Genomic DNA, 70,724 nt, shown 5'->3' with positions numbered 1-70,724 from the left:
GGCACCAAGGGTTTAGGCATGGTTTTGATAGACTAGGCATGGGCACTAAAAGCCTAGGCCTAAGCTCGAGCATCAAGGTTTTGGGCCTGACTTTGATAGACCCGGACCTAGTTGCTAGGAAACTTGCTCCTAAGCATAGAGAATCGAAGTTGGAGTTTTCATGCCCAAACAGTCCAAATTCCAATATTTAGTCATATTTTGAAATCGTTTTTCAATTTTTTCAAAAAGAAAATATTTCCCTAAATTTAATCTTTGTTAGAAAAACCTTATTATTTAACTAGGACAACATTTTCTATTGACAAATTTTCCTAAATCAATATGACCAAAAAAACAAAATTTTCCTAAACAAACCAAATGCCAGAAAATTGAGGAAAATATTTTAGAAAATATTTTTCACCAACCAAACAAACCAGCCTTAAATCAAATTAGAATTTTTAAATGTTTTTGGAAATCTCTAGCGATGAATTTTCATTCTGGAGAGCAGCTCGTGACGAGTTGAGCGACGTCCGATTGTTCCGGCGCGCGAACGCTCCCTAAAACCCTCACAGCCACTCCACCGCCACCTCCACCGCCACCGCCACCGCCGTCGGCTACCGCCTCCGACCACCAAGTACCCCTCCACCAGCGCCACTCCTCCAATCCGCCACCACCAGTCCTCTCTCTCTCTCTCTAAGCCACCATTGCCGGGCTGTCGCACGTCCTGCTCAGCTCGGCCTCTCTACCGGAGCCCCTCTCTCCCCCTCTCTCTCCCTCTCTCTCTCTCGCTCGCTCGCTCGCTCGCAGAGCAAGGTAATGTGTTGTTCTTCTTCATTTTCTTTCAAAATCTTTTGGGTTTCCTGCGTTCTGCAGATCAAGGCCGCCGTCGCCCTGTTCCAGAACACGGTGGCCGTGTTTTGGAGGCGATGATTGTGTATTGTACTCGTGTTTAAGGTCAAACAGCTCGATCTGATCTGGGTTTTTTACCAATTCAGTGCCCTTTTTTCTGCTTTGGCTTGCACTGGTTGGGTGCTGTGGATATGATGGTGGTAGTTTTTTGTCATGTAGAAGTATTCTTGGAGTGTAGAAATGGCTGAACTGTAACACTGTTGGAATTTCTGGAGGGTAGGGAATTTTCCGTGTTTCTTTCCATTTGCTAGTGGTCTGAGTAGGGAAACATAATTGGCTTGTTCAAGAAAGGAATTTGAATGGACAACTCAGGCATCATGAAAACGTGAATTTTAGTGAGCCCTGTCATTTCTTTCGTATTGCTGAATAAAGAGGAGAAAAGGTTTCAAGCTTCAGCTCCTCTGTGGTAATTGAGCTGAGTCGAGCGAGATATAGTATTAATAATCTTTTCGAGTTCAGTTACGGCACAAACGATTGTCCTTGACTGAACTTGAGTCGTGCTCAAGCTCGACATTATAACTGTTTGGCTCAGCTTGGTTATCTCCTAATTACCCACATCAACCTCTCTCTCTCTCTCCCTCTCTCTCTCTCTCTCTCTCTCTCTCTCAAACCCCTGAGAATTTTGCACTCTTTCTGAGCAGCACTTAGGTAAAGAGAGAAGTAAAGATGGCAGTGGACAGAGATCAGATTCAAGAAGAGGCTTCTCTTTCACGTTTGTACAAAATCATTCTTGGTTGGGACTATTTTCAAATCCTTAAAGAAGTCAATGTATCTCTCTCTCTCTCTCTCTCTCTCGTGCTAGTGTTTGATTGTGCAAAAATTGATTTTCTCACTTTGATAGCAACAAGGTAGCAGGAGCAAAGAGCATGATAAAGAAGGAACTGCTCCCAGTGTAAAGCGAGTAAAGTACACATATAAAGATGTCGATGACTACATTTCTACCTTTGAGTCTCTTTTGTTTGAAGAGATTAAGGCTCAGATTGTTCAGAAGAGTGACAGTGATGAAGATGCTGGTTTTTCTTTTTTCTCATTGCCTCCATTCTCTTTCTGGTGATTACTATTTTTCTGAGGAAGGATGTTGATGGTACCGTGATTTTGGACCTTTGCAGTTATCGAGTGGAAACATGGAGTGGTTACCAAGTGCAATGAGTCTGATGGGTTTCACTTGCCAGAGGTCACTTATGGCTCCTCTTATAAAGATTTCTCCATATCTCAGAATGATCTGCTTTTGCTATCTAAAGAAAAGGTTATCAAATCCATTTACTCCTCTTTTGGCTTTTAGCAGTACATTGCTCAATTTCCTCTTCAGTCATTTAGCATTGATTCAAAGTTTCTTTTGACAATGTCTTCAATTATACCTAAATGACTTAATTCTCACAGAATGTTGCTTGATGCAGTTTGAAGAAGGCAAGAAACTCCCAACAATTTTTGCATTTGCTTTGGTGGAGCACCGTCAGATACGTGAGACAGGAGGGTCTGGGCAGAACAGTGACTGTCGCTGTCTAGTTGTACTTAGACTTCGAATGCATTTGACTGGACAACTCATGCCTATTCTGACTGATAAGGTTGAGTCTAGTCCTCGGCTGCTAAATATGCGTTCCCTCATTAGTGAAGGAGGGAAGTCCCTTTATATAATGAAGGTAAGCAGGGAAGAGTTCTCAGTTTCTGTTCCTATGCCGTTGCTAACTATTAGATGACCATCGAGTTATATGAGGAAATTAGTTATCAATTGATAACAGGAGATAAAATTGCTTTTGTCATGTTTTTCTATTAATCGGAAGTTTAGGCCTGAATTTTTGTCTTCTTGTTTGTGTTACATGTAATTTTAATCATCTCTTCTTTTTTTCTTTTTTGACAAGGGCATGTAGTTTTACTCTTCTCAATCCAGTTACAAGGCCTTTGTAGCTTGAGTGTTCGTCGAATATTTAAAGCTAGTAGACAGATGAGAATTGAAGCATTTTTAATATGCTTTCACAGGCAACTACCTTTTTTTTTAATTGTATGGAGTGTTGAACCCTTCAGTCATATATAGTCATATATATGATGATAACACTTTTATTGGACACTAGATATTGAAAGTTATGATCTTGTAAGCTTCTCTTGACCTTTTTCAGGGTAATTTCTGATTGACTTTCATGTAAAGGTTTTAATCTAATGAATAACAGTAATTCCCCTGGACAAGCCCCTTTCCTTGGGGCTAGAATTTTAATCGTTAATATCAGGTTGTAAACAGTGGTTTATTTGATGATAAGCTATTCATCATCATCCATATTTATTTGGAATGAATTTTGTAGTGACATTTAGCATTGCTCAACAGACCTTACTCCTTGGAGAACCAAACATTTACCATCCTATTCTTCTTTATTTGAATATAATCAAAACATTGGCTTTCAGAGTTCCAGATGTTAGTGCCTTTCATATGAAAAGGGCAATGGAGTTAATTATAGTTTAGCAAGAAAAAAAAGCACGGGTAATGCCTAATTTGGATATTGGTCATCTGGAGTAATATGAGCTAGAAGCTTGGACAAATGGTTTTATATATAACAGAGGGGCGATTAATTTGGGTTTTTATTTTCAAATTTCTTATGGTGGTATTTAAATGGCATTGGAGTTGATGTAATATTTACCACTGAGTTAGAAAACACCGAAATTCATCTTCTTCTTTTTTTTATTTGGTTATCTGTAAGATGTCTGTTGTGACTTGTAGGCTTGGATGTGTCTTTTGTTTTGGCACAATAATAGTAGGTTAATTTTCTCTCTTTACCCTATTTTTGCTAGCAAGGAGGGAGGAAATAAAAGAAGTTCTGAAAGAGATGAAATTGCTGAATACTATGTTGTCTTGTGTCTTCCCTTATAAGCTTATATGGCACTAAATTTAGTGATAACAATAGTTTATCATTAAATAGTCAATATGTTTGGCTGAGCACCTCTTGTTGGCTATGCTGTTATGTAATCATCAACTATCGAATTTAGACATTTGCCTTCAAGTGGAATGATCATTGAGCAAGTCCAGCTGAATGTGATTTTTATTGTAAGCTGGAATTAACGGATGGAACACTATGATAAATGGGAAATTCTTCCAATAGATCTTGAAATTAAATTTTGCATCAGCTGGATTTTTTTCAAGTATGCATGTGCTAATCTTTGGCAATCAATTTGATGTCTTCTGCAGCTTTGCAGCTTATCTACTATTTCTCGTGAATATGTAGCTGTACACAATATCAGTTCCCTTCCTTTCAAAGACATAATACTAGCTGCTGGGGAGAAGAATCCCACTCCTTCTGACCAGGCCTGGAAAATTTCCAAACCTCTGGGGGATTATATCAAAAGTAATTTGAATGAATCTCAACAAGAAGCTATAAATGTGAGTATCTCTTTCCTATTGTTTTACCTATCAAAGGATGTTTGGATGGAGCTTTGTCCTTTCCAGTTACATAAGGTGGAAAGGGGATGACAGGCTTACACAGGACAATGCTTAATAAAGTTATTTCTGTTAACTAAGTCACCTTAAAGCTTGCTCAAATGTTTCTTAGTGCTTGTGACGGACTCTTTGTTCATATCCTCCACCCTGGCAGTCTTTTCAAATTCTTTTTGCTTTTCATCTTTAGAGTTTCTCATTCATTATCTATAGTTGCCATTTGCAGGTTGGTTTGTCACGGAAGCCATTTGTGCTTATACAGGTTTTTCTCATTACAAACTACCTTTATATCTCTTTTTCCGATACACATGTCATTTGATATGATCTCATCGAGAAATAGATATTTACATCTTTGGCTTATACGTAGTTTAACCCATAGCTTTACATGCTGCTTCCATACTTGACCTCGACAAGCTCTTCCTATTGCCCTTTGTAAATATACAATATTCAGATGAAGATCTTCTATGTGATAAAGAACTGATCCACTCTGCATCTAAATGTCCCTGAAAATTATTATGTCCAGAGTCCTAATATGACAATCTTTTCCTTGAAGGGATATTTCAAAAACTATGAACTATGGAATCCTAATGATTTTCTCATGGAGAATCTATAAACTGACTGACTCTAGTCTAGCTACCTTGCATTTTTGTTTATTGTTAACTGTCCTTTACTGCTAGTGGGAAAAACAGTGTCTCTATAACACTTCTCATGGGAGGACTTGTACATTTTTCTCTAGGGTCCCCCTGGAACAGGGAAAACTCAGACTATCCTTGGCCTCCTGAGTGCCATTTTGCATGCCATTCCAGCTCGAGTGCACTCAAAGTAAGCATTATTCTTGTATTAATATACATTTTTACTCAAATTTGTGTCACTAACATTGCTATAACTGGTGTTTCTCATATATTGCAGAGGTAGACTCCGAGGAGTAAAGCGTGGACCAGAATTACCCATCAATGAAAAGTATGTATTTGGCAGTTATATAACCTATTTTAGAGGATATATTTTGCAAAAGTAATATATTCTCTGTCATCGTGTTATGCTGGTAACTTTTTTTTTTTTTTTTAAGATGCTTTTCACTTAATTAATGCTCAAATACCTGCAATCGTGTTGATTTTAATTAGCATTTTCTTCTAACTATAGTTTTAAACTTTTCATCTACAGAGATGCTGCAGCTGTTAAATGAAACGTTATGCTGTTTTAATGGCAGGCTAAAACTTTATGCTTGTCGGCACAATGTGTTGAAAATATAATCTGAATGTCTCACGTAATAGCATTATCTAAGGATAGAATCTTCTAGTGTTGGAGAGATGTGTCATTTGAAGGCTCTAGATGTTGGTTGGCAAATTAGTGTATGGGATTGGAATGTAAATGGCAAGAAGAGTGGATAACTAGTCCAAACATTAACTTCATGGTCAGACAGAAAGTGTTTTCTTAAGCATAGTGAGTTGTTTGGGTGTTTGTTTTATTCCACGAGCAGTTCCAGGTCTACCAGAGTGGAACCATGACTGTTAGAAGGGCATCTTCTCTCTTGTCAATGGAAGAAAAAGCTAATGCGATTCCTCCAACTATATTTTAACTTGTCCAAGGAGAGACAAATAGACCTTTTGATGGGAGTATGTAAACTCTTACACCTATAAGAATAAATTATTGTGTTGCCCCTCTTGTTTTAGCTAAACTGCAGTGATATCCCTGGCGTTCCATAAAATGACCGTGACGCTCTTCATATTCTTCAAAAATGATAGTCACATCCGCTTGTTGAAAGATTTTGCACTTCAAAAGGACTAGAACATCTTGAGATTGCCTTAGTGAATCTCTTTTAACCCATTGCGACCTTACTATTTTAGATAGGACAAATTGCAACACTTATATATGTTCTACAATCTCAAATCAGCAGATAATTATCTTCATTTTAATTGTTGGAGTACTTTTGAACCCTTTGCAATATTAAATTCCCCCTTGTATTGCATTGGTAATTTGATATTCTCCCACTAATTCCAGATAGAAAATAGTGATATAGTGGACTAAATGATAGGGAATAGAGTTTTTGCAGAAATGCATCATTTGATGCTCAAAACATGATCAAATTCATATTTCTATAAGCTATCTTCTGTGAAAATATGTCAATATTCCACTTATGCCTACACATGAAGACATGAAAACATATCCATGCATTTGTTCCCGAGGCTAGGGAACAGTGGTGAAGCTAGGTCGTTGTGCCAGTTGGGGGCACCAACGGAAATAATAACATACTCTGTATAGAGAGACTTCATCCAGAATTCTAAGTTTTGATGACTTTGGAACCTATCCTTTGAAAGTTGAGATCTTAGCCCCTAAACTAACACTTGTTTTTGGTCTAATGCCCCTGTTGACTTAAAATATGGATTGTGATTCTTGCTTGTGATCAAGCTGTGTAAGAACATAACTAAGTACCAGACCATTGGTCCAAGGTTAAGCTAAAAACCATTGCGTTCAGGTCATAAGCAACAATTATCATGTCTATATCTAAAAGAGTTTCACAAACTAAAATTGCAGAAAATTTCATTTCACAATTATTGCATTTGCCTAAACTAAGTCCTGAACTAAATTGACGTAGACAATAAAAAAGGTAAAATCAATATCCTTTAGATTTAGTAATTGTGTATGGATCAAGACAAAACTTCTATGTAGATGAGGGTCAGAGACCATAGTATCACAAAACTAAAAGTGCTAATGACATGGATGGTCCCTGAAATTTTTTCTACCTTTAATGTAGTCCTCAAACTTTATTTTTTTCAATTGAATACCTAAACTTTCCAAAATTCACTCAATGTTTTTCTTTTATTAAGTGCGTCAGGTTTATTGGGCCAAACAAATGGCATGGACTGCCACATTGTTTTCCTAATTGAGCAATTTTCTTTCTTTTCTGTTTGGGCCAAAATAACGAGGGGGAGAGTGGAAGCCAAACGTGAGCCATGTGGACACTAGCATGATAAATTTATCATTAAGTTAAGAAAAATTATGGTCAAGTCAGCTATCAGTGTTTAAGTTTTGGGGGGGAAGGAGTCCCCTGAGTGGAGAGTGGATCTTTTGAAGTTCAGGGACTGGGTTGGGGGGGGGGTGAAGTAAAATTTAGGGACCACCCATGCCAGTTTCCTAAACTAAAAGTTTGGGATCTGAAATCTCAATTTTCAGTCATTTTTGTTTTTGGTCAAATATGATTTAGATAATTCAGTGGAGTCAAATACAAAAGATAGTGGGGTCAGATCAATGTGATTAAAAAACTAGAGGTAGTATCAGATTTTTCTACAAATTGAGTGGGGCAATTTGGCACTGCTTCCCTCTCCAACCAGTCGAGTTACTTGCATAACCCACTAAGTATAATGTGGCCCTGCCACTGCTAGGGAAGCTATTGAAAGAATTTTCTTCTGTTGCTATCTTGATCAGTGACACATGTAACCTTTAGGTACATTCACTGGGGACATGCATCTCCATGGTTAAGCAATATCAACCCTAGAGATGAAAATCTGCCGACTGATGGCGATGATGGCTTTTATCCAACCACTGGAAATGAGTTGGTAAGAGAGTTTGCATTGATGTTGTTCCTATTTGACATGTGTGTATAATCTTTTGACATCTGCCTATTGTGCAGAAACCAGAAGTGGTTAACTCCTGTCGTAAATATCGTGTGCGCGTGTTGGTATGTGCCCCGTCGAACTCTGCTCTTGATGAGATTGTGTTGCGTATTTTAAATGCTGGTAAAGAATCTATCTCCGCATAGCTGCTATTATCATATCAGTTTCATGTCTATTTTACCTTTGCCTGACATTAATTAACAAGGAAGTTCTCACACATTTTCTTTGGGACACGTTATTGTGATCCTTGGTTAAGTGTAATGAAGAGAATGATGTAAATAGAGGTCCATGTGAGGGACAGCTGTTACTAATATGGATTTTCATTCCTAGAGGGGAACTAGAATGCCTTCTGATAGATTATCCTTGTTTAACTGCCATATCATTATCTTCTATTTGTTGTTAGATTAGGGCATAAAAAATTTCATTCTTGTGCATCATGAAGTCAAAAAGATGGATAAACATTCTCGAAGGAAAGGGGGTACGATATTGCTATTATCTATTGCTTAATGATGTTAAATTTGAGACCAATGCATGTGGTCAAATTTTCTGTTGGTCATTCCTCTCATCATCAACTATTAGTATGACTTTTTTCCTTGACTTAGAATTATAATTTGCCTTTTCTTATTCTTCTCATCATGTAATTCTCAGGCATCCGAGATGAAGATGATCATGTGTATAATCCTAAAATAGTGCGCATTGGTCTTAAAGCACATCACTCTGTCCAGTCCGTTTCCATGGATCACCTGGTATGTCAGATGTTTAGTCACGTTGTAGTCTCTCATTTAACTTTCTTTCTTTGCTTGACTATTTAATTTGCCTTCTTGATCAAGTTTTATTTTTGCTAATGTGCGTGGGCATAAAAGTCAGTTCACACATGCAATCAACTTCAAGAAAATGCTATATCATAATTCAGTTTCTGTGCTTTGGTGAAGAAGAGATTTAATTTCCCATGTCACTTCAAGGGATTGTTCTTTAGTTGACAATATCTATATTAAGCTGGTGGTTGAAGTTCTCCATATGCAGAATTTTTAAGGAATAAGATCTTCTATGTTGTGGATCATTTAGCTTATGGAATTAAATTATTTGGGTGTATGGTACTCTAAATTTAGCGGAAGCATCACTGAAGTCACCATCGGCACGCCTACTTGCACCTGAAAATTCAATAAGCTGTGAAGATCTCTGCAATTTGTAATAATTCATAAAATTCTTTAACCCTAATCATGAATTATGGGATAAATAGAAAGCAGCCAGCTTAGTGCAAGGAAAATCTGTGGGAACATGATCCTGGACCTCTAGGATATTTTCTTTGGGCTGTCCTTGTACTCAAGTACATTGGGTTTTGTGCCTTGTTATTAACAATAGCACTTGGTATCTTCGCATATCTTGCTGTGTCCAGCAAATCTGAGCCTCAACATATGCGATATTGTAAGCCATGTTGTATGAACCAAACTTATCGTGCATCATTGACAGAGAAATGGGCCTTGTTAGCACTGCACACTTACATGCCAATCTCCATTTCAGCCCCACTCAACCCTTAATTTATTGGACCTCTTGGTTTGTATTGGTAGTCATACTCATAACACACATCAGAATTGCCAGTCATCCCAATAACAAGAGCACCTGACTACGTCTGTTTACTCTCCTTAGTTTAGATACTTATACTAAACTTGAGGTCCACCATTTGAATGGCTAAATTAGTAATAATCTGGGTTGCTAGAGCAACAGCAGCAATTCTCTCAGAAAACAAACTTTAACTCAGCAGATCACCCACCGCAAGGAGTTTGCCTATGGCAGGAGTAGTAGCCACTAAATCATGGATGTCCCATCCTCAAGCTAATAAGGAATCAGACAACGAATCTGTCTTAGCTAAGCCAAAATAATTAATCACACAAGGCTAAGACCATCAGTTGAACTTTTTTCTTCTTAATCTATTAAATTAGATTTGACTGGCGTTGCACCATATGGGTGCTCCTCTATACCAGTCAACTTTTTGTTTTATTGTTCAGCACTTAGCTCAACCAGATGACACAGCCTAGAAGATGGTTGACGTTGGCCTTAATGGGGCTTGGGTATCAACTTTTACTCCTGATGGGACTACTATTTTTTTCTACCTCCTTCCGTTGTAGTAAAATTGGAATAAACTATATCCGTTCCTTTTATTGATAATTTTCTTAGCTAATGAAGGTTTGGTTTCCTGAATTTCCTACTTTGTTAGTTTCAAAGTTGAATATGGTTTCTGCATTAAGCACTGATAGAAGAGTCTATACATATCATCATAAGTCATTACCCCTGAGAAAGAAGTTATTGTATATATTCAGCATGAATTTGGGAAGCCAGCCTAATCCAAAACATAAAAGAGAAATATAAACATCAATGATCAGCCTCGTGCATGGTTGCTTCCATAAAAGTTGGCTTTGACTTCTTCGATCATCAAGGGATCCTAGTATGGTGCTATATGTTAATGCAGTATATGCTGTGGAAAACCTGAAACTCTTTAATCCTTCTCTGGCTTCAATTTAACTGGTTGGGACAAGCTTCTGTTGGGTCAAGCTGCACTATGGCTCATCCAAGTCTCTTCCAGTATTAAAATGGCAGGGAGCTGCAGCCTTTGCATCCTTTCACAAGTTGGCGGTCATTCCACAATTTGTACATGGTAGTGGAGTATCAAGTCTCGTGTTTAAACTTGTAGTCCCCATTAAGCTTTTCATTTATAATCAATGTCCATGTCATAGTCTTAGTCAAATTGTGGCTTACATGCTAGGGAGTGTTAAGAATGTTTTATTATTAAAAACCTTCATTTAATAGCTTATGTTTAGAAAAGTTGGTGGTCCCTCAATATCTACATAGAGGAAATTTACTGAATGCTGCCTACTATGGGATTCTTCTTTCTAACCCTATATTTGTAATTGTGAGCAGTTGTGGTGACTCAGTAAAGCTTTGTTTCTACTGTTGAACTTTTGGATAATATAATCTTTCAGATTGTGAAATTTTTTTGTTATTCTATATTTTCGGGTGACTGTTGACTCTTGGGGAGCATTTGCAGGTCCAACAGAAACATAGTCATGGAGTAGCTGGAACGGATGCAGACAATATAAGGGCTGCACTTTTGGATGAGGCTGCTATTGTATGGATTCTGGGCTTATACCAGGAAGTTAAATTCCATGTCATTTTTCTTCATTTTCTTTTTGTAAATGGCAGGTCTTTTCCACCCTTAGCTTCAGTGGGTCAACCATATTCAGTAAACTGAACCACGGTTTTGATGTTGTAATCATCGATGAGGCTGCCCAAGCTGTAAGTATCTGAGCTGCATGCAGTATGCATTTTGATGTGCTTTCTTCCAAGTTCATAATGCTTCAGGATTATGTTAAATTGTTCTATTGATCTACTAAAAGTATTTTCTGTTGAGCTTTTATTCTTTAATCATGACATTGGAATTGCTTCATCTGTAAATATCATTCAAAAGCTCAGATTACCTTTGATTCAGATTGACAAAATCATATGCTGAGGAAGATGTTCGCATATGAAATGAAAACTTAACAATAGTCTTCATGTCATCAGCTTGGTAATTTAAGAAATTAATGTCAAATTTAAGAAGCTTTATCATGGTATTGCCAAGTCATGTACTTCTTTGGTGGTTTACTGAACTACCCTCCTTCAAAAAAAAAAAGGGTCTAGTCCAATTAAGGGGTTGAATGTACTTTCAACCTCTAAAGACTCATTTATGGTGTATGGCTGAAGAACTTACTTTGGCTTTCCATACTCCTGATTAGGTTGAACCAGCAACTCTTGTTCCACTGGCTAATGGGTGCAAGCAGGTTTTCCTGGTAAATTGCTCATTTCTGATGCTCTGACTCTCAAGAAGAAATTCTTTTGATGTGTCTTTGGTACATTTAGAAATTCTAGACATTTATCGGCCTCCCATGTCTCATTGAATGAGGACACCATCCACATAAAGAAGCATGTGCATTTGTGCAGATTCTAGCGGAGGCATATGCTTTAGTTGATAATATAACATCCTTTGGTTGCTTTTCAGGTTGGTGACCCGGTACAGTTACCAGCCACAGTGATTTCTCCAATAGCCAACAAATTTGGGTAGATTGCCTCATTCTGTGATAACATTATTATGCCTCTTTGCTACATCTTAGAACGGATATTCCTCTGCTTTAAATTTAATTTTCATCATTCGTTCTTTTTTTCTTATTTTTTGTTTCCAATTTTAGGTATGGCATGAGTTTGTTCCAGAGGTTCCAGAAGGCTGGTTATCCTGTTCTTATGCTCAAGGAACAATACCGGATGCATCCTGAGGTTAATTGATAGTGGTTTTTAATTACATGTGAGACTTATTAATGGGTCACAATGCACAATGTTAGTGAGGCGTAGGGATGTTTATGATTCAGACTTGTGAGTGAAACTCTGCATCTTTTCCCTGGCCTCTCATCTCTAAGCTTCTTTAGGTGGCATCATTGCCATCAGCTTCCATTTTCAGAGCCTTTCACCTCCATCCATCTTGTTATCCTCTCTCTCTCTCTCTCTCTCTCTCGCATGCGCACGCGCTCGCACACTCACTCACTTCCTCATTCAAACAACAACCCCCACAAAACAAAAAAGGGAACAAACAAAGACTCTGGTCTGTCTATCTTGCAATGATCTGACGTAACCATTTTCGTTTTTTTTACTGGATTGTATAGTATTCTACCTAAATTGTCTCTTCTTTCTTTGACAGATAAGAAGCTTTCCTTCACGTGAATTCTATAATGAGGAACTGCAGGATGGGCCAGATGTCAAGATTCAGACACAACGGGCTTGGCATGAATTTCGGTGCTTTGGGCCATTTTGCTTTTTTGACATCCATGAGGGGGAAGAGTCCCAGCCATCTGGTAGTGGGTCTCGGGTGAATATTGATGAAGTTGAGTTTATTGTCAGTATGTATCTCAAATTGGTGACTAGATATCCTGAGCTCAAGTCAAGTTCAAGACTTGCAATTATATCCCCTTACAATTATCAAGTCAAGCTTCTGAAAGATCGTTTCAAGCAAATTTTCAAGGAGGAGGCAAAGGAAGTGGTGGATATAATCACTGTTGATGGTTGTCAGGTTTGCATTTCCTAGGAAAATATTATGATTTAGTTGGTGTCTATTCATGATAAATATCTGGGATATATCTATGTTTCATAGAGAATAAAAAAAAAAAAATGCTTTTTGGTTATTGCTTCATGCACAATCTTTCATGCAAGATTAGATAATCTTGTGGATTTTCATCCACCACTTCTCTCTCTAAGATTTTGTTCCTCTTAAAAATGTAAAATTTTGTTAATGCTGGAGCAAGGTCCTTTATCTGAGAATGGAGGCTGTTACACTGACAATTGTGAGCTGGAAGGTTAATTTCAGACAGTTCTTGATTTCTCTTGGTTCTCAATTTGGTGAAAAGAATGTAATGCCAAAGCACTAAAAATACTATCCCTTTCTCTTAGCAGCTTTGATGATTTTGTCCATCTCTTTTGTTCCCTCAGAGGCATGCCTCTTCTTGTGAAATATTCTAAATTAAACCCTTGGCTTTGTTTCTCTCATCACTAAAAGGGTAAATCAAATCTTCTTTCAGGGTAGGGAGAAGGATGTTGTGATCTTTTCTTGTGTTAGGGCAAGTAAAAGTAAGAGTATTGGATTTTTGTCGGATTTTAGACGAATGAATGTTGCAATCACCAGAGCAAGGTCTTCCGTACTGGTAAGGATGTGAATATGGGAATTAGTTTTTTGTGCATCTCAGACATAGATAGATCGATTGTTTGACTTCAGGCGCGAGGAACCTCTTGACTTTGTCTACAGGTGGTGGGTTCTGCATACACATTGAAAAATGATGAACATTGGGGCAACCTAGTAGAAGCTGCTACTGAGAGTGGCGGATTGTTTAAGGTCAGTCTCTCCACCAAACTCTACGAATTCTCATTGTGTACCATTGTACATTTAACTAGCCTGGAAACATGGAGCTCCCTTTGTAGTTCTGCGCATTCCCTGGGGCTCGGTAATCATATTTTCTGTATCGATAACAAATCATCTTATACTCCCCGTGACAACTACTTTTGTAGATGTTTCTTATGTCTTGTTTGCTTAACTTAAACACGATGGAGGCCTTTTGTTTCCTCTGCACTCCTCTTTATCTCGTAAGTCCCAAGTAAAATTTTTTGTTGCAGGTTTCCAAGCCCTACGGCTCATTTCTGTCGGATGAAAATCTGGAAACCATGAGTCTGAAAAAGGATGAACATCAGCCAGACGAAACAATGATGAACGAGGTGGACACCATTCCTTCAGTATATGGCAACAGTGGTGATGCTGAACCTGGCCAAGGAGACGACAATGACTACGGGGATGGCGATGGTGACATGGCTTTTGGCGATGGGGAAGACTAATCTGCTTAATCTTCATGGTTTCGAGATCTTTTTCGATTCATGGTTAAGCGGTCTGATGTGAAGAGATCTTTTTCTGATGTCATCTATGCCTGTTGTTCTGGAAATTGTGACTTTGTATTATTCAATAAAGTTTGATATATATACATCTGATGTGGAAGAGACTAATTTACCCTTCTTACTCCTAACACTCCCCCTCAACCTCAAGCTGGGCTAATAATGCTTAGCCTGTTCTAAACCCAAGGACTTAGTAAAGATGTCGAACTTTTCTACGGCATGGCGGGGTCCTTTTTGACACCGGCGCGGTTAGCGTCAGAATTATACCAGAGTCAAGTTTCTGTTCAATCAATTTCGAATCCACAAATATTTATGAAGGAGAACAATTATATTCTTATAGAGCGGGCAACAACACTTTATTTACTTTTCCATTCCAACTAAGGTACAAACGATCTTCTATCATGATATTGAGATTGATTTTGGTCCTTTCCTCAATATCCGAATAACCGCATCCATTAGTAATGAGCTCTAAGATAATTCAGCTTACCTACCAATCTTCTATACCGGGGATTATTAAGAATTTTTTCTAATTTAACCCCTTTCCGGCTTACCTACCAATCCAGATTATTAAGAATTTCTCCTCCATCAAAGAACTAATTTAACCCCTTGTTCCTCTGCTTTCTTAGTTTAGGCTCTGTACCTTTTTGTTTGGTGATTCCTAAGAGTCTTTAGTTTGAAATTGTGAATGTTTTCGTGATGATAATATCATCAACATATCAAGAATAGTTTTCCTGATTGTTTATAAAAGAAAAATGATCTTATACACATCACTTCCAAAAAATGTTTCAAACCATTAAAGATTTTTTTTTTTTCATCAAAGAAAGTTGCTAATAATGTTGCATCTAACTGAAATTTTATGCAAGATGATCAAAATACGAACAGAAATAAGTTTGGCAACAGGAGAAATGTTTCATTGAGCATATTCAAGTCTTTTTTAAACGAGCAAGATAAATGATATAAGTAATCAAATCTCCAAGTTTGATTAATCAATATTTTGTAAATTATTGTCTTCCAACCAAAATTTTTCATGAAATAAACGAAATAAAATCTAGAATTAGGCTTTGGAATATTTTTCAGTATACCTTTGCGATGAGCAATAGGAAGATCAGATCAGATTCAAGAGGAGTGACATGAGTCGACGTAGTAGTGGGGAGCATTAGTAGCAACACGATGACGTCGCGTATAAACTTGGAGAGGAGGTGGTTTCTTGGTAGATATTGGTGAAACATTGGGAATAGTAGATCGAATGGTGGTCACATACAAGTCTTCATTTAATTCAGACACGTCAATTGAAACATTATGATAATGAGTGGATTCAAAAAATGAAACATCAGCTATTACAAAATATTTTCTCAGTAATGGAGAATAACAACGATATCTCTTTTGAGTGCGGGAATAACCCATAAACATACACTTGAGTGCCTTAGGATCAAGTTTTGATACTCCAGGTCGATGATCACGAACAAAACAGATACAACCAAAGATACGGGGTGGTAAGACAAACAGTGGTTCACTAGGAAGCAAGGTGGAAAAAGGAATACTACCTTGTAGAATAGAAGAAGGCATGCGATTAATGAGATAACATGCAGTTAGAACAGCATCAGACCAAAAGATTTTCAGTACTTTCATCTCAAATAACATGGATCTAGTAACTTCCAATAAATGCATATTCTTCCGTTCAGCAACACCATCCATTCTGTTGAGGAGTGTCAGGACAGGAAGATTCATGCATCATACCATGTTGAGTCATAAAATCAAAAAAAGATGTAGAAAAATACTCCTTAGCATTATCAGAACGCATAACTTTAACATGCATGCCAAATTGAGTATAAATTTCAGATATAAATGCACAAAAAATAGAAAATAATTCTAAACGGTCTTTCATTAAATATAACCAAGTAACTTTGGAATAGTCATCGACAAAAGTAACAAAATATCTGAAACCCGAATTGGAAACCACACGACATGGACCCCAAATATCCGAATGAACTAATAAAAAAGGAGATGCTGATCGTTTAATGACTCGAGGTGTATAACTAACACGATGTAATTTGCCAAGTTGGCATGACTCGCACTCTAGACTCTTCTCTCATCGCCCATTTTCCAAATAAGAATAAGCAAACTTTGACCTTTTTAAATGATTATACCACACATCACTTAAAATGATTAGCAACTTACTTTCACAAGTTTTTCATCAGCAAATTAAATAATAATGTTGATCTAACTATTTTTATGGATGATATAAATATTTTTCATTCATTCATTTTTTTAAAATGATATAAGTAATCAAATCTAGGAAAATATTTTGTAAATTATTCATTTTTCGATGAAATAATTAGGAAATTCGGCCAGTTTTCGTCTTAGTTTACGAATAGGTGAATGTTTTCGAAAATACTTTTCCAAAAATGAATATACACATCACTTAAAATGATTAGTTTTTTTTTTCATCGAAATTTTTTTTTTTTTTGGTCCTTGTATCTTTTTTTAGGTAGAATAAAATTTTATTTTTTGGTCCTTGTACGAAAGGCTTGTTAGAAAGACGAGCAATTCCTTCCTTGTTAGAAAGACATTGATGAAGTTAGGTTAATGTTAAATATTAAATAAGTCATGATTTCATCTAATAATTTAATTTTTTTAAATAATTATCAATAATTAAGTGAAATTTCTCTTCAAGAGAGTTAAGTAATACTTTCAAATGACAATGTAGTGCGGTAACAATCTTTTCGGTTCTTATTTCATTTATTGAAATGTTTATTGAAATTAAAATACTTGTTATGGTCCTTATCCATGCAATAAATTGGTGTTCTAGCTAAACATCCAATTTTTTGGCGTTACCTGTAACCGGGATTGGAGTTCTAAAGCTCAACCCTGTGAGCTTCTTAGATGTTTAGATATATTATGAGAAATAATTTTATTTGTTCGAAAATCTTGTAACAAGGGGATACAAATAAGCGTGAAATTAGATCTTTCAAGTAAAAAACATTTGTCAGTTTGAGCAAATGTTTAAATTTCCGGATAATCGCTCAAAAGTTTCCTGAATTTTGGCACTGTTGTGCAATAACCCCTAATCGTAAAAAGTTACACATTATTTTCTTGAACTTTGATTATTGTAGCAGTTATTAGTTTTTCCGTCTACACGACTTACTCATTTTTCTTGACCCGAATAACATCCATTATGCGGTTGACGAAGTTAAAAAAATAGAAATGATGCATGGTTGAATATTTAGTCCATTTCAGGCGATAATCAACGGCGATGGGCAAATGAAAAATGAGCGATTATGACAAACTCAATATTTTAGAGGGTATTTTTAAATTTTCAAAGTTTGAAGGTGATTGCACAATGGTGCTGAATTTCAGGTGTAATGAACATGTAACTTTTGAAAATTCGGAGGGGTTGGACAGTCGGGGCGCGCGTGACAACATTTCCGTTTCTCTATTTCTCTGTTTTTCTATTCCTAAGAAGAGATTTGAAACAAAAATCTGTTTGATAACATAATTTCATTATTCTATTTCTAGAACAGATTTCTATTCCAGAAATAGATTTGGAGCAGAAATTAGAAGTTAAAATTTTTAGCTTTTCTATTTCTAAAACATAAATAAGAAATCCAAATTTTTCTCATCGTGCACTCTCATTACCGCTCGTCGCCCAATTGCCGCTTGTGGGATGCCAGACACCCGCCACCGGCCCTGGCCACCAACCGCCGATCATCGGCCATTGAACATAAGCCGCCAGACACCGAACTCTGGCCGCCCTTCGCCAACCGTTGGTAGCCGGATGCTGAACGCCCATGAGTCGTTAGCCGCTCGTCACCAATCGTTGGATGCTGGAGGCTTACCACCAACCACTGGATGTCTGTCGCCGACCGTTCGCTGCTCACCACCAACCACCGGATGTCGGCCACCCACCTCCAAACTCCAACCACTAGCCACCTACCGCCGGCCTCCGATCGCCGAACTCCTGATGTCGAACATTGGACGTCAAACTCTAGACGTTGGACACTAGTTGTCGGTTGCCGGACTCCAAACTTCGGCCGCCCGTGCCAATCACCAAACTTCGATGCCGGAAACCGGACGTAGGACTCCAAACTTCGGCCACCCGCTACTGGTCACCGGATGACGAACGCTGGTTGTTGGACATCGGACTCCGGCCGCTAGACGTCGGTCGTTGCCACTCTTAAAAATAGAAATTTTATTATGTTATCAAATGAATTTTTATTTCAGAAATAGAAATTTTGAATCAATATCAAACGCGTTTCTTTACTCAAAAACTCATCCATGAAATAGAATTTGGTCAGAAATTGATTTTTGTTCAGAAATTTTATCATGCACACCCTTAAAAGGTAATACAAGTGTGACAAGATAAATGCTCACCAACTAAGAAATCCATATTAGGTTACATGCCATAACTTACAATTCAATTAATACATAAAAAAAAACATTCATTAATCAAAATGCCCTAATGTCAAGGAAACCTTAGAGGAATTTATAGATTCACCTCGAAACAACCCTTTGAGCTAGGCAAATCCTAGGATAATGCCCTTTTCCTTTGAGAAAATTACCTTAAAAGTCATAAACTTGTTGTAATTATATCAATTAAATCCTATACATTTTACAATTATGCTAATTCAATTCATTCGGTCAATTTTGGCCAGCCGACATTGGCGTGGACACCATTTAGATAACACTAACGTGGCAATTTTTTTAATAAGATTTTATCTTATTTTTGAATTTTATTATTCTTTTCTTTCCTTTTTTTCTCTTCTTCCTCTTTGGTTTCTTTTCCTTGCACCGGCCGCTAGGCGAGGCAAGCCAAAGGAGGAAGAAGAGAAAAAAGAAAACTAAAAAGAAAAAGAAAATACAAATAAATAAATTGAAAAATAAATAAATATATTATTAAAAAATTTCCGTGTTAGTGTCGGCCAACTAAAATTGACCGGGTTGACTGAATTGGCGAAATAGGAAAATGTTAAAATTGAATTGGAAAAAAAAAAAAGTAGAATTGAATTGATACAATTGCAATATATTTAGGATTTTTTTTTTTTTTTGGTTGTAATACTGCCTTTTACTTCTGAAGACAAAATAACAATCCATGGACAAAACATAAATGAAAATCGTATGTACTTATGACTCTAGAAATAAAATACATTGCATATGACTCAACAACCATAGGAAAATCTAAGGTTATATTTGTTTCACGGAAAATATTTTTCTCATTTTTTGGCATTTGGTTTGTTTAGGGAATGAGTCGACTGAAAATGTTTTCTTGGTAATATATATATCTTTAAATTTAGGAAAATGATTTTTGGTCCAATACATGACTAAATATGGGCACTTGGACCATAAACTCTGCATCGGAGCATAGAAACCTGAATGTTAGATCCCAAGTCCTTAGTACTTGGGTCCGACCAAGTCTACAAAGGCCAAGAACAAGTTCCTAGTACCCATGCCTACATTCCTAGCAATCAGGTTGGGGTCCACAAAGGTCATGCTTGAGTCCTCAACACCAAGGCCTAGTTTGATAAAGCTATGCCTGAGTTCCTTGTGCAGGGATTTGGATCCCTAGTGCTTGTGCCCAAATTGTTAATGCTCAAGTCCAGGTCTAATGAGGCCAAGGCCCAATACCTCGGTGCTCATGCTAGGGTCTCTATCGCCTTCACTTGGGTCCATCAAGGTTGAGCACAGGAGCACAATGACTAGGCCTAAGCCCCCATGCCTAGGCCTATGTCCATAGAGGTCAAGCTTGAGTCCATTGAGGCCAATCTCAATGCCTATGCTTAGATCCCCTATGCTCGAGGTGAAAGATCGAAACCCAATGCCCACATCCTCGACACTCAAGCTCGGATACACCCAAATTGGGCCAAAGACCCTAGTTCTCATGCCCAAGATCTCTTGCGCACGAGCTTGGGTCCATCAAGGCTCGAGCCTGAGCACTATGGATCCAAGCACAAGCATTGGGGTCTCAAGCCTCAGCACTAGGGACTTGAGCACAAGCAATGAGGTCTCAGGCTTGGCCTTGATGGACCCTGACCTAGACTCCATGGACTTAGGCCCAAGAGCCGAGGACCCAATCCAGTTGTCAAGGACTCGAGTACAAGTACTAGTGTCTCAAGCCTAGGCTTAATGAATTAGGGATTAGGTATTGGGTACTCGAGCTTGAGCGCCAAGTCTCTAGCTTGTCCTCTATGGACTAGGGCACTAAGGTCTAGCGCTCGGCTTCTGGTGACCATGACCTGGATGCCAAGGGACCTCGAGCTAGGTGTCTGTGCTCTTAGAGCACTTGTCACGGGTCGATCTCTTTGGGTCGATCAAACACCACGCAGCCTTAGGATCGGTGATCCCAAGTCAGCCTTAGACACACGCTCGCTCGAACACAAGAACCAAATGGGCAAAGAGAGTATATTGCTTGTGAATGAACTATTTACAAAGTTGGAGAGGGATCCCTATTTATACAAGAGCGGGTCGCATCTCAGCCGTTGATCGTCCCTCCAATCCAAAGATTCATTTTGAATCCATGTCATCATTACAAGCTATACAACAGGCTACTCGAAGGCTACTCAATGGTCTGCACACAGCAAGCCCTTGGGAAGTCCATGGGTTGCGCGCGTCAGGCCTTGGGCAGACCATGAGCGTGTGTCAGAAGCAAGATTAGGGTTGCAGGTCCGTCTAACATGCGACCAGCCGAACCGTCACGGGCTGCTCGAACATCGTTCATAGGTCGCTCATGGGCTGCGCATGGGCCTTCTGCTCGTTCTACTCATGGGTCATTCGTGGGCTGCTCTCGGGCAACCCCTTGTATGTGACATGGCCTGTCACGGACGATCTTGGATCATGCTTTGTCCGTGGGTCGTGTCATTCTCCCCCACCTAATCAGACGACGCCCTCGTCTCGTCCGTGGCATGGAATGCTTCGATGTGCTTCTTGAATTTCCACAGAGCCTCGGAGGGTTCCCAACTTGCTTCACTGGGAAGGCCTCTCCACGGACGAGGTATTCCTTCCTTGGTGCGCGATATTTCTTCCGCACAATCCGATTAGCCATGATGCACTCAACATCCCGATCATAGGAGGTCTTCACCCCAAGGGGCGCTCGCTGTGATGTGCCCCAATCTGGATCATCCTCGCCCACATGAAACGGTTTTAACATGCTCACGTGGAACACGGGGTGTAGCCTGAACTTGGGCGGTAAGTCCAGCTTGTACGCCACCTTTCCAATCTGCTGTATCACTCAGAAAGGGCCTTCATAGCGACGGATCAACCATTTGTTTACATTCCTATACCGAAGGACAAGGTGTAATTTGGCTAGCACCAAGTCCCCGACCTGAAACTCCACATGCCGTCGCTTTTTGTCAGCCCATTTCTTCGTGCGTTTCACGGCCCTATTCAGACATGCCCGAGCCAAATCCACGTGTTCACCCCCATTCCTTAGCGAGCTTATATGTGGACGGGCTACTTCCTCGATACCCCAAGGCGAGTACGCTCGGCGTGAGCGGCTACTGTCCAGTCACGATCTCGAACGGATTTTGGTTCATGGACTCGTTCCGCTGCAAGTTGTAGAAAAATTGGGCCACGTCAATCAACTGGGCCTAGTTCACTTGCGTGTTGCTCACATAGTGCCGAAGGTAGAGTTCCAGCAATCCATTCACCTGCTCAGTCTGACCGTCGGTCTGTGGATGCATGCTGGTGGAAAGGTTGAGACTCGTCCCTAGCAATTTGAAGAGCTCGGTCCAAAACTGTCCGGTGAACCGAGGGTCGCGATCACTCACAATCGTGCGTGGAACGCCCCAATACTTGACGACGTGCTTGAGGTCCAAGTGCTTGTGCTTAGGTCAAGGTCCACTAAGGTTTCGTTGAGACTAACGGGGCTTGAACCCACATCTTCCGCCTAGGTCTGGTTCTTAGGAGTACATTCCTTTTCTTTTCCAAGTTTCATCCAAATATAACACTCTTTGTAAAACAAACGGAATCTACGAGAATTATTCTTGAACTTCAGTACTTTTGTAATAACTTTCTCTAAAAACCCTTCAAATTGCGTGAAACCTGATTTATTCAAACTGGACACATAGGACCCTTCCAACATATATCACGAGACTTTGATTGGGGAGTGAAATCCTCATCAAATTGCATGAGAAAGCAACCTTCCTGCAACCTCGCATTCAATACTTGATAACTTGTAAACTCTTTAGATGATCCTTTGTCATACAGGCTATTGTACAGCAGTGCTTAAATGCAATCGTCTTTTCATATTCAAAGTTTCCCAATAGTTTTCGACATAGCAGATACCGAGTAGACAATTAAACAAGTTGGACCGTGACGAGAGGCTAAATTTCATCATGTATTATATTTGTGAAACAACTTCTATATTTCTATCTTATTATTAGTGAAGAACAGAAGAGATTGCATTTAAAATTTGCTTTGCTTGGAAAGGAGACAAGCCGTGCTATTAACTTATCACAAATTTAGCTGAAAAATTACAACACTGTATAGCACCATAACCACGAACAGTCCAAAATAAAAGACATGTCCATGTCTTAAGAATATTGCACATCTAAGAGTACAGCACTACAACTGTTGCCACCGCAGAGATTAAATTGCCGGTAGCAAGCTGCAACGTCAGCCGGCCGACCACCGCAGGCACGAGTCTTTGACCGGTTTCCTATCCATCTCATTGATTTACAATTATCACTTTAGGATGAAAAGAAAAGAACTTATTTACAGTGTCTAACAATAAGACCTCGTCTCTCGGGACGAAGAACTCGACGAATCAAAGGACGTGAGTCGACGCCTCTTGCTCGTGATTGTCGTCCTCGGGGAGTACTCGGGCAAGTCGGGACTTTTGTCGCGAAGAGAATTAAGAGCCTGGTGAACGGAGCTCATTAAACTTTGGCGTGCCTCGGAATCGAAATTTTTGCGCTCTTCTGCAGAGCTACTGAAGACAAACGCGTTCTTCACCCGGCCTTCAAGTGTCGAGATCTCGGTCTTCACTATCTTCAGGGGAAGAACCTCGAGAGCTCGCCGCATCTCGGACAGCAGCTCAGGTCGGTATTCGCAACAGATGGATGCCCTGAAGGAAAACTCGTCGTCTCTTGCTCCGTCGCCACACGGTTCGACCGTTATCTCATCAGCATCCATCGGCACAAGGAGGCCTTTACTCGCTTCGATGGCCTTCTTCTTCAGTTCTTTCACTTGGCTCACGACCTCAGCGAGTAGCGTAGCTTTGTCCATCTATTAAGAACAGGATTTAAGTTCGGTGAGCATAGAGAAATTGAGATTGGCAAAGTTCACAGCGATTATCCAGTCAAATCTAGATGTCCCTAGCAGCCTCAGTAATGAAAATTATGACACGAGAATAGTAGGACTAGTTCAAATCCGTTGACTTTCTGCAGTTTCTTTCCCCGAAATAGTTTAGTCAACCACCAAAGCATCTGCATATCTATAGAATACAAATTTCGAGGAGAGCCGACTGCTCTAAATACGCAGAATCTATATATTGCCATGGCAACTCAAAGTCGGGATCCAAAGCAATCATACGATCAAATAAATTATATGTTTCACACAATTGTACATTTTAGTCTTACAAGATCAGAAAGTAATGATGGAAGTATTAAAGAACGGGTTAGATCGAGCCCACAGAAAATATATAGTCGTCGAAGGACATAAAATATAGTTGAAGGCTGGAAGTCTAACAATGAATCTTCCACATAGCCATTGGTATCTTTTATTTAATGACTAAATAAAGGAAGTTTGCTATTCAATGGATGAATTCACGTATACGATTCGCAATAATACTCCAGGAAAGGTAAACTCCATGACGTGATCCATGCCACAGTTGGCCTGGTGCCCCCACTCATTGCCCCCACTAATTATTGATTAATCTACAAATAGAAATGGCCTTCAACCGACATCAGAAGCCGACAGCCAAATATAAAATCAGTTCAAGCTTTGCAAATGTCTTTATAGGGCCACTTCTTAATAAACAAACACATGACTCTCCACTTAAATAGACTTCGAACCTGCCAAGAAGTTAGAGCTTCGATTTCTTAATAAATATTTGACTTGCAACCCACTACAGGAATTAGGCAGAACAGCTTCCGATCCACCTCAGACATTTTGTTCCAGTTCGTCTCTGAATAAGAAAGGTTCATATGCAGACAGACATCGCCAGTCATGCATTTATTTTCTTAAATCTTGTGCTCTGCCTGTTTTTATCAGGAGCAGCCTAATTTTTGTCCTATTCACTCCATGATACAGATGAACCTGATAAGGATTTGAAAACGAGCAAACTAGGCTATGACGTCTACTTCACTCCACCGACGGTTAAACTATCCCGCCAATTGTATAGATGAATTGCGTGAATCATGCACCGTGTCAAGTTCCATTAAATACGTGTAATGGCCAGCTGCAGTTGCAACACAGAGGGCTTAATGATAAAATACCTCCCAGTTGACACCAGCGATAGCCAAGTCAGACCTAACCTAACTCTCCACTGTTGGCAAGTTATGCAGAAAAAAGACGGCGATTTGCATTAAACTAACTACAATACACCAGACAATAAACAAACCTTCATCTAAGCTTTATAAGCAAAGCAAAATTTTCCTCTTGTGCTTTTTGCAGGATCTATGAACAACTGTAGCAAAAAATTAGGTGACCTACAAAATTGAAAACCAAATTTCGGGAAGTTTCAGCTCCTCAAGGCATCTAGGGCATTAGGCAGAATCTAGGGCATTAGGCAGAAGATTTCAGAGTGCTGTGCATTGCTCCTGGACATACTTATTGCAATCTAACCCAGCAGTCAACAATGAGATTCCCTTGTTCTCAAGTTCACCATCATCCTACTGATTAGGTTGAAAATTCCTCTACTCCATGCTGTGTAAAAATAATAGGACCAATCAAATATATTCCCTCTGTCCATTGAGGAAATCTCAAAAGCCCCGCAGACGCTGTGATTACATGAAAACAATCTACTAATTGAATCCAAAGACAGTTAACTATTGAATTATCTTTTTTTAACTGGTGAGTATTATCAGTTGATATCAGTTTCTCACTGCTTGGCATCACCAATTACCAAATGCTTGAGTCGTATAGCACAAATGGCGAAATCAAAAATCAGTGGCTAAATTGCCATGGAAACACCAAATAGTAATCCAATTGACAAACTTATAACATGCAGCACTCAATTGAAACCAATCCACCAGTCTCCACTCTGGCCCTCACAGCAAAATTCATAAACCGAGACGAAGACAAGAAACTAACTTGCTTATCAGTAAATGATAACATCTATGAGTAACTTCTTTCTTTGTTGCGAAAAGGGCAAATCGGGAACGAAGAGTACCTTATCGGTGCAGGGGACGAGTCCACGGAGAGTGTTGAGATGAGAGTTGATCCTCTCTCTCCTCCTCCTCTCAGCCTCGCTATGACTCTTCATGGCCGCCATGAGCTTTTCCTGCGTAACCCCCTTCTTGATCACGCCAACCGGAGCCTTCACGAGCTCACTCTTGTCACTGTCCAACACCAGAGACCCGCCTCGCGGGACCCCATTGATCCCACCAAAATCGCGCTGGAACGTATCGAACATGTTGAAAAAATCGGACCCAATTGGAAAACTCGAGTTGGGAGCGTACAGAGCCATGTAAATCTTCGATCCTTTACTTTTCTTCTTCTTCTTCTTCTTCTTGTCCTCTCTGTTTCACTCTGCTCTGCTAGCCCCGTGCCTTTCAGGAAAGGAATAGAAGGTGACCGGGAGGGCGAGTGGCGGGGGCGAACCAGAAGGAGAGCTTCGTAAGAGCGAAATTCAATTGCTTGCTCGCTTTAAATTCGATCATCCCGCAAGTGGACAACGCCCGCGGTCGCTTGCGAAGAAGCAGGGGAAAGAGCAGGGGAAAGAGCAGAGGAAGGGGGGTCAGTGTCAAAAGACTAAATATTTCTTCCTTCTACTCTTGAACTACAGCATTTCGAGCGTTTCGGGGAAGTGGGCAAAGTTTTTAGGAGGCAAAAACTGAATCTTCTTTTGCTTGGTCCGGGTACCTCGGGATGAATATTCTTGGAAAGGCTTGGACAGAGAAGGTATTCGAAATCAAGAAACGGCAAAGAAGTAGTAACACAGAGAGAGAGAGAGAGAGAGAGAGCTTGAGCTTTTACGTGGGGAAAAAAGCAGTGATCTGAGAGCAATGGGTTCCCATATATATAAACCTCTCGTCAGGCCATCAAATGGTGGGGAGGGGGATTCGACAAAAGTGGGGCTCATGTCAAAAGCGGGACCGTTCAAAAGGCCGCTTCTTAAGGTATCCGGAAGGGCAAGATCCTGCAAAGATCTTACCGCTGACTCGCGATGGGGGATCCGGAAATGGGATCTGGGGGAGATGCTATGCGGGGATCCCATTGACCTTTGGAGCCATCGTTCCGTGCGCGATCCGAGTTCAAAGGCTCGAAAAGGAAAGGCCCAACAACAAGAAGCAAAGAAGGAAAAATTAAAAAAGGAGGAAGAGGAGGAGGCCGACGTGATGGCGGAATCTTTCTTGCATAGGCACTGACGCGGTGAAAACGTCAAGAACGCGAGTTGAACTCACGAGGAAAAAAATACCACGTGTTCCGAACACTGAAAAAATTCGAGTTAGAAAAGTCAAATTGGATTTTTCAAGTTAGGGTGCGGTTTGGCTCGATTTTGGAAAACGACCTTTGGGAGCTCTGATGGTTCTTGGGCATGGGTATGTCAAGGGGCTTGGAGACCTTTTGGAAGAGCTTTTGGGATGCACGATGCATTTTCAAAATCCACCAAAGACCCTTTTCTTTCTCTGTGCAAATTTCAGCGGCTTTAAATTTTGAGGATTTCTTGAGTGCAAATAGTTTCTTTTTCTTTCCGGCGTTGAAGAGCTTCGGGGATACACATCACATTTCCAAAATCCACCATAGACCTTTTTCTCTCTATTCAAGTTTCAGCCGGCCTTAAACTTTAAGAATTTCTTTAGTGTCGATGAATTCTTTTTCCTTCCAACATGGCCCTTTTTAAAAATAACTTTTGGGATACGCATCAAAATTTTCAACATCCACCAAAGACCCTTTTCTCTTGATGCAAGTTTTAGCCGGCTTTAAACTTTGAGGATTTCTTGAATGCTAATGTTTTTTTTTCTTTCCTTTCAACATTGCCCTCTCCCAAAGAGCTTTTGGGATACGCATCGCACTTTTCAAAATCCACCAAAGACTTTTTTTCTCTCTATGCAAGTTTAGCTAGCTTTAAATTTTGAGAATTTCTTGAATGCCTAAGGTCGTGCGATCCGACAAGGGCGGCCTGAGATCACATGACCCCAGCCTACCTTAGCCGAGGTCGTGTGACGGTAGACAAGGTTGCCAGTGCCAAATCTAGCTCACCATTTATTTATTTATTTATTTATTTATTTATTTAAAATATATACATAAAGTCCTTTATACGTCTAATTTTTTTTCACATAACATTTAAATCAAATATGATTCTCAAGGAATCGTTCAATTATAGTTTAGTGAACACTTTACATTTCGAAAAAAATCCATTAACCAAACACAGCCTTAGACAAGTTTCCCTGTCTAAGCACTACATCGAACTGTAAACATGCTTTTTAACATGCTTTCCCAATTGATATTACGAGCCTTGTAACCTCTTCCCGAATTAGTAATAGGATCCCTTAAACAGTGCACAATGTCTGAATGCTCATCAGTTAATTATTGTTTACAAGTTACTAATTTTGGTATTACCTAAAATTCAAATTCTATGACAAGAAAAGATGGGTAGTCGCATGTGCCACGAATCCCAACTTCGAATAGTATATCAAAAAGAAAGGAAAAAGTCTCGCAATATTCGTTGAGTGACCAATTAAAACTCAAATTTCAATAATTTTATTAATATATCACATATTGCTTGTCTATGTGGTTTTATATACATGTGATCTTCCCTATATATCAACTTAGGTTTTCAGTTTGGAAATTTAACATGGCATCAAAATCAAAGTTCTATTTCAACTTACTTTGCGTATCGAACCCACCTCAATTTGTCAAATTTCACGTGCCGCTCTTAATTCAACTTGCACGTAAGAGGGTGTTAAAAGTATCCATATAACTTGTCTACATGATTTACATGTTTTTTCTATACATGTAATTTCTATTAGGAGTGAGCCTAGTTTGAGTTGGGCCAGTCGACCCCTATCCCAAGATTAATCCGCACATTGTTGGTCCTCAATTATTGAAACTGAGGACCGACCTTATTGAAATTGGGACCAAGGATTGAACCGACTCAATAGGTTTGGTCTGACCCCAGGGTCAACCCGAAGCTAATCGATAATTTTTTTGTTTCATTTTTTGTATTCCCTAAAAAAGCAAGCCTATCATTTCAAATTATATATTCATCGACAATGCGGTATTGTGTAACCACACTATAAATAAAAGTACATATTCAACAAATTTAAAATAAGGTAATAATAGAAATTTCACACTTACTAAAAACAAGAAACCATAAAAACAATTAAGATCGCTCATAGAGATATGGGACAAGATGGGGAGTTGAGTGGCGAGCAGAGAAGTTGAGCAGGGCAAGTGGTGAACAGAGAAGTTATTTCTTTCGATTTTGGCAAATTGAAGACTAAGAGGACAAAGAAAACACAAGAGAACGAGTACTAGAAGAGGATGCTGTGAAGAGTCGTTTAGTTTTGTTTATGCCGTTTTGAACGCCGTGAGGAGCCGTTTAATGCTGTTAACGTCGTTTGACTTAAGGTTTTCTCTTTAGAATATATAGAAAATTTATAAATAATATATTAGATATATATAATATATTGGATAAACAATATATATAGTCAAGTTTGATTCAAGTTGAACCGACCCTAAATTTCTAGGATTGAGGATTAACCTGCACAATGTTAGTTCAAAGATTTTTTAAGATCAAAGACCGACCCAGTCCCTTAGGAACTGAACTAGGACCGGTAGGGTTAGGCCGGTCCAGGATCAATCGATTTCTATTCACCTTTTGACTTAAGATTTCAGGTTGAAGTTTCTAACCATTTTTTTAAATGCTTTTGGAGCAAGATGTGTCCCTTGCCTTGCTAATCAAATGGCGACAACTGTTATCGAGACATTCTTTTCTTTCCATAAAATCGAAAGAAATTCATAACACTCAACTTTCCATTATTGGCTGGCTGGACAGTCGCGTGAAACTCCAATGACACCTCCAATCCCTTTTTCATAGGGTCGATGCAATGCCAATCGATGCTTTCTGACTTTTTGCTGTTGCTAATTAGGATGGTTTGAAATTCGATGTTTGTCGTAACGTCAAGGGATGAAATTCTTGCAAAAAATTTCAATATTATATTATACAAAACCACGAAATCATTTCCACCTTGAGTAGAGACTATACAAATCGATATCAAAGTAAATCTTTCTCAACTTAATAACTGATATCGTCTTTCTAAATTAGGGTCAAGGGACAAAATAATTCAAAAGGCAAGAACCTAACCTATCGCTTTAGACAAGCCAAGCGGTTTCTTTTATAGACATCCCATTGACATTAGAGGTGAGTATAGTTCCGGGATAGAACCTAGAACTAGAGAACCGGACCAGTGGTTTCCGATTTTAGATTTCAAAATATGCAAGGTAAGTTTTAGATTCCAAAAGTTAGAAAATCTATTTCAACGGGTAGATTTCAGGTTCTAAGTACGCAGAACCTAAAATCTACTTAGAACCTGGAACTTGGAATCTTGAACAAATTGTTGTGTTTTCACACGATCTTGCAATATTTCATTGTGCTCGATGATGAATATATAATCTCCATTTTATGGTTAAAACTTTTATTTTGTTAATGTTTTACATTCTTTGCATGTCTAAATATAAGTTATAGTTAATAAATTGTAACAGCGAGTAGTGATTATTAAAAGTGATGATTCACTACAATCGTTTAATTAATAATATTAGTGGAATCTAGGTAGATTTTAGAATTGACCTTGAAATATGTGACAAGATAAATTTCAAATTATAATGAATATAAGATAAGTTCCGAGTTTCAAAAATATGTGACATGTTTTAACCGGTAGATTTTAGGTGAAATCTGTACAAAAACTACTATATCGAATTTATAATTGCTCATTCCTAGTTGACATCAAGATTCCAACTCCTCGTAATTAAATTACTATATATAAACGAGGAAAGATCCAATTTTTTTATTTTCGCTTGCACAAATGACCCATTATCTCAATTTGCCACAAAGGCCTTGATCTAAATATGGACTTATATATATATATATATATATATATATATATATATATATATATATATATGTATGTATGTATGTATGTGTGCGTGTGTGTGTGTTTTTATCAATTCTATTTGCTTTTTTAACCCACCTTACACATATATTTTGCTAATAATAAACAGATTAAGGGAAAATGTGTGCGCTTTGATTTAGTTTTAGAAAACTACAATTTACATTGTTGTATGAAGAAAAACATTGCGTTTATGTTAACATTCTATGAGTTGATTATATAATAGTTATGTTGGCAATGTGTATATAGTCGCATATTGATATTATATACATGTACCGACAATTCCATCAACATATGTGTCTATATATATCTACACATATATACATCTATACATACGTACCTATAATCGTTATTCACTTTAAAGTGCTAGGGTTACATCAAATTTTCACATGAAACTTTTGAGATAGAAATATGTTTTACGTGTTTGAGGTGGATTTTATTTTCATTTTTCTCTTGAATTTTCTCGCTCAAATTAACCTTAAAAATCACACCTATCATTCTACAAATCGAACATTTACCTACACTTGTAGATAAGCCCGTTTACTTGTGTGGGACTAACGTAGCCAAAGATTCGGATACCCAGATCGTAAAAAAAAAAGATCTTGAATGCTTATTAATTAAATCGAGTAATTAAAATGCTCCTGATTAATCTCATTTAATCCAAAATTTTCCTACCAATGTGAGTTGATTCGACACGGTTAATCTGCATTTTAATTTGTTGAGATCTTACTATGGAGGTTGAGAGTTTTGATGTGGATCTCTTCAAACAATTTTGTTGCAAAATGTCAACTCGTTTACTTTTTCGACCACAAAAAACAAAAAACTTTGACTTTCAGATTTTATTTTTATTTTTAATTCGGAAGACTTTCAGAGGTGAGCTGATTAGAGTTGATGGAGAATATTGCGGTCGAAGCGGCCGAAGCGGCCGAACCTATAAAGTCACAACGCCCCTTTGAAAAATGGACATGATGCATGGGTGACAACAGCTGCATTATTATAATATAAATGCCGGCGTGGCCTTTGATAAATCCCGAATTGATCTTATGAATATTCGGGTAATAATATTCTCGATTTATATTTTACGAATCGACTCTTCTATAATTATGAATATTCCAATAACTAATGTTGAAAGTAGTTAATTAGGAAAAATTATAAATAAAGATATGAAGTTTTCTCATTTTTTCAAATAAAAATATAAGGGAAAAAACCAAAAAAAATCACAAACTTTGTCCAAAATGACAAATTTGCCCCAAACTTTTTTTTGTGATATTAAAAACTCTAAAGTTTGCCAATCGTGACGCATTTACTCTAAACTTTTTTTCGTGACACAAAAAACCCTCAACTTCTATCCGTGTGACACATTTACCCTAAACTATAGAGTATTTTTGTCTTTTTACTTGCTTTCAATTTGCTCAATTTGGTCCCTGAACTGAACTATTAACAAATGTCCCATCTAGTTCTTCCATTTGTTCAAACCGTTAAGTAATGACGTAGATCATTAATTGATGACGTGGAACTAAGTTGGATTAATAGAATTATTAGTCAATATATATTTTTAAAAAGGAAAACAAATTAGGGGTCAACTGGAGATGAGAGCACTAATCACAAAAGTAGAGAGAAGAAGTGGTTCTATATCTCTCTTTTTTGACAGTGGCCATAATTTGACCTGCTTTAAAGGTAATTTCCATGTGGATATTCCACATGTCCTTTTTTATTTTATATTTAAGAGACTAAAAGCCATGTAAGCCAATTCCGTCAACTTTAACTAACGGAAGGACGAAATTGGTCAATTTTCAAATATTCAAGGACTAGATCGGACATTTATTGATAATTTAGGGACCAAATTAAACAAACTAAAAGTTTAGGGACAATATTGCACATTAAGTGGAAGTTTATGGACTGTTTGTGACATTTTCCCTTTACTTTTCAATATTTTTTTTTCTTTTTTTCTTCTTCTTCTTCTCTCTTCTCTCCACCGACCATGGTGAAGCAAGCGGAGGGAAGCTGGCTACTAGCGAGGGCTACCCTCACTTGGGCTGGCTAGGGCTACCCTTGCCGGCGTTGGGCAAGGGCCTCCCTCGCCAGATCTGGCGAGGGCACCCCTCGCCAGAGTTAGGCGAGGGCACCCCTCGCTAGGCCCTCATCGGCGTCGGGCGGGTGCCCTCGCTAGATCTAGCGAGGGAGGCCCTCGCTCGACCTAGCCAAGGACCGCCCTCGCTCGACATCGGTGAGGGCGACCCTCACCCGACATCGGCTTCCCTCCGCTAGCTTCGCCATGGCCAGCGGAGGGAAGAAAGAAGAAGAAAAAAAACGGAAAAACAAAAAAATAAAATAAGATGAAAATACCATTAATGGGGTAAAAGTGTTACAGTTTGAAAAGTTTGGGATTTTTCATATCACAAAAAAAAAAAGTTTTGGGTAAATTTGCCACTTTATGCAAAATTTAGGATTTTTGGTGGTATTTTCCTAAAATATAAAGCGGATTTTGTTTCAAATAAGAATCTAAAGTGGTTATATCAATATTTGAAAAGACCTAACCTCATTGGCCAAAGGGCATTTTCGTGTTTTATTTTTAATTTTTTTCTTTCTTCCTTTTGCCAGCCATTGCAGAGGTCACTAGACTTAGGCGAAGGCTGCCCTCGCCGACGTCATATAAGGGTTGCCTTTGCCCAATTTAGGAAGGGTTGCCCTCACCCACACGGCGTAGGCAAGGCGACTCTTGCCCAACTTTGGTGATGTTCAAGAGAGGAAAGAGGAAAAAAAAAGAAATGAAAAGAAAAATATTTTAAAAAAATCAAAATATACTTAGAATTTTTTTTCGAAATACCCTTCTTTGATGTCTAGAATAATCGCCGGCCTACCAAAAGTCTTCATTTAAGACAATTTGATCATTTTATATTTACTATTTAAAATATTGTCCACTTCATGTTCTTATTTAAAAAATGTGAGTATTTTAGACTTTTATTGGAAATTTTCTTAGTTAATTATGTATATGTAGATTATATATATATTTATAGGAATAATGCGATAGTTAAATCATGTTAAGAGCGATTTGATGCTTCATGAAGAGACCAGTCTTCTTGATGTGGTGGTCAACACAACAGAAGGCACTTGACGGACACACTTTTTGGCAGGAAGAAAATCAGAAAATGTCGCCGGTCTCCATCAGATGTCGTACGCTCTTACGTAATCTTACGTGTCTCTTGTCATTGGCAATAATTTATTCGTTAATTATTCAGTAACAAATGTGAGGTTCTAGATCGCTGTCGTTAGCAATTTTCTATCAAGATTTTAGTCTATTCATGTCGATGGTGGATCTTTCTAAAATCGCGATACGTTTTCGACGAAACGACGTTGGGGGTCACTCTCGTGTGATGTAGGGATACGAATGACAAGTTCACCGTACGCGTAAAGACCTCGAGCAAGCGGCGGCAATGCGCGCGAGTCATGGTGATGGGGACCGAAGAAGGAGGAGGAGGAGGAGAAGGAAGAAGCAAAGAGAGAATGCCATTCTAGTCGACGTGGAAAAGGAAAATGACATGGTGGTCGTTCAGATAGTGAGTTGTAAGAATACACGTGGATGATGAGTTGGATTTTTAAGATAGACGGTTAATGGGGCCAGATTTGAAATTTAGTGAAAGTTTGTGATTTTTATAAGGAAAAAAATTCGTGCTAGAATTGAGGCCGTACCTAAAATCAATGTTTTTTTAAGTGAATATTATCTTTAAGTAAAACATACCTCAATTTTTTTCTTTGCGTCATGTTTTCCGAAGAGCCTATTATCTTTGATGTTATAGGTAACCTTACTTTAGATCTGAATCAGCAAAAGTGCCACATCCCTACGCGCGTGAAAAGTACGAAATTTATGAAAGGTACGAAAGTTATGGCAGACGAGGAGAAAAAATGATTGGACTTATTTTAGAAAATGTGTTTTAAGTTATTGCAGATTTTTTTTTTTTTAAAGTTACATAAAGTAGAGTTTACATAAGAATGTTTTATGGTTGATAGAATCTTGGGAAGAAATCCCTCAATGAAAACAATGGATAATTCTTTGAATATTCTCTCGCAATCTAATTCTAAATCTAGGAGTTTAAGTATTGCATCTCCGGTTATAATGATGTTCAATAGCTCCACCATTAGATTTGCGTTGGTTTAACATATTTTTCTTAGAAACTTTAGTGTTTCATACTCACTAAAGGGCCTACTTTCATAGGTGTCAGATTCGAATTTGGTCAACTTGTTTTTGTTATCAGAAATACATTGATGGCATTAGAGACGCTTGAACTCAGGCACACAACGCCAAAAGATAAAGTCGTAGTTACATATAGAGATCTTAACATATGCTAATCACTGATAATGATGTGTGATATAGTGATCGGTCATCAATCATTTTGCTTAGATACGGTCACAATTTTTTAAAGGATGAGCATATGCTTATGTCAATTGACTATGCTCTAATGATATACATTGATTTCTTAAATTATGGGCTTGCTTTTTTGTGGTGATTTCATGAGATTTCCCATGGATTATTCCACGTATCATATTGAAGTGAATGGAAACTTTCTTTAACCCAAAAAAGAAGTAATTTTTAATCAAATTGCTCCGATTCAACCGGGGGCCTTGGACTTCCTATAAGTTGAATTCACCTTCAGTGGAAGCCAAGGGGTGCTACTACCTATGAGGGCTATCACGGTAATTCCCTAAAGGAATGCTCAGTATAATTGCCTTCATTATTTTAACGTACCAGTACTCACGTGTCTCACACCCCAAAGTCGACTATAAATATTTTTCTTCCCTACAAGTTAGGGAATACCAATAATTTCACACTAGAGATATGGTGAACTTTGGTAACATCTCACTTTATATTATTCCCACACTAGGTTCACGCTAGAGGGTCATTAAATGTGTGTAAAGTGAGTAATCTCGGGTTATAATGAATAACTACAACCAAAGGGCATAAGAATTAGGGGAGAGCAAAAGGCACTGCTTGGATGGGACCAAATCGGCCCATTCCGAGTGATTCCTTAGGGCAATGGTCCGGTTCTCTATTTCAAATTTTTTAGTCAAAAAGAAATTTCCATTCATTACTAAATTGATACATTAAAGGGAATCTCGAAAGTCATAATAATTAGTATAAACTCATATATCTCCAAAATAAACAAAAAATCAGAAATCAAGGCGTTTCGTCATAGCATGATTGGCAAAGATCATCACAAGCTTGTCCTTCAAAAGAAATTATGTAACTGGATTCAAAAAACATAATTGATGGCCAATTACTGAATCACACAATACCATCAATGATAAGCATATGCCGATATCTCTATTTGTGATTATGGCTTTGCCTTTTAACGATGTGCGCTTAGGTTTGGTGTCCCCAACACCATCACGGACGGAGACAACATAAATATATTGAAAAATCTCAGATCCAACACCTATAGCCAAAGCGAGACCTATAGCCAATGCGAAATGCTAAAACTTTGAGTGAAAAAACATTAAATGAGCATAGATTTGACACCGAAATTACTGTGAACATCATTAAAACTGGAGGTAGAGTACTTATTCGTTAAAACTCCAAAATCTAAAATTAGCATGGAGAGAATAGATCAGGTTTTGGGTTGAAGGAATGAAAGGAGATAAAGAGAAAAGGAGAGAGAGAGAGAGAGAGAGAGAGAACTGTAAGATTCTTTTTATGTTTGAATTGGTGATTTTCATTCTGGTTCTGGATTTCATATTTAGAACCGCTCACCCGAACCGAGCAAACTGTAAGATCTTTTCATGTTTGAATTGGTGATTTTTGATCTGGTTCTCGATTTCATATTTAGAACCGCTCACCTAAACCACTTGTACTAGATTGATTTTATATCATTTAATTTTTAATTTTTAATTTCTTTAAAAACTGTAAAAGCCAAAAAGCCCTAATCCCTCTTTCACAACACAAACCTTGGTCAATTTTTTTTTTTTCTTTTGTTGGTTGAACCGAGCAACTTTAAACAAATTAATTGAGTATTAGTCATTATGTGGGTGAGATGACAGGCCGGAATTTCCAAACAATAAACGCACAACAAGAAATAAGGGGAAAGGCATATCCACGATCAAGTAGCACAAGTACAAAATGACCCATTAATGAAAGGATTCAGCCAGATTTAGGTATTCTTACTGCTAAAGCTAGTGCATCTGCTAGCAAAAGTTTTCCAAGGAAAACCGAGCCGAAGCAATTTTAATCTTTCATCCACCGGCTCCATTGACCCATCCGGGGATGGAACAGTTTCGATTCCCAATTCCGGAAATTGAGAACTTGCTCCTCTGAGCCAGTTCGTGGTTCTTAGATGGGAATCAAACTGTCCGAGAACTGATCACCCCTAATAAGGATGCAATTGAATTGATTATTAATTATAGGACCGAGTAAGTGATTGGGCCTGGGTATTCATCAAAAGAGGAAACACTATTGGGCCCATGATCGCATCTTGAGCAGAGTAAGGCCCAGTCGCCAATCCTTTAGAAAGCCCCCAGTACGGACGCAAGATTGGAGAACTTGGCTACCGTTCTGTAGGCTGCGAGGAACTTGCTCTTGTGAAGGTGTGTGCTCTGCTCTGTTCATTGTTGTTGTTCTTCTTCTTCGGCCTTTCGCAATTGGGTTTGCCGAGATTGCGTTTGACAGTTCTTCTCCTTTCTGGGTTAGTTTCAATCCGTGCTTGGAATAGGTACTTCGATTCATCATGTTGTTAGTTCTCATTCGGGATGTTACTATTTGTCTGACTGGGGTTATGGGCAAGTTTTGGCCGCTTCTTTGATGTCGAATCTGAATTGAGAAACGTACGGTGTTGCAAAAGAAATGGAACTGATGATGACCCATCATCTGCTATGGTTATATCAACCTGGTCCGCCAGGAGGGATGCTTGTGAGATTTGTCTTTTGTTGTGAACCCTCGCTGGTTTGATTGGAAATAAACTGAAGCAGCAGAAGATGGCGTCTTTCTTTGAATGGTTTTAATAGGAAGGCTGTGTAGGAAGTGAGTTTGCATGCCTTAGATGGGAGAACTTCCTAATAGAGCCCATGAACTTGGGTTGTTCTCTGAGATGTACCCCTGTGCAGGGGGATGTTGTGATTTGACTTGTGGTTCAACATGGCTAGCTCGCGATGTTGCTCAGTTGAGTTTATTTTTGAGGTTTGAAGTAATCCTAATTGTAAGGTAGTTGATCAGCTTAATGTTAGTGTAGGAAATATGTGAAGTTAATGTGAATCTCTAGATTGCTTCGGTTTTTTGCACATAAGTTTCACTTGTGGTATGTAATGAGTACTCCCTTCCACGTCTCTGGGCCGACACAGAACTACTTAGTTAGAGTGGTCCACATGTGGAATTGCACCATGAGAGGGTCCATTACGTTTCTTGGTTTGGAGAGGTATGATTACGAATATTTTACTTAGATTTTATCTATTAGTGATGTGATGGGACAGAACTGATAATTATGCGACAGAAGGTAGCCTCAGCACTCAAATTTGTGGCTAAAGCATTGACTTGGCCTAACTCTTTAGAACCTAGCTCGGGTGCTCCATCGCATATAATTGATGGACTTTGGTGACCAAAATATCATAGCTGATCTTTAAATCTTGGTTCTTTATATATTTTCTTTCAGCCTCTTATGGTGGTCCCTTTTCAAAGATTCAGTTCTTCGTCTATGTACTTTAATCATCTAAGACAACTTTTAATTTTTCTCTCTGTATCATTCTCTCCATGGTGAATAATGAGCAGCTATTCTCTTTCAATGTTGTCACTTCCATTAGAAAAGAGGTTTTGCATTGGACTAGAAGGGTCTTACTTGATGAACTTCTTTCTACCTGGATGTGGACGTGTTTTCATTGGACTATAATGATTTTACTTGGAAGAACTTGGTTCTACCTGGATGTGGAAGAAGGGTGGATGAGTACACCTGCCAATCTGACTTGAAGGTTGAAGAATTGGTACTCTCCTTTAATTGTAAAGTTGGATGAAATGTTAGTTCGTCCCTGTATGAGCAGGAGTGATGGACCTTAAGATGATTAAATTTGACATTAGGAATGTAATGAACTCAAAAGTTAATGCAAAGAGCAGTTTTAGGAGTTTCTCATTACTGTACAAGCTTTGGGTTTGCCATAGCGCCTCTTATATATTACATATATTCAATGTAAAACTACGTTATGCATATTATGTTTCTCCTGACTATTATCTTGTCATTTCGCCTTCAGCATCTTTGTTGCTTCAATTACTCTGCAAGATGGTTCTGTTCTGGTACAACTTATGATGAATTCACAGCTTGTTTAAAATCACACTTCTTCAATTTGGAGCTACTTATTTTTTGCCCTGTAAGTCTAACGAATGTGCTAGTTAAGGGTCCTTCCCTGGCTTATCTGCACGCTGATGTTCTGCATTTTCCTTTTCCTGAGATTACTTCTGGCAATACATGCTTGGTTCAATTTAGTTCCTATTTTTAGTGTGATGGTAGATACAGATAATTTTTCTCTTGACACTTTTGCATATTATTATTGTTCTCATAGCTACCGACTTCCGAGCATTAGTGACTTCCTTGATCTTTTCATGAGTTCTGGATTTCTTCTGGAAATGCAGAAGGAAGTCTGGTGATTGCCGAGGCGCCAATGGAAGCAGTCAATTCTGCCAACACTGGCTTTGTCCCAAAACCTCAAGTAATTTACCGCTGTAAAAAATGCCGCAGAATCGTTGCTTCGCAAGAGAACATAGTTTCACACGAGCGCGGGAAGGGAGAAGAGTGCTTCAAGTGGAGGAAGAGAACGGGTGACTTGAAGGACTGGCAAAAGGATCCAGCTGAATGCTCATCCATATTCGTAGAGCCATGAAGTGGATGCAAGCAGGTGAACTTGGCACACTTATGAGCATTGCTAATCCTTCTTTCTTTTCTTTTCGCAAGGCATTTATAAGAAATTTAGGAAATGGAGGTCAACTCGGAATCGTGTGAACTGGGAATGTCCTCGCCATCGGATCAAAAGTACCCTTAATCCAAGGGCGGCACATGCCTGATGCACATGATTACGAGTTCTCATGCTGTACTTGTCTACTTTGCTCAGCTCGAGTTTTGTGATGTTGGCCAGTGGAAGACGGCTTCGTGGAAGAGAAGCTTCAGTGCAAGGGCTGCAACGCTCGCTTGGGTTCCTTCAACTGGGCTGGCATGCAGTGCAACTGTGGAGCTTGGGTGAATCCGGCATTCCAGCTGCACAAGAGCCGGATCGATGAATGCCATACCTGAAGCACAGAGTAATGCAAACCATCTCCACTAGAGCACTTCTGTGGTCTGTACATAATCTCATTCCGTGGAATCAGCGATCCGGCTTGTAGGCGGGGAACGACAAAACTCCGAAATCGAACCTGGCACTGATTAAATAGATCATTCCCTATGTATTTTGGCATCCCAAGTTGCATACATCCATGTTATATGAGAGATGACAGTTCTTATCCTAACCGAACCAACCCCTGCGCCATGGCGCCAAGCGTTTCGTATGAGACATGTTGGGCAATGCTGCTTCATCCGTTTTGATGCTAAATTTGAACTATGATTGCAGAGTATGGTCATGCTAAAATATTCTTTTGGGGCCACTGTTGTCATTCTTTAATAAGAAGGTGTTGTTTCCTAATAATTCAGCTACTGAATAATTAAGTCAGCCGAAGATGCAAGCATATCTCAAGCCTTGATATGTTCCCTTGTGGGTCAGTGTGAAGGCGTGATAGAACAGCCCATGTGATATCGGTGTTGGACCTCTTTGGAATTTTTTGCTTATTATTTTTTATAACCCACTTTCATATCATGCCTTTGCTTTTGAATTTTGGTAGGTACTAATAATGCCATGAGTTTCATGACATAAATTTTTTTAGTTGACTTTATGGTGTGTGACCTTACTTGCATTACATATCAGCATTTTTAATTGGACCTTTGCCGCTATATTCTAATGCTTTATTCTCTAAATAGTAATAGTAAATTGATAAGGGGAGGACGAAACGAGATGTTGCCTCGTAGGTTCTATACCGACGATGGACCTAATAATAATTTTTTCGGGTGATTAGGTAAACTAACTTATGATATATGGGTCATTAATGAGAGAAGCAAACAACCAAAATACAAATTGAGTGCTCAGGTTTTAGTTTGATTCGTGTATGGATATAGTCACTTAAGTATAAATTGGTCAATTTCTTGTTTATATTCTTCGAAAGAGGCATTACCAAAAGGTCTGTATTAACACTTTTCTTAGGTTCTATTTATTTAATGGGAAATAAATGACATGGAAAATATTTTACTAAAAATTATCGCTAATATCATAATTATGACTTTGTTAAACATTTTATATGTTTATAATTTAAACTACTACCATCCCCTCTCTCGAAGGAGAAGTTGGATACTGATGCAAAAGTCATTTCGTCTCTCACACCAATATGTAAAATCTATCGTAGTTTCAAATTTAGGTTTCCTTTTTCCCTAAGTTTAGCAACTTCTGAAAATAATTTAGGGAAAAAACTCCGATCCCTAATTGGTGAATTGGATCAAGATGCAAATTATTAAAAAATTGAATGTCTCCACAATCTATAATTCTGAGCGTATCAGATAAAACTAGGAGAGTATTATGTCCGAGATTTTGGTTTATTTCAGTTTGTCATATGTTTAATATCTAGCACATTTTTCTAGGATGTTATGCGATTTTATTTATATTTTACGTGAATTATCTAGATAGGTCGGCGGATAGATTTAGTTTATATTCATTTACTTGTTTCCTAATCTTAAGATTCCAGATTGGAAAGCTTTAATTAATTCCAGGAGATTTTGTTTACCATTTGGTAACCATTTTATTAGATTAGATAATTTGCTTAGGGTTTTTTTCCAATTACAGAAGGCTTGCAATCAATGTTTCTCAAAAGGAATAATGACATAAATGATCCCTGAACTTTAACCTAATATATAATGTAGTCATTAAACTTTTAATTTGTTCAATATGGTGTATGAACTTTAGCTTAATGTATAATATGGTCCATGAACTTTAAATATTCATTCAACTTAGTTCTTGAATTATTTGAAAATATTCAACATTGCCCTCTCATTTATTTAAGTTCAAAGACAACATTAAACATTTCTGTATAATTCAGAAACTAAATTGAATATGTACCAAAAGTTCCATGAATCATATTGAATAAATTAAAAGTTCATGGAACATATTACATATTATGTCAAAATTCAAGAATCATTTGTATCATTTTCCTTTTTCAAAATGAATTAAAAGGGTTTTTTTTTTTTCGTGGAATTTGCGTCTGTATTTGCAGATTGTCAAATCGTGTTTATCATTGGTTTCTGCCGTGTCAATTGATATCAGAGCCAACAAGATTGCAAGAGAGCTAAGCCATGTCCGGTGCCGACGGTAATGGTAGCAATCGTCCTGCTAACGGACGCCGGGAGATCCTAGCCTTGTCGATGGCTTTCCGTCGTCTCGAGGCATCTCAACAGACCATGGAGACAGATCTACGAAGGACTCTAAACATGATCATGGAGCGACTCGGTATGAGGAGAAACCCAGAAAGTGCCGACGAAGTGGCGCTGCGATCGAATAACGCCGGCAGCCATCAGCTCGTAGAGCTCACTCCGATGATTCAGACCGATCGCCAATCGACTTGTCCGAAGGAATTTGTTTCGAACTGGGATATCCTCCGGTGGAATCACTTTGGCAGGCGACGCGGAAGAGGTCGTCATGGTGGCGGTGGCAATTGGTGGAAAAGCGGAGGTGGACAATGGGGCTGGAATCAATACGGCAGGCGACGAGGGAGAGGTCGCCGCGGCGGCGGTGGCAATTGGTGGACGAGCGGTGGTGATGACCGTGGTTGTCGGCGTCGCGGCAGCAGGAGGAATTCAAGCTGAAATTGGTTATAGGGCGGCAGGAGAAAATTGTGTCCAAGATTTCGAGTCATTTAATTTTGTCATATGGTTAACTTTAGGACATTTTTATGGAATCTTAGGTGAGTTTAATTTATATTTTAAATGAGTTACCTGATTAGGTTAAGAGATAGGTTTTAGTTTGTCTTCGTTTACTTCTTTCCTTATCTTTAAGATTCTAGACTATAAAGTTCGAATTATTTTTGGTGATCTTCTCTAGCATTTTGTTTAATTTTATTATATCAGATATTCTAACTAGTATTAGCTTCGAATTACCTAAGTTGAAGGGGGCGTACATTTGTTATGTTCGAAGTATCGTACAGCTCTTTTTTATCGTTCATTTAGATATTCAGAAAGAGTTTTTTTTTTTCTGGTACATCAAATTGTGTATGCTGTGAATTGATTATTTGTGTGTTTCACGTTTTTGGTGCCTCAAATTGCGAACTTGAAGTGTAAGAAATTAGTGATTAAACAAAAGCAATTATGCACACGCGAAGAACGTTCTGGAGGTCCCGTGGTCTTAGCATAGAAAAGTTCTCAAAAAAGTAACTCATTGCACAATATCATGGGAAAATTACTAAAAAAATCATAAATTTATTATATTTGTGTCAATTTAATCATAACATTTTAATTTGGTCAATTAAGTTTTAAACATTTTGACGATTCATCAATATAATTTATCTCAATAAGTTTGTTCAAAAATCACTCATATGAACATTAGCTGTTTTAAGTGGCACAATTTTTACAATTTTTTAAATTAAATTATATTTTTTTTTTTTTTTTTTCTTTATTGTAGTCCGTGAGGGCTGGCCCATCCATTGGGTCTTCAACTAGCCACCAACGAAAAGGAAAGAAAAAGGCAGAAAAAAAAAAGAAATAAAAACTATTTTTATTTTTCTCACCGCGGCCCACAACAGATATGATTATTGTCAGAGGATTCTGTCCATAATTAACTAAGCTTAAAAAAATTAATTAATGGAGAAAGGTGCAGCGCTTCATCACATGCACAGCGAAGCTAGCAACAAATGGGGACACTCTCGCTGTTAACGAAACAGTGAAAAGTAAACGGATTCAAAGGCTATTCTCGCACCACTTAGAAACTGTAACCCAAGGTTGAGGTTGGACGTGCTCCCATCGGAGAAGAAATCCATGCCCGCCCATCGCACGCCGCCCGCACGCTCGCCGCCTCTCCGCCGGCTGCCCGTCACCTGCATACTCGCCTGCCTCCCGCACGCTCGCCCACCGCTGCACGCCCACCGCCTCCTGCCCACTGCTCATTGCTCGCCCACATCCTGGGCACCCGCCTGCCCGTTGCTTGCCACCGCCCGCCTATCCCCCTTCCCAACCAAATCCAATGGCATGTTTTTTGGTTATGGGTTCTCGAAGTGCGCCTTATTGTGAATTGGACAACTCAATCCCTTTTTTGGGATTGACCGATTTAACGTCATACTACACTTGAAGGTGATCTGCCAATATTGTACGCTTCGAGAGATCCCACTATCCCATTGAAGACCACTCAAGCTAGGCTTGGGTTATATCATTTCAACTATCGCAAAGAAGTCGTCAAAAAAGACCAAATTGAGCGCATCAAAACAATAATTGAAGAAGCCATCGAAATGTCAATGTTTTTTGACCAATAAATGGTTAAAAGGGTTTATAACTGAGTTAGCATAATTTTCCATTAAAATTGGCCTAAATGAGTATATTGACAAATTCTTAAAATGTTTGGAATGAATTGTCATTATAAAAAAGTTTAGAATTGAATTTGTATAAGTACAATAAATTTACTACCTTTTTTTTTTTTTTATAATTTCCCCTCGTATTATGCTTCTTAGCTAGCAACTTATCCTCACTTATAGCCAAACATTTTGATGCCATTGATTCTGCAATTTACAATACATTCGTTTCGTGGGAAACTCTATGACAAAAGAAAATGCTTTTCGTGGAAATCATTTTTCAACGAAAATGTTTTCCATTTTAGATTAAGGAATTCATCTTATTAACTGCAAGCATCACATTTGCTTTTAGCGTAAATGATTTTCAATTAACTAATTATTTCAACAAACCAAATAGGATGTGTTTGTTTTATGGAAAATGAATAATTTGGAAAATAATTTCCAAAAATTGATTACTCGTATCACTATACAAATGAGTGAATGAAAAATATTTTCTTCTTCCACCAAATTTTCAATTGTTCAAGCTCGTGTTGATTAAAAATATAAATTGTTGTCAATAACAAATACATCTTTTATTAGCTACTCATTTCAAGCTATACAAGCAATCATTTTTTTTGTAAATATTTTTCAAATCATCCGTTTTTTTTGCGAAATAAACGAAGTATAAGTGAATCTGAAAAACTAATTCACAAAAAACCGTTTCACTCAGTCAAACACACCCTAAATATTGTCATGTCAATGAACACGAGGATAGGACATTGTGGGATCGAACATAAATTATTTCGAAGGACAACATTTTCTCTTTCTTTTTTTCTTCTTCTTTTATTTTGCTTTAAAAACGGTATGGTGGTGAATAGGCAGAGTCGTTTTCCTAATTAAATTTTGACTTCTTGCTTGACTAATTTTATAGCTGAAATCTATCACATGTCCATTTTTTATTTTTTATTTTTATTTTTGGGAAGGGAATCATCCATGAAGCTTCGGAGCACCATAACACCATCTTTTCGATATAACTAAACCTTTTTCCAAGTCTAATCATATTTTACACGATTAGCGCATGGAATATATTTTAATGTAGGATTAGGTCTGATGTGCGTTTGAAAAATCAACATCATAAAGTAGCTGAACGAACCGAAAGAAAGTCATTCTTTTAACAAAGCACCACAGTGTGCACACCCAATAGAAAAAGCTGGCTAGTAAGCGCGTAATTAAGAAACCGAGGAGGAATACTCAATGGACTAATTAGTAATTATCTTAGATTGGGTCTCAAGTTTGGGCTAGTGAAAGAAATCCGATCCAAATGGAGATTCCAAATCCCAATAAGACTTATGGGTTTGCTTTGGGTATAATTTAGGGTTAAAAAACATTTGAATGATTGTAACCTTATAATCCTTCAAATTCATAGTGGATATTGTTGCGCCTCATTCTTCCTATGAAGTAACGGTACTTGGACCAAACTATGCAAATAACTTATGTATATATGTCCATTATTGATTATTTTGATAATTTTTTTCTACTTTTGTTAGACTTGGATTGCAAGAATTGTTAGTCATGGGCATTTAATTAATCTAAGTCTTTATCTAATACTTTGGGCAATATGTATCCGGAGGGCAGATATTTTGACCTTGATTTAAGTACCTTTTTGGAGTTGAACTTGCGAAGCAAGTCTTTTTCCTAAAAAGAAAGAAAGAAAAAGAACAAAAAACTGTTCCAAAAGCTTTTTATGTAAGCAAGTTGAGCAAAAGAAAAAAAAAGAGAGAAAGAAGGGCGGTTTGTGGGGGGTGTCATGGAGAATAAAATATTATCTCCTATCATCCTTCCTCCCCTCTTCTCCTCCTGCTTTTGTCATCTCAGAATGCATTATAAATACTCCCTCTGATTCAGGCTGTTTGATTCATCCGCTAATCACAGCATCTCTCTCTCTCTCTCTCTCTCTCTATCAGTTAGCAAGTCTCCATCCGTTCTCTCTCCATCCTTTCAACATGCCGGTTAGATCTCTCTCTCTCTCTCTCTCTCTCTCTCAGACACACACACACACACACCAGATGCATAGGGAGATTTAGTGCATGCCATTGATGATCTGCAGAAGCTTTTCGTGTGACTTCCTCCATCCATGCATGTCTTCTGGGGTGGTTTTTCTTTAGGTTTACATCTTCATCAAACACCCTCTCTCTCTCTCTCTCAAGATGCATAGGGAGTTTTGCTGCATGCCACTAATGACCTGTAAAAGTTTTACGTCTGATTTCCTCCATGCATGCATGGGTTCCATTGCTGATTTTGATCTGGGGTTATATCTTCGCTCTCCGTCAGTTCTTGAAAAGGAGATACAGCCACACGTCCGACATAATCTTCATGGACGTTTCTCAGTCTCGTTGTCGGACGATTGTCATAGAAAGATGGCTTATCAAGAGATTTTTTATACATTATCGAGAAAATTTCAGGAAATGGTGCCCCCTTTTCTTTTGTTTTCTTTAGAAAGATGCTTGATAGTTGGCATGCATTATGGGTCCATCTATATAACTCATTTACTATATGGTACTATCTTGAATTGAGCTGTAAATTTTGATCTTTTTCTAATACCTTGAAAAAAATTTCAGTTTTTTTATGTTCACTTTTAGTGTGTTTTTCCAGTTGAACGAGGGAAAGTTACGGTTATACGAAAAATTATTTGTATTTTATTGTACTTTTCGACGTTATGGATTTTTATCTCATTTTGTGTGCTTCCCTCTCTCCTTGTATGCTAACATATTACGAATTAGCAATAACACAACATACAATCCAGCCAAAAAAAAAAATGATACGTACTTATTCATCGTGTTATTTATTCATTTAGTTATTCATTTGTGTGTGGCTGCAAATTATACACATGCATGAACCGTGCACTTCATTCTATTTTGATATATAAGAATTTAACTTATCTAAATTCTTATCTTTGTTTCAATTACATATGTTTTTTGATCATGCCATGATGAACTCAGGCTTGTAATTAAATCAAGTGAGATTACTAAGGCAAAATTCTAATTATAATGACTTAGTAACTTTTTTTCTATGTTTCAGATTGTCGAGATGTATGTGCACATGGACTGCGCTGGATGTGAAGATAAGATCAGAAAATCCCTTCAAAAGCTAGAAGGTAATTCACAAACTTCATTAAACTTTGATTTATCAATGTAAAATCTTATGTCTTCGGCCTACTCTTTTGTTAATAAAATCATGATACATATTCTTCTACATAAAAAAAAAAAAAAAGTCATATACACAGCTTTAATGTTAAATTTTGGACTTTTCAATTTCAAGTTAAGAAAGAACTAATCAAGTAATTTTGATTTACTCAGTTTATTTATGTAGCAAGGTGATCTAATTGAAAAGAAAGAATATAAGCTATACCCGGAAAGAAAAAAGCAATCTCATGTACAAAAAAAAGATTATAATATCCTTTCAATTAGCGCATTAGCATTCCAAACGTCGGTCACAAAAAGAGTCAATTCAAAATTTTGCATGGTTAAACCTCATTAGGAATAGCCATCATCAATTTCTTTAAATTAATTTTTGATTAGATTAGATGGACAATTAATTTCCTTTATCATTAGGGTCTCCAATATGACAAGTGACAAATTATCTTTTCCTATGTTCACTTCAGGAGTGGATGAGATAGACATTGACATGGGGATGCAAAAGGTGACAGTCATGGGGTGGGCTACCCAAAACAAGGTTCTTAAGGCAGTGAAGAAGACAGGAAGACGAGCAGAGTTCTGGCCATTCCCATACAACCCTGAGATCAACAACTTCGACCCGCAAAATTACTACAGTAACAATAACAATCGCCATGAGCACAATGAGAATTACTATTTCCACCAACCTAATTACACACATCACTCCTATGAACTGCCGCAAATACCCTCCTCATACCCCTATTATTACAAGCAAGGCTACAGTAGTAATGATGACTATGGCTATTTCCATCACTCACCTCCTTCTACTATGGTTGATGATCAAGCTAGCTCTATCTTTAGTGATGACAACCCCCATGCTTGCTCAATAATGTAAATGAGGGGACTTTTTTTGTAATTTTGTTAGGTGTTTTCCATATGTAATCTTCATTTTGTGATAATTTTTTGGTCGATTTTTTGTGAAAGGAACGGACTTTTATAATGCATAAAGTGGTGAAATGTTATGCATAGTGTGAAGTTAGAATACAATAATCTATCTCAACAGTAGAGATCTTATTGACTCGAGTGACTACCTTTACTTTTATATATATGTATATGTGTGTGCATATATCTCTTAGCTTTAAACTTTCACCAAGTGTTATTCATTCTAAAAATTCAAATATAAATTTCTCTCAATCAATAACTATTTCACATCCTAAAAGAAATTAAAATTTCCACCTTCTCTCCAGTATTCATTTTTTTCTTGCTCTTTTCACAGCCAAACTTGTGTCTAACTTTAGTCTGCTTCATGCTTTAACTTTCTGTTCAAATTCTATCCGGATAAAAATACACTAGAAGACATCTGAAATATTAAAATGATAAACCAATTTTTTTCTTTAAAAAAAGAAAAATTACTTGATTCCGTAACAACAATCATGAAGGAAGTTGTTTTCCACAAAAAGGTGGCCCACGAATAATTGCCACGATATATAATTTACGTTTACATTTAAATTTATATATATTGGTCTCTGGTGTGTTTCATATTCTTTTTCTACTAAAGTTTTATCTATTCTTTAAAAAATTCATCATTTTGAATCATTTTTCCCTTTTTCTTTTCAAATCTAACATTAAATTACTATACGTGTACATCAGAAAAATAGGAAAAGCAATTGAGTTTGAATTTGTTAATATGGTCATGGGGCCTTAAAGGTTTTTCAAAAATTTTATTTTAATTTATCTTCAAAACATAATCTTACTTTTTAAAATTCATACTTGTATGTATACACTTACTTGCAGACTAGGATGACCCCTCCCGACCCTCAATCTTGACAATGACTACCTCTTTTCAGACTTCGAGTGTTTTCTCTACATCCACCTCTTGGAATTTGTTGCGGCCTAGGGGACGGGTAGTTCCCTAGTCCTCCTTCATATGGAATTCCACCTTGCCATTGCGCTATCAATCCCACCTATGGCTTATTACCCGTAATAGGCTACCGACCCATGTACTTTTACTTGCTAATAAGAGAGTTCAACATGCTTTATGTGCCTTCTGTTCTGCTAGGCTGGACTCAATCAACCACCTGTTCTTTGGCTGCCCAAAAACGGGTAGTCTTGTGTTGTACTGGGTGGCTAAATGCAACCTCGCTTAGCAAAATCATTCTGGGGGAAAATCTGGATTGGGCTGCGAAGCACTTATCCGATAAAATTTTCACCAATATTTAGCCCACTTTGCTTTTGGCGCCCTATGCTACCTTATATGGAAAGTGAGGAACAACTTTATCTTTCGCAATCAAAGGTTCTCCCTAGCAGATTTAAAGCTACACCTCAATAAAGCGGTTAAGGACAAGGGTTTAACTTTCAAAGGGATTCTGGACACCCCTAGAAACATAAGACTCCAACTAAGCTGGGGATTGCATCCTTCTATTTTTGAATGATCATGCTGTCTCCCTATCTCATCCAGTTGGGTCGTGGCTACCTTTTCACTGTGAGTGCTTTTTATGTTTACAATAGAGGGCTAGCCATCTCGTTCTTTCCCTTGGAGGGTCTATTAGGTGCTATAGACTTGGTCTCATCGAAGATGGAGCTGCTCACGGCCAATAGAGATGCGATTGGGGATGGATTTGTCTCTTTGGAAGCTATTGCCGACTGATCCTCATTTGTGCTGGGTCGTCGCTAACTAGTTACTGGAAGTGCGCTCTTTGAAGATGGAGGTTTGGACATTTTGAAGATGGAGGTGCTCGTGGCCTTCAGAGTTGCGGTTGGATGTCTTCTCTTTTTCGGAAGCTAATATCGTCCAATCCTCCTCTGCGGTGTTGTCTCCTTAGTCTTTATTCCTGTCCTTGCTTTGTTTTGTTTTTCTTGGGGTGGTTTGTGTTGTTGCTGGATACCCCACTCTCAGTTTGTTTGTGGCCATTGTTTGGCTGTTTGCTTTTTTATGGTTGTTTTTTCTTCTCATTTTCTACTCTTTCCTCCTTGTCTCGACACCCTTTCACTCGGTTTGACTACTTTGTCACCTTGAGTGTAAGTTTTTGTGCTAAGTCTCTTGTTGTACATCTATATAGCTTATTGGTTTAAAGTCAATATATATCTTACATTTTACCAGAAAAAAAAAGAAAAAAAAAAAAAAACTTCATTCAATCAGGACAGATGACTACAAATGGTAGTGGCAAGTTGTGACATGTCGAGAATAGTCCTTATGGTCGTTTGTGGTATTCAACTTAATGTTTGAACTTTCAATTTAGTCATTGTGCTCTATCACTAGAATTAATTTAATCTTAAAATCAGTTTGATCTTATTGGCATCTCGTGTGATAATCTAATTCACCTATGGGATCATGATGTGGTTGTATACGTCATTGCCACATCAGCAAGATTTGTCAAAAGAATAGATTAACAGGCAAAAAGAAAAGCGTTCGATTTCTTTAAAGAAACATAGCACATCACAGGGTCAATTTCATGATGGGTGATTACTAGACAAATAACACAAAATCTATCATGTTAAAAACCAAACTAGTTGGAGATCGACTTGGGAATCGAGCTTAGATAATAATAAAAATAGTTCTTAAACTTTGTTCCAAAATGCAATGTTATCTCTCAACTTTTATTTTGTGCAATATGGTTTATGAACTTTGGCACAATATGCAAAGTTGTCCATAAACTTTTAATTTGTTTAATATGCTCTTTAAATTATTGGTAAAAGTTTTAATCTAGTCCTTTTATTTGCGTCATTTTCACATAGTTCAGGGCCTAAATAAAAAAAATATACCAATAGTTCATGCATTATATTTCATAAATTAGAAGCTAAAGGGACAACATTGTATATCGGACTAAACTTCAGACACCATATTAACTAAAGTTTATGGAATATTTTTGTCATATTATTTTATAAGTAATAAAAACTAATACTAATGGCAACATATCAAACATCCAACACAAGTTTTGGCCCCTTCTCTCAACCTTTCGAACACTAATCTATCACAATATCCCTGACCCTAAAAAGCTTCATGATTTATAAAGTGGCAAAAGAAAACATGCTTGTTGAACTAATTTATCATACCAATAGCTGAAACTCGGACAACTGACCAAACCCATTAGAGCCAATCCAAGACCTTGCCCAGTCCCCATGTCATCCGACCCCAAGTAAAAGATCGGTTGATTCGGGTTATCGGATTGAATCGGTTCGGTTGTTCACCCATTGTAGCTCATGCCACAGCTCAAGGACCAGCATAGGACAGCTAGTACCCACCTCGTTCCCTTGTCTTCTACTCCTGCACAGCCTTCAAGATTTCTTCCCTCCATCGCCACCGCACAGGTGTCCTCTCTCTCTTGGCCATCGCTTTCCGCACGAACGCCAAGATCCATCGATTCTTCCCTCCTACCCGTAATTCACATGGAGACCCACGGAGGAAAAAAACTCCCAGCTTTTGGCCTTTTGCGGGGGTGGCAATCCCGATTCTGCACCTGGGTTCCCGAAGTAATTCCGGAATCTTTTGGTGGGTCGCGCGAGCGAGCGTGCGTGCGTGCGTGGGCTGCCGCCCCATGCCCGCGCGGCGAGAAGGCCGAGGAAGTATGGGTTGCTTGCCGTCGTCGCGTACTGTCGTCGCTTTCTTCTTCTGAACAGAGCAGAGAGGAGGAGGAGGAGGAGGAGGAGGATTAGCGAAATTCATGGCGATTGGTTGAACTCCCCCACAAAAGTTGCGCCATACCCATCTCTCTTTCTGCTGACCCTCTTTTCCCGTGCTTCGTTTGCTGCGCCCCATCTGGAACCCGCTGGCTCCGTCTATAAGAATGGCCGCGGCCCCTTTCGTGCACGCGCGGTGCGGTTGCTCGCCGAGGCTCGCGGGCGGTTTCAGGAACGGCTCGCCCGGCTCGTACCCTTCTTCATCTACCACGCCGTGCTCTTCCTCTTCTGCTTCTTCTCCGTCGTCGTCGTCGTCGTCGTCTTCCTCTTCTTCTTCTCCTTCTTCTTCGATTGGTGAGTCCTGTTTCGAGTTTCTTTTACACGGGCTTCTGGTTTTTTGGTGTCTTTTTGGCTTTAGCTATTCTGGGTCTTGCTCGTTGGGCGTTTGAGATATTGCCCGCGAGGATCTTGGTTTCCTGGATAGGGGCTGTCGAACAAAGGCGGAGGTACTCGGTGGTGTGTGTGATTTGATTAGCTCGGGTGGTGAGGATGAGAAGTGGTGAAAATGAGGAGAACATGAGCTCAGGTGCCACCAATTGTGTTGTTAATGAAGTTTGGATGATACGAATTAGGTGTTTTCGCTTATATATGCGTGGCTAGCATCTAAATAGTGTCTTGAATGCAGCAAATCTTGGGGTGATGATGTTATTTGCTTTTCTCCAAATGATGGTGTGTCTGCAGAAGTTATATACTAAATTGATGACGAGAAGTGATGATCATATCCGACTGTTATCTATGAATCTGCTTTTGGACTGATGTTGTTGTTGCTGCAAGATTAGCGATTGCTTCTAAGCAGATCTGAGCTTCAACTATGCATATTTTATTACACTTTCGAAATGAAAACACACTTGTCCAAGGACCAGCATATCATATACGTTTAAGACAGAAGATTTTTTCATACAGAGAGCCATATAAGTTCATATGCATCAGAAGCATCTAATTAATCAATAATAGCAAAGCAACATCAATGGTCCAGTTAACTGACTAATCTAGTGCTCATAGTCAAAATTATGGCCCCGCTTAATGCCCTGATAGCTACGTCCACCAAGATTCCCCCTCTTGGTGATCATAATTAGTTGCGACAAATCATTGATTCTTTGTCTCTAGATGAAAACAAAAGTAGCTCGACTGTTGATGTGTGCATGTATAAGTGTAACTTTAAGAAAACTATAATAGACATTTGATGAGATGAAGACCTCTTTCTAACTGTCATCCTTCTACACTGCTGTGGAGAATTGTATCCTTCCTAAGCATGGCTATCAGATAAAATGCTATCAACTTACTTTGTGGACTAATTGATAAGATTTTAGGATGTGATACTAACCTTTTTGTACCTGTATACTTGTATCAATCAATCCAACTTTACAACCCTTTCTTCTAAAATATTGAATAATTCTGTTGAACAAGAACTTAGAGCAGTGCAAGGGCTCGTAATTTAAAAAATTCTGAGAAAATGGAATAAAGCTAAACTCGTTGGTGATAGAATTATTGTGGATATATTTTGAAGGGACCTATTAAATCAGTTTTAATTGGATAGGTGAGGAAATGGTGTTTATGGAAGCCTTTATGATCATCTGGACATGTAGTGAGTTATAGATACTCTTTAAGCATTTCAATAAATGGCAACGACCCACTTTAGTCACCTGGGGTTCATGACTTGTAACTTGTTGCCTCTTTACCAACACACACAGATAAGTAACTAATTTAGGAAATTGGATGAAATGTAAAGGAGATAATTTCATTAAATTCTTTAACTGAACTGGACTACATCTTAAAGTTTTGCATGGCAGATGAAAGAGCAACTCTGCACCAACTTGGCACTGGATCTTTTGAAACTAATGGTAATAATGCACTTCTAGAGAAGAAAAACCCAAATCCATGCTACTTAAAGAAGATATTGAGGCAGTAATCTTGGATGTCTAATTCGTTGGATCATTTGCCTGTTCTATGATAATATCACTAGATGCATGAATGTTCTCACTCTTTGTTTCTTTTGTTTTTGGGGGCCATGCCTTCAATGTTATTTAGCCAATTACACTGTAATAGATTACTGTGCTGACAGTAGAATGAGTTAAAATTTCGTAATTAAAAATGAGCGACTATCTTTGAGGCATCTATCATTGACCAGTGCATGTTGATCATCATTTTCCCTCAATATAGTCTCTGTTTAAGAGACTGCATTTTGATCAAGAAACTGAAATTGTTAGGCGTGTTTTTGCAGGAAGAAGTAACAACAGAAACTGCCATGGTTTGAGGGCTCAAGCTATGAGCACTACTACTCAAGGAAAATCACCCTGGGGAACTACAACTCTAAAAAATAAACCAGATCATCTGCTTGTTCTGGTACATGGCATCCTAGCAAGGTATTCCTACTTTAACAGCTATTAAGCAGTAGGATCTGTTATTATCTGCTCAAGGGATTATGAGAATTAGACTACCCTAATCATTCTTGCATGCCTGTCCTAGGGAAGAAAAAGTGTATAATGGTAGACACATGACAATGATAAAGAGTTCTTGTCCTAGGTGCTCTGAAGGGCTTCTTTATCTATCTTATATTTTCTTTTGATTTTTATGTTAAATCTTGTCCTTTGCACTGTATGTAGTGCCAGATCCTTCCACGAGTACTGTTGGTTACACTGTCCATCTGTATTTATCTTGTAGTGTCAGTTTGAGGTGTAGATCCTTCTATTAGGTGGATATCTTGGTCCCAATTGGAATTTTTAACTAAAAGTTGTGCTATGATAACCAGTATGAGCTGACTATATTAGCAGCCCTTGGCTTCTATATCTCTTAATGAGAAAATTGACTGTATGGAATAAACTTGCATGGTTCAGATTCAGGAAAATGCTGAAGTCAATTAATGTCATTGGAATTGTCTTGATTTGTGATAGAGGCAATGATTTTAATTTTCTAGGCTTATATCCAGAAAATAACAAATATAACTGATTCCTAAAGTGTTGCAGCCCAAGTGACTGGATATATGTAGAAGCAGAACTTAAAAGGCGCTTGGGAAGAAACTTCCTCATATATGGTATGTTCAGTGCTACTATTTTAATTTCTCTGCCAAATAGATTTGCCAGCTTTGGGTATCTCAATTTGTAGAAGTAGGGTTGCCTGTCATGATTGATTAGCATTCTCAAAGGGAGTAGTACTCAGGAGTCAGGTGAGAAGTGTTATTGTCATTAGACTTGTTTGGTCAAGCTTTTTGAAGATGTAAAATCAGGTGATGTCTTGATTTCTAGTGCTTTTTGTATTTCGAGATCAAGACATGGACCATGATTGCCATGAGCTTCACATAGATAATTACATTCATTTCTAACTAATTTAAAGAGTCATGAGTTTGGAATTCTTAAAAAGTGCTGTGACATCCTAAGTAGTGCCGACATGCGACATGAGATGGCACGACATGTCGACATATCATTTTTTAAAAGGTAGAGAATTTTGATACGTTTGGACATGTTGTATGGTAAATATATATTTTTATATATACATGATAAATTATCATTTTTATGATTATTTCAATCAAATTAATTTGATTCAAATCCACAAATAAATAAATAATAAAAAGAGCCTAGAATGAATTTACACTAAAAATATTAATCCACCATTTATTAATATCATTATTGTTTTAATTTGACAAATTCAATTACATTACATTCCAATAATCCATGGAACTTAGGGGGGAAAATGAGCAATCCACATTCTACTAGTAGATTTAACGTTTAACAATAAGTTGGGGCAAAAAAAAAAAAAAAAAAAAAATGCATATTTACTATCAAAAGATAGGGTTTCCCTTCTCCCTTTTCTTTTATTTTTTATATTTTTATAAATTTATATTTTGAACCCTAGTTTATTGATAATTTTTAAAATTTATCCCATATGTGTTGGAATCGCATGTTGGGATTCTGGATTTGCGTGTTAGGAGAGTTGACCGCGTGTCGGATGTCCGATACTAGTTGAATGCGCGTCGGAGCGTGTTGGACACGTGTCAAGGTGTCTTACACCGATACGAAGGCTCCTGGAGAGTATACATGCTTCCTAGGTGACGTCAATCCTTAGAAGTTGAAACAAGTAAATGGAGTTGAGGCTCGTCACCTCTAAGTGAGACTAATTCAGCATCTTTTGATTAGCAAGATATTTCAGCATTAGAGTATATTAGAGCTTTCTTAAATGATTAGTTGACTCAAGCTTTACACCATCTATTTCCAAAATTTGTGGCTCATGCTTCTAGGTAGGAGAAGGTTTCAGTACTGATATTTAATCTCTCGTATTTATGCTTATTTTTCTGTCATCTGGCTTTGGAACTATGATGATTCCCACATTCTGAAACGTTTGCATCTGCTTCCTCATTGCAGCGAGTTCAACTAACACTTACACTAAAACATTTGATGGTATTGATGGAGCTGGAAGACGACTAGCTGATGAAGTGAGCTCTCATTCTTCTCCCATTAGCGTGTTTTTTTCTTCTTCTTTTTTTAAGTCAATTTTCTTTGTGTTTGCCTACCTTCATTTCTTCCTGCTATAACTGATGTTTCGCTGGATGACAGTATGGCTGCTAGTTATATACCCATGTTACAGTCCCAAATTGACATGTGCATCACCTGCCCATGTACATGAGAGAGATCCTCATGATTTGAGAGTGCTCTAGTTTTTCCCTAGAGTTAAATAACAATTAAGGATGATATGATAATAATGCTTCTATATGATTCTTTCATTTTTTATTTTTTTTTATTTTGGGAAAGTACCAAGAACGTATCTCACTTTTGACCCAATGATCAATTACATACCTCTACATTTGGTAATACCGTTCACATACCTCCAAATAAAATCCTGCATTAAAAAGACCAAATTACCCCTCTTTGCAAACTTATCGTAACGTCTTGCTTAGGATTTGGATGTGGTTTAGTTAGTTGGTTTTTAGTGTTTGGGATTAATTAGGGAGGCAAATAGGAGCCTGGAAAATTCGAACTCAGGACCTCATAGCTCTGATACCATGTGAGATTTTGTGGGACCACTGCCAACCGTTGGACGTGGAAAATTTAATTTGGTTATGGGTATTTTTGGAAAGAATTTGGCATTTATGTGAATGGGGATACAAAGATATTAGATGTGAAGGTGAAAAGTGGTTTCCAAAGGTAAAACTTAGGTATATATTTGGTACTTTCAAAAGTAGAGGTATGTAAGTGATCATTGGTTGAAAGGTGAGGTATGTTTTTGCTAGTTTCCCTTTCATTTTAATTTTTGTGCGTGAGTGTGTTGTGGGGACTAAGGGAAAAGGGAAAAAGAAGAAGGGGGGGTGTCCTATCGGCTAACAGTATGAAAGGCAATTCTTCTTTCCATAATTGTGGTCAATATTGATGCATCATCTGTTTTAGACAGTGTAGTGGTAATGATCCTTTTTGTCCTTTCTGGTTACAACGTCTTCTAATTGATGTATCTGCCGTGATATGAAAATGTTTCATTACAATGTGTTTATTAGACTGTTGCTTAGCTAAAAAGCAATAAGGGGTTTAAACACAAGAAGTGGAACCTTCTGTTTAAAGTTTGTGTAGCCTACAGTTTTATGCTGAGTTAAGCCAAGCACATTGTCTAACTAATAATCTTATTTAAAGTAGGTCATGCAAGTAGTTCAAAAGACAGACGGTCTGAAGAAGATATCCTTTTTAGCTCATTCCCTTGGTGGATTGTTTGCAAGATATGCTGTAGCCGTGTTGTTCTCTGCAAGTGCTGCGCTTACAGACCAATCAGGGGATTATAGTTGTACATCTTCAAATTTGGATAAATCCTCATCCAAGCAAGGTTTAATTGCTGGATTGGAACCAATGAATTTCATTACTTTGGCGACTCCTCATCTGGGGGTGAGAGGGAGGAGACAGGTCAGTTCTAAAGTTTGATGGTTGATTTTTCAGTTGTTTTTCTTTATGTCTTACTCTTATTCTTTCTCATCTTCAAAAACAAATTGGTGGGAAAAATAGAATAATGGCATTAGAATTTTGCCCTTTTTGTAATTGGACACCTAAATTTACATTGTGAGCCAAAATCTGTGCATTCTTCTAATAGACCTTTAACCTTGTATCAATTTGGTGATTGTTACGTAAATTGATCTCTTTGACATTTTCTATGATTGTTTCATCTCTTTAAGTCAGTTAACAATTATTTTGCAAGTTCAACGCCACACTTACCCACTGATTTAATTTAGTGAATTTACAATCCTCTGCTTTGTTTCTCTTCACTCTTCCTTGAGTAACATTTCTATTCACCAACCTCCATAGTGTCCACTACAGTTTGAAATTAATCCTTTGTACTGTACACGTGTAAGTACTTTGTGACTTACACAATTGCATATCCTTCCTATAGAATTTGTTCTGCAAAATCTTATCCTGTACAAAACCAAACACAAATAATCTTAAGACTACACTGAACAGATAACAGACTGGGTTGGTGTCGAACCACTAAATGTTAAATACACATTCAACTTTAACTTAAAGACTATGTATCCTTTGATATCAAGAAAGAAACTACTGGAAAGAATAATCTCTCCATATCCATAAAAAATAAGAAACGACAAGATTTAGGGATGTTTTCTGATTCATAATGTTTGATTTGGAGTGTTGTAACTCCACCCCAAGCCAGACCAAACTTGTCTAAATGAAAAATTTTCGAACTAAAACCAAATTGAATCATCAAAATGGTGGAAGTCTTTTCCCAGACCAATTACGATGATTTAGTAGGTTTATCTTGAAGAAGTTGCAATTAATTTGACCAGAAGTATGCTAGGATTAAATGGTTCAGAATGCAATATTACCCACACCCACCCTTCATAATCTTTATCAGGTAGGGAAGACGTGACAATTGAGTGTCTAAACCTGCAAATAGGCTTGACAATCTACCTGTTCTTATGTAAATGTGCACTTCTTTATTATATTTACATTTTTGACTAGATATTTCCTCTCTATTATGTACTTTCTTGTTACGTGTCTATAAAGTAGGATATTATTAGAAGAATATGCTACTTAATGTCAGAGGATTAGTGTTCTAGAAGTTTGAACTTCTTTCATGATGATTTTACTTTGTGGGATGAAAAGTTATATGTGTCCGTGGGATATGTGTACCCTCTTCCAGGGTCCTTCACTTCCTTCAGAGCTTCTTGCTGCTTGTAAATTTACATGTTGAACATACTCAGGTCATAGTGATATTCCTGCCAACTCCTTCTGTTTTCTTGATAAGCTAGATCACTGATTCATGCTATAATTTTGAATTTTTCAGCTTCCATTCCTCCTAGGAGTCCCATTCTTGGAAAAACTTGCTGTACCAATGGCTCCATTTGTAGCTGGCCGAACTGGAGCCCAGTTATTCCTAACAGATGGAAAACCTAACAAACCTCCTCTTCTATTGAGAATGGCGTCTGATTGTGAAGATGGAAAATTTCTGTGAGTGAAGAATGCTTAAATTGAGCATAATTCAATCAATTTGTCCTTGCAGTATTACTGACGATTGACTTGTAATGCTGTTATGGCTTTGCAGATCTGCTCTTGGTGCATTTAGATGTCGAACTCTTTACGCTAATGTCTCGTACGACCGTATCCTCTGCTTTCGATGATTGTGGTGCTTTTTTGTTTGATTTTTGGTCCTATGGTTCTTCCTTTCTCCTCCAAGTGAATTTCTTAGCATAAGCAGACATGGTAGGCTGGCGCACATCCTCTATAAGGAGGGAAAGAGAACTTGTAAAGGTGAGCAACATGATCCTGTATATTGCAGCATCAAATGCACCCAACCATTATAGAGAAAAAATTTGGATGAGTTTTAAGTTTGATGTGCTCTTGACTTGTATATATGTTATCACCAAAAAGTGGGTGAGGATGCTGGGGTGGTGTTTCTCTTTATCACGTGGATACAGAGATGAAGTAACTTTTGTCTGAAAAGAGTACAAGCAACCACAAGTATAATTAGAGTACTCATTATGCTTTCCTTTTCTAAGTGGGTGGAACAGTGTTGGTTTCAAGATGATATTATGCGACCATTATGATAAGTGAAAAATGTCTATACCGGGGAAACATTTTGTGTTTGACATGCGACTCCTCTATTCTTGTAGCCTCCTCGCCGTTCTTTGGATGGGTACAAACACATAGTAGATGTTGAGTATTGTCCACCCATATCCTCCTCAGATGGCCCACATTTTCCACCAGAAGCTGCAAAAGCCAAAGAGGCAGCACAGAATGAACCTAGCATAAAAAACACGGTCGAGTATCATGAAATCATGGAAGGTAACGATCTATTTCAGTTGAAACCATTGTTCTCCATCATTGTTCATTAGAATCTGCGAACAACGCTGTGTACCAGTGGAGTCACGGTGTTCAAACGATTGCAGAGGAAATGATACGTGGCTTACAACAGTTGGGATGGAAAAAAGTTGATGTCAGTTTTCACTCGGCATTCTGGCCCTTCCTGGCCCATAATAACATCCATGTAATCTTTTTCTACCTATCTACTGTTACCGCCAGTGATTTTCTCCTGCCATTTGACACTCGATATAATTTTGGTAATTGGGCAGGTGAAAAATGAATGGGTTCATAATGCTGGTGCCGGGGTGGTTGCTCACGTTGCTGACAGCCTGAAACAGCAAGAGTCCTCCGCAATAATTGCTGCAAGCTTATAGCAGTTGTAATGTACAAGTGTACATTAATATCGCGAATTAATGGTAAATACGTTTGGTCTACTGTCCTGAGGCTCTAGTTTGCCATTCCTAGAGTTCCCTTTTCCTTTCTGTGACTGCACTTGTGACTGCAATCCTTGCCGCATACAGCACTCTTTAGATGTACTTTCAGGCGTTTGTTGTCAAAAGAAAATGTAGCAAATCTCTTTCGTTCGTAGATCCGAGCCTTAAATGAAATTCGCGTGATGTTGTTTCTCGTTCATCTTGAGCATGCATCTTTCAACTCCGACGGGTAACTTCCCCGTGGTGACTCGGTATCTGTCGATTACCGGCATTTAGTTCAAGAAACGGCCTTGTTAACGCCTAATATTATTTGTTGATTTCACACATACAATGGGGAAAATTGACCTTGTCCCACTAGGGGTCACGCTAGATAACATCATTCTGATGCCCTGTCCTTTTCAGCCTCGTCTATTCATATTTCAGAAACCATTTGGAGGTGGCATTCATTCGACGCTCGAAATGAAGCCGTTCGACGATGTGCTCCTAGCGGTTTGATTATTTAAATTTCTCTTAGTGAGAGACGACCGTCGATTGATTGTGCAAAATGCGGCTTTGAAAAGGAGGGAAAGAGATCATCCGATGTATTCACTTCAAATTGACAATGTCAATCTTCCACGAGCGCCATGGAAGAACGTAAGATGCAAGGGGAGATGACGGCGAATCCATGCTTTCCTCGGTTGCTTAAGCACAATCTCTCGAATGGGAATACAATGATGTGGTCTGTCTACTCTTCTTTTGGTATAAAAATAAAAAAATATAAAAGTATATCTGCAGGAGCATCTTTTGAAAAGGCTTTGACGAAACTATTGAGTACATGGACAAAAAAAAATGGAGGACCACTTTTCAAAAGTTGTAGGCCACCTAAAATGGATCAGCCCCTAAAAATATTCTTCTCACTCGGGTTAGGAATCCACGTACAAGGAGCGACTACATATTTTTATGACTTAAATGATTATTGTTATCATTATCTTGGTTGATGTCAATATCACTATCAAGACTGGAAAATTTGCATTACATATATCCCCAAATTCCAAGGTATGCTTTGAAATGCAGTTTCATGTTCACCTTGGCGGTTGTACGACATAATCTCGGGTTCATACATCGAGAAATTCGATCTTGTGAGATAATGACTGAAAAATGTGGAAAGAACTATATCTGTAAATCTCCTATGATTGCATTGCATATATTATGAATTGATTAGTGCTCATATTAGTATAGATAAATTAAACCTAGCTTAATTTACTAAAGGTGACGATAGGTCGGGTTTTAATAAGGCAACAAACCCATCCCGACCCCTAAATAGACTTAAATGGATTGCAGTTTAGAGGTGTTGGACAAGTTTGAAATTTCATTTTCAAAACTCGATACCTGCATTTGACCACTAAGGTATGGATTGGGATATGATAAAACAAATTGAGATAAAAAATCCCTCAATTTGTCGATGTGGACATATGTAACCGCATTAAGTATTCGGTATTGTTCAAAATGGGATTCAAAAGATTGAAAAGTTCAATAAAGTAAAATATTAGATTAGAATGTTCAAATAAATTAAGAAAAATGAAACGGAAAAAAAAAAATCCTATATCTAGGAATTGTGGCTGCCGCTATTGCCACAAACATCACTAGTGTCGTAGTGATCAGTGCAATGGAAATAAGAGGGATCAAGGCTAATAGGGCATGGTTGCAAAAATATTAATGACGACGACAACGGTAATGTTAATAATAATAATAATAATTGAATAGTCATTATATTTTTATGGATAAAATTTAATTTGCTCATACTTCATTCACTATTCTCATGCAAAACAAAATTCTTTAAAAAATATTAATGGCGATATTAAAATAGAGGCCCCACGACAACAACAAAAAGAGTCGAATTATTGAAAGTTGGATACTCATTAGATACTTTTAGATGGTTGGTTAATCCGAGAAAATGATCGATCAATAATTTCCTTTTAAATATCACCTTAGAGTTGGGTTTATAATTTCCTTTTTGGAGTTGGGGACATCATTTTCCTCTTGTCATTTTCAAATATTATTATTATTAATCAATTATTTCTTTACCATAACTAACACTTCAAATAAACATATTAAGTGACTAATTTATGCCAATCATTCTTTTTATTGAGGCCCTTTTCTTTTAAGTAATTTATGTTTATTCATTTTCCAAAATTATATTGTACAGTTTTATTTATCAAAAAAATATTTTTGATCAAATTTATCAAAATCTGAACAATTATTTTGCCTAATAGTACGATTAACAATTTTTTCATTGCTTATATTTCAATCAAATATTCTTCTCCCATTTTCCATATATTTTTAATTTTGTACAGCAATTAAAATTTAAAAAGATATTCTCTTCAATGAAAATATACTTTTACCCACTCACAAATAATGCACATCATAAATATTAATGGAAAAAAAAATAACAGAGGGCCAACGGCTGAAGAGATAAAAAGAAGAAGAAGAAAGGCATTATGTAATAATTAAAAATTTGGGACCAAGCGTATACTACTCCTTGATGGTAAGTAATATTCCTTTTTCCCTTTTGTACTTTTTAGTCCCATGAAAAGACCTCACTGTAAAATGAAAAGAGGAATGACCCAAAGGAAAGGGAGCCAAAAAAAAAAATTAAATTAAAAAATGGAAAAGAAAAAGTGGAAAGCCTGGTGTCAAGACAAAAACATGGAGATCAACTATCTAGACATTACACAACCAGAAAAAAAAAAAAAAAAAAGGCCCTGGAAATTGTACTCTCTCAACCCACGCGCTACGTCCATAGTGAACCACACGCTCCATCGCTATAGATTTCCACGAGAGATCGGACGGTCGCGAGATCGGCGTGACAGCCACGCGCGGAGCTCGGCGCGTGGCGGAACGCGATTCCGCCCACCTTCCCCTCCGCCCCCAGAGAGACCAAAACCCGGACCGCGCTCGCTCGCTCGCCTCCCTCCGCGTCGTCCTCCTTCCTCCTCCCCCTTCCTCACCAGCCAGTCGTCGTCTGCTTGAGGGCTAGAGAGAGAGAGAGAGTAGAGAGAGAGTGTAGAGAGAGAGAGAGAGAGAAGGAGATGGCGTCGACGAAGGAGAGAGACGGCTACGTCTACGTCGCCAAGCTCGCCGAGCAGGCCGAGCGCTACGACGGTTCGTCCTCCGGATCGATCTTGTCTTTTCGGTCTCTTGCTGCTTCTTGACGTATTTACTCCATCTGGGTTCTCGCCGCGCTGGTCAAGTTCGGATTTTTTCGTTCCCGATCTCGTCCGTGGCGTTCCTGTTGACTTGGGTTCTTTTCTGTTTTTTCTGGGTCTGATGTTTTCGGTTCTTTAGGGTGGAGTAGAGGGTCGGGCTGTGTCGGAGTTTTTCTAAGTTGGGAAATGGTGTGCTTCATCTGGGTTGTCGAGTTTGTATGGATTGATTGGAATTTTTGGCCGTTTTGGATGTGGCAGAAATGGTGGAGGCCATGAAGAATGTGGCGAAGCTCGATGTGGAGCTGACGGTGGAAGAGAGGAACCTGCTCTCCGTCGGTTACAAGAACGTGATCGGCGCGCGGCGGGCGTCGTGGAGGATCCTCTCTTCCATCGAGCAGAAGGAGGACTCGAAAGGGAACGAGCATAATGTGAAGAAGATCAAGGAGTACAGGCAGAAGGTCGAGGCCGAGCTGGCGAATATCTGCGGGGATGTGATGAAGGTGATCGATGAGCATTTGATTCCTTCGTGTGCTGGCGGAGAATCGACCGTGTTTTTCTATAAAATGTGAGTGGCTTTTCTCGGATTGGATGTTTCGGATTTTCGTGTTGTTTATTTGCGGTTGTTGAGGATTTGAGGAGTTTGAGTGCGTTATATGTTTCAGGAAAGGAGATTACTATCGGTACTTGGCAGAGTTTAAGGCTGGTGATGACAGAAAGGAGGCAGCTGAGCAGTCTATGAAAGCATATGAGGTGCTCTTCTTATCATAGTAATTGCATTAGAAACTGTAAAAATCATGTGTTTAGTTTACGCGAATGAGTACGTAAATGAGGGTATAGATGACCGAACTATATCTAAAACGAGAGAAAAAAGATCCTTAAGTAATATATGAGCTTGACCCCTTATTTTACTTCCTGTGGTTTAGTTGCTGCAGCTTTAATGATAAAAGAAGGGATTATGATTCCGTTCTCTACTGGTCGTTTCACAACGCTTTGAATCTCTTTGCAGATTCTATTTCTAGCATTTGGAAAAGATATAATCGGATGTTATCCTCCTCTTGAAATTGATGTACTTCCTATGAATGATGGATGTATTTATAGTTAATTATTTCACTTACAATCTTTTGTGACTGACGCTTTGCTTGCTTCCTTGGTCAAGCCGCATTAAGTGTAGGTCAAAATAGAGAAATGTGAGGATTTTAATTAGAAGTGATAACTCTATATCTGTCATCGTTTAGTTTAGAATAATGACCACATCTTGTAAGGAAAAAGCATCTTTTGTCAAAAAAAGGCTTTAATGTTACCTTCTTCTGTTTATTTTTTCAAGAATACCCAAGTGTTAAATGACTGAAAACATCATTATAGCAAGAAAGAAGTCCTCGTGAAGGCTTGCCAAACTAATATTTTTAGAAAAAAAAATAGAAGTACGGTCTTTGTACATTTCAACAGGTCTTTTGGATTCTGGAGTTTGTTTGTTGTCTGTTTGTACTCCTCTTAAGCTGCGCATGATAAAATTTATGTTTCTTGATTTCTCTGTTTCTCTGTTTCTCTGTTCCCCGGAACAGGTTTGGAATGGAAATCCATTTGGTAACGCAATTTGATTTCTCTATTTTTGAAACAGATTTCTGTTCCAGAAATATATTTGAAGAAGAAATCAGAAGCTAAAATTTTTAGCTTCTCAGTTTCTGAAATAGAAATTGAGAAATCAATTTCTGGCTAGAAATCAATTTCTGTTTCAGAAATTTTGTCATGCGCACCCTTAATGTTTTAGTTTTTCTTTGATTGGGAGTCTGCACTTTAAATATTGGTTGATTTCCATCTTTCTTGTATAATGACTGAGCTGCCATGATGCCTTCTTTTGTACAGCTGGCTTCCACCACCGCAGAGGCTGACCTATCCCCGACACATCCAATCAGATTGGGTTTGGCATTGAACTTTTCTGTCTTCTACTATGAGATCATGAACTCTCCTGAAAGGTATGTGCTGCATTGCTCGTCGGTTTTCTTTCGAGCAACCAACATGAGCCCATCTAATGGGACATCTTGTATGCCAGGGCCTGTCACCTTGCAAAGCAGGCTTTTGACGAAGCGATCTCAGAGTTGGATACTTTGAGTGAGGAATCCTACAAAGACAGCACATTAATTATGCAGCTTCTAAGGGACAATCTGACATTATGGACTTCTGACATCCCTGAGGATGGAGGTAAATCAGTGATCTCTGCAATGCTCAAATGTCTTTAGATTTGGTTTTTTTTTTTTTCTAAGCTTTCGTGCAAATTATTTTTGTCAGAGCTTTTATGCAGATTAAATTTATCGTTTGCTGCCAAATCATAACTTTTTTCCCTAATAGATCTTTTCATAGAATTATGTTTTCCTACTTTTACCACTTCGTACCTTAGACTCAAAGTGCTTTGACACTTCCCTGGACCCCATGCATTGGTGGAGCTTTGTATACTGGGCTGCCCTTTTTTCCCCTTGTGTGGTGACAGGAAAATTTTCTGTTTGATGAATGACTTCCCTTATCTAGGGCTTTAGTGTGGTGGTTTATCCTGAAAAATCCCATCTAAAGTGTCTCTCTGAAGTCTCCTTTTCCTCCATTTAAGCTTGATGATTGGTGTCTCTATGAGTCCATGCAGTCACTTTCTTACCTCTTTATCTGTTAAGCGTTCAGTTAAGAAGGTTAAATATTACTGAAGTGGATAAGAACTTTATATTACTGTAATTTGACATCCTGCTCAATTAAATCTTATCCAACCCTCGATATGGTGTGGCAGCAAGGTATACTATTTATAAACATCTGAGACTGTTACTCTGAGGTCTATTTAGTTTCCTGCAAGCTTCTCTATGTCAGTTACTTTAATCTTCTAATTACATAGCAGAGAACATGTACAAGTAAGTGAAGGAATCCATTCTACAGCATGAACTTTTTATGTTCATGCACTTCAAATCATTGCGTGGGATGTCTCCTTTTCTAATCCGTCATATTATTATGATCTGTCCACTGTATACGTAATGCTCAACAAGTTTTGGGCATTGTATGCATGTATTGATCATTGAAGTATCAAATTGATATATCACCTTGACCTGAAGTGGGTTAGTATCGCACTTCTGGCTAGTAGGGGTTCTCGGTTTTCTTTTGCTTTTGTCTTGTTAAAGTATAAAGCATGGTCCTTTGATGTGAAAGCTTGATCCTAGTAGTAGGATTTGAATATGGATGTATGATCACAAAAAAGATGGCCACATGCCTACCACAGAGTCTTCCTTTTGTTGATATGGGTTTTCAAGTTGTAATTGTTGGTTGGAGATCTGGATTCAGTTTTCTTAACTGAAGAAAGTAAAATTTAAGTAGCTTTTTTTTATTTGCCATATGGCAGGTCATGTTAGGTCGAATCCAAAATGTTGTTGGAGATGACACATGTCGATGTTCGACACAGCTTCTGTTGATGTTTTCTTTACCAAGTAAAAGGCCATCTGAGTATATGCTTCTGTCAAAATCGCATAGCACTATGTCCCTTTACAAAAGCTGTCATGATTGCTGGTATACACGGAATGTTTTGGTTGCTGTGTTCTGGAGTGATAAAATCATTTAAATATTGCATGGTGAATGGTGTATTTGTCTTATGACCATCCCTACTGCCGGGGATTTTCCATATGTTGAAGGTTTATAGAGCACTTATAGTTGCTCCCTGATTTTACAATGATAATATTCTCATCGTCCAGTGAAAGGGTTAATGCCCTTTTGTATATCTTTGAAGTTAGTTGGAATTCAATGAAGTAATGAATGTGCACTGTTGTTCTCATTGTTGCCTTCAATGATACAGCTGAAGATGCTCAGAAGCTTGACAATGCTGCCAAAGCTGCAGGAGGTGAAGATGCAGAGGTGGTTAATTTGCTTCTATAGATGGTGGTTAAATTTATAGGATGTCTCTTTTATTTTGACCTCTGGTTTGTGCATTGCAGTGAGGCAGAGTGTTGCTTGGGAGCTCATAAAGGGAGTCAAATGGTTTGAGGGTGGTGTTTCCTTGTCTGAAGGCATATTGAGAGACTTTTACTTTCTGTTTCCTTCACTTTTTTCGTTTCGTCGTCCTCTTTTGCTTCGACATTGCTACTAGCTAATTATTTGGTGCTTGTTCTGTGCTCCCATTCTCACGTCTGCTGATTAAACCTGATAAAAATTATGTCAAGACAGTCTGTTGTACGATCTAAGTCTGTTTAATTGAGAATGTAGCGTTATTAGATGATGAATCTCAACAGTTGTGCAATCGGATGTTAAGGCCTACTTGTTAATCTATTTGCGGCTGCGGTCCCATGTGCTTCTCATATTGCCTATTGTCCTCAAGGGGAGAAACCAGAATCAAATCTAATCTATGTTCTAATTGACTGTCGGAATGGACGCAGAATCTCTGTTCAAAGATGATTATCTGCTTCATTCATCTTGAAGCAACTCCTCAGGCGTAGGAGTCTACAGATGTAATGAGAGAACCCTCTGACTATCTGTTCTCTACAACCTCGTATGATCGGAGGACACTCGTGTCTCTGAACCAGACAATGCCATGCAATTTTTCATGCTTGTTATCAGTGCTATTTCCCTAATTGGCTTTTGCTGAGATTGTCAGTCTCGACTCCAGTAGTCACTTGCCGTTCCAAGCCATCTGTTTAGAACACTGCCCGCCTCGGCCAGGGCTGGCCTGGTAACAGAGAGGGCTCGCCCATGTCGAAATTCATCAGGCAGCCGAAACATCAATGGCACAAGTTAGACCCTGTATTTTTCGCCTCTATTTAAAGATCTCGCCCATGCTCAATCGGACGGTACCGTTTGTCCGAACTCTTGTGGCAGCCTCTTCGTCCTGGTAAGTAGCTACCATCTTTAACGGATTCCATCCTCTCTAAGATCAACTGAATAGTCATTATGTGCCCTCTTGACAAGAAATGGCTAGAGAGAGAGAGAGAGAGAGTCTTGGTCATTATGTGCCCTCTTCACAAGAAATGGTTGCTCAGAGAGAGAGGGAGAGAGAGAAGCGGGTCAAAAGGATTTCCAAACCACAGGAGGAGAAGGCAATGACCGCCTCACAAAAATAACTGCAATTAGGACATTTCAAGACCTTCCCAAAAATAAACTGCTGGACTTGGCCTTATAAAAATAAAAAGTTAAGCCCTGAAATTCTTCCTAAGACCAGAGCCCTCCTCTCCAAACACAATCTCCATCTTTGAGTCCAGAAAACCCCCAACAGAGGCAGAGAAAAGCATCACCGCGAGCAATGGCAAAGTCTCTACAGGCTATCATCTTCCTGGCCTCGGCCCTCTCCTTCTTGTCCCTCCTTGGTGCCGTTTACGGCGATTCCCGCTTCTTCGTGGAGGGCAAGGTTTACTGCGACACCTGCCGCACCCAGTTCATAACCAAAGTCAGCAAAGACATGCCAGGTTCGAATTCCCTTCGTTGCATCGCGAGAACAACACGATCTAATCTTAGTTCCAATGCTAAAGATATGGTACCAAATGCATTACATGAGTAGCTCATGTTATTAGTAGGGCCAAGCATTAAAAACACTGACATTGTAATGCAAAATAGCTCTCTCAAAGATCATAACTTCCGGATATATATATATTTTTTTTTCATGACTAGGATTTGGATCAATCCGAATGTTGTTGTTTTGTAGTACTTGTACATACAGCTTTCATTTCAAGCTGTGCAAAATTGTCGTTAGTTGACCAAACCACAATTGCCCTTTTCAAAATGCCTCAATGTTTCGCTTGCTCCTTACGTTAGATTCATTGCGCATGATCTGTTCAATGACTCCTGCAAATAATGTGAAATCCATGCGAAGAGATCCCGGAAATTTGTCCACATGAATTGGTTCCAATATGGCGTGCAGATGCCAAGGTGCGGTTGGAGTGCAAGGACCGTGAAGGTGGAAGCGTGACCTACAGCATCGAGGGCGTGACCGACAACACCGGGATGTACCGCCTTCCGGTGGACGGAGAGCATGAGGAGGAGATCTGCGAGATCGTGCTCGTCAAGAGCAGCCAGCCCGGGTGCGAGGAAGTCAGCAATGACCCTTTCCTGAGGAAGACCGCGAGGATTAGCCTCACCAAGAACAATGGCATGGCCACCCCGGTCCGCCAGGCCAACCCGCTCGGCTACATGAAGAACGAGTCTCTTCCCGAGTGTGCCGACGTCCTCAGAGAACTCGGAATGACCTCGACCGGCCTTGCTTAAACCTCAAAGTTTTAGTGTTTTTGCTTTTCCATTTCACAATGTAATGTCCTTAATCTGTGTCCTTATGCATGAGGTAAACAAACGTTAAAGTACCGATATGAATGTTTTGCTTGCCCATCGAATTGTTTTAGCCTTTTAGGTTTCGGCTTATGATGAAAAGCGGGCAAGCATTTCCTTGATTGAACTTTATGTATATGTAATTTGCATGCGTGTTGTTGGTCAATGACGAAGCTGCAACTAAACATGTAGAAGAATAAACAAAAATAAAGTAGTGACCACTACACTTCGAACCGGGTTAATCTTACAAAATGTTCTGGCTTCGAATCATATATAAATCTATCACTAAAACCATAATGCGAGGAAGTATATCGCCCTTCCATTGAAATTATAGCGATTTGATCCGATCCATGTGCTATCTCATGTGGGACTTGGGGTTTCATAGATAAAGTGTGCAAAATAATCGGGAACTACCTGAGCTGAATCGAACCGGACCAGACCAGTCGATTTTGGACGGGTTCCCATGAGAGCCAGTTCGATTATTGGTTCTAA

The 70,724-nt window shown here is 38.4% G+C and overlaps 7 protein-coding genes across 7 annotated transcripts; 6 read left to right on the top strand and 1 right to left on the bottom strand.

Moving 5' to 3' along the window:
- The first annotated feature begins 647 nt into the window (after positions 1-647).
- LOC104445000 (probable helicase MAGATAMA 3) lies at positions 648-14,334 on the top strand. Its single transcript, XM_010058776.3, has 21 exons — positions 648-789; positions 1,527-1,653; positions 1,727-1,898; positions 1,995-2,131; positions 2,283-2,525; positions 4,058-4,249; positions 4,530-4,565; positions 5,040-5,125; positions 5,213-5,263; positions 7,746-7,857; positions 7,932-8,037; positions 8,563-8,660; positions 10,958-11,038; positions 11,113-11,205; positions 11,685-11,738; positions 11,948-12,006; positions 12,135-12,219; positions 12,638-13,006; positions 13,512-13,634; positions 13,736-13,822; positions 14,101-14,334. Exons 2-21 carry the CDS (start codon positions 1,552-1,554, stop codon positions 14,314-14,316), a joined length of 2,502 nt encoding a protein of 833 aa, XP_010057078.2. The 5' UTR covers positions 648-789; positions 1,527-1,551; the 3' UTR covers positions 14,317-14,334.
- An 8,488-nt stretch (positions 14,335-22,822) lies between these two features.
- LOC104445001 (transcription factor bHLH106) lies at positions 22,823-26,593 on the bottom strand. Its single transcript, XM_010058777.3, has 2 exons — positions 25,697-26,593; positions 22,823-23,589 (listed from the first exon to the last, which is right to left on the bottom strand). The coding sequence occupies exons 1-2, from the start codon at positions 25,991-25,993 to the stop codon at positions 23,086-23,088; spliced, it is 801 nt and encodes a 266-aa protein (XP_010057079.2). The 5' UTR covers positions 25,994-26,593; the 3' UTR covers positions 22,823-23,085.
- Positions 26,594-37,086: 10,493 nt separating this feature from the next.
- Positions 37,087-40,242, top strand: LOC104445002 (probable inactive dual specificity protein phosphatase-like At4g18593). The gene is given in 4 exon segments (XM_010058783.3): positions 37,087-37,214; positions 39,241-39,483; positions 39,486-39,503; positions 39,741-40,242. Coding segments are annotated over 3 exon segments (387 nt in total). The 5' UTR covers positions 37,087-37,214; positions 39,241-39,269; the 3' UTR covers positions 39,896-40,242.
- A 5,902-nt stretch (positions 40,243-46,144) lies between these two features.
- LOC104445004 (heavy metal-associated isoprenylated plant protein 28) lies at positions 46,145-48,425 on the top strand. Its single transcript, XM_010058790.3, has 3 exons — positions 46,145-46,220; positions 47,290-47,365; positions 47,873-48,425. Exons 1-3 carry the CDS (start codon positions 46,215-46,217, stop codon positions 48,277-48,279), a joined length of 489 nt encoding a protein of 162 aa, XP_010057092.2. The 5' UTR covers positions 46,145-46,214; the 3' UTR covers positions 48,280-48,425.
- Positions 48,426-51,777: 3,352 nt separating this feature from the next.
- On the top strand, positions 51,778-60,976 carry LOC104445005. The gene is made up of 11 exons (XM_010058791.3): positions 51,778-52,355; positions 54,283-54,424; positions 55,025-55,092; positions 56,417-56,487; positions 57,677-57,937; positions 59,328-59,491; positions 59,586-59,641; positions 59,739-59,791; positions 60,154-60,325; positions 60,430-60,527; positions 60,613-60,976. The coding sequence occupies exons 1-11, from the start codon at positions 52,169-52,171 to the stop codon at positions 60,715-60,717; spliced, it is 1,377 nt and encodes a 458-aa protein (XP_010057093.2). The 5' UTR covers positions 51,778-52,168; the 3' UTR covers positions 60,718-60,976.
- A 2,737-nt stretch (positions 60,977-63,713) lies between these two features.
- Positions 63,714-68,265, top strand: LOC104445006 (14-3-3-like protein D). The gene is made up of 7 exons (XM_010058793.3): positions 63,714-63,918; positions 64,221-64,527; positions 64,625-64,712; positions 65,826-65,935; positions 66,013-66,161; positions 67,780-67,838; positions 67,919-68,265. Exons 1-7 carry the CDS (start codon positions 63,846-63,848, stop codon positions 67,919-67,921), a joined length of 789 nt encoding a protein of 262 aa, XP_010057095.1. The 5' UTR covers positions 63,714-63,845; the 3' UTR covers positions 67,922-68,265.
- A 642-nt stretch (positions 68,266-68,907) lies between these two features.
- On the top strand, positions 68,908-70,299 carry LOC104445007 (olee1-like protein). Its single transcript, XM_010058795.3, has 2 exons — positions 68,908-69,379; positions 69,832-70,299. Exons 1-2 carry the CDS (start codon positions 69,217-69,219, stop codon positions 70,173-70,175), a joined length of 507 nt encoding a protein of 168 aa, XP_010057097.1. The 5' UTR covers positions 68,908-69,216; the 3' UTR covers positions 70,176-70,299.
- The last annotated feature ends 425 nt before the right edge of the window (positions 70,300-70,724 follow it).

The sequence above is a fragment of the Eucalyptus grandis genome, chromosome 5 (genome assembly GCF_016545825.1).
Source record: "Eucalyptus grandis isolate ANBG69807.140 chromosome 5, ASM1654582v1, whole genome shotgun sequence".
Classification (NCBI taxonomy): Eukaryota; Viridiplantae; Streptophyta; class Magnoliopsida; order Myrtales; family Myrtaceae; genus Eucalyptus; species Eucalyptus grandis.
Note: the sequence above shows the minus strand (reverse complement) of the source record. Positions and strands in the feature narration are given on the sequence as shown.

Coding starts and splice junctions, on each gene's coding strand:
- LOC104445000 (XM_010058776.3), top strand. CDS start 1,552: ATGGCAGTGGACAGAGATCAGATTCAAGAAGAGGCTTCTCTTTCACGT. Junction 2,526..4,057: donor AGTCCCTTTATATAATGAAG/GTAAGCAGGGAA, acceptor TGTCTTCTGCAG/CTTTGCAGCTTATCTACTAT. Junction 4,250..4,529: donor CTCAACAAGAAGCTATAAAT/GTGAGTATCTCT, acceptor TGCCATTTGCAG/GTTGGTTTGTCACGGAAGCC.
- LOC104445001 (XM_010058777.3), bottom strand. CDS start 25,993: ATGGCTCTGTACGCTCCCAACTCGAGTTTTCCAATTGGGTCCGATTTT. Junction 23,590..25,696: donor TCGTCCCCTGCACCGATAAG/GTACTCTTCGTT, acceptor TGTTCTTAATAG/ATGGACAAAGCTACGCTACT.
- LOC104445004 (XM_010058790.3), top strand. Junction 47,366..47,872: donor ATCCCTTCAAAAGCTAGAAG/GTAATTCACAAA, acceptor TGTTCACTTCAG/GAGTGGATGAGATAGACATT.
- LOC104445005 (XM_010058791.3), top strand. CDS start 52,169: ATGGCCGCGGCCCCTTTCGTGCACGCGCGGTGCGGTTGCTCGCCGAGG. Junction 55,093..56,416: donor AAGAAACTTCCTCATATATG/GTATGTTCAGTG, acceptor TCCTCATTGCAG/CGAGTTCAACTAACACTTAC. Junction 59,792..60,153: donor GGGAAAGAGAACTTGTAAAG/GTGAGCAACATG, acceptor CTATTCTTGTAG/CCTCCTCGCCGTTCTTTGGA.
- LOC104445006 (XM_010058793.3), top strand. CDS start 63,846: ATGGCGTCGACGAAGGAGAGAGACGGCTACGTCTACGTCGCCAAGCTC. Junction 64,528..64,624: donor ACCGTGTTTTTCTATAAAAT/GTGAGTGGCTTT, acceptor TATATGTTTCAG/GAAAGGAGATTACTATCGGT. Junction 65,936..66,012: donor ATCATGAACTCTCCTGAAAG/GTATGTGCTGCA, acceptor CTTGTATGCCAG/GGCCTGTCACCTTGCAAAGC.
- LOC104445007 (XM_010058795.3), top strand. CDS start 69,217: ATGGCAAAGTCTCTACAGGCTATCATCTTCCTGGCCTCGGCCCTCTCC. Junction 69,380..69,831: donor AGTCAGCAAAGACATGCCAG/GTTCGAATTCCC, acceptor TATGGCGTGCAG/ATGCCAAGGTGCGGTTGGAG.